This window comes from Henckelia pumila, chromosome 2, assembly GCF_033568475.1.
Source record: "Henckelia pumila isolate YLH828 chromosome 2, ASM3356847v2, whole genome shotgun sequence".
NCBI classification, from domain to species: domain Eukaryota; kingdom Viridiplantae; phylum Streptophyta; class Magnoliopsida; order Lamiales; family Gesneriaceae; genus Henckelia; species Henckelia pumila.
Window position 1 is genome coordinate 77,637,246 of NC_133121.1, and position 72,089 is coordinate 77,709,334.

Below are 72,089 nucleotides of genomic sequence, written 5' to 3' on the forward strand. Positions count from 1 at the left end.
CCCATATGCACTATGCCTTGATTGTCTAGACTCTATTGATTAGAGAAACTTTGTGATATTGTGAGTGAATTGGATGATTTGATTCTTAACTTTGGTGATTTATACTTGAAATCGAGGTAGACTTCTACAACCTTAGAAATGATTTAGGCAAAAAAAATTTTTTATGATGAAAAGTTGCCAAAGCAACATAGAAATTTTTTGTTAAAACAAACTCTATCCGGGCCTGGAAAGGGATTGAAATTCTAATCACCAATCCATGGCTAAGTTTGCGGACGAAATGGGGTTGATGCTCCATCCGGGCTATAGACGAGGGGATTGAAATCCGAATCCTATCTTTAGTTATAGCTAAGTTTGCGGGTAATTTATGAGGTTAAAATAAAATTGGGTGCAAAATCCAGCGTTGTTATGAAAAATCTTTGATATAACTTGAAAAGTCCTTTTGATCTTAGTGAGTAGAAGTTGAACATGGTGGAGACTGTTTCGAAACTAAAGAGCGGAGTTGATGATTCTATGAAACAAACTTGTTGCACTAGTGTATCGAAAGCGAGGAGGATAGACAAGATTGGTGAATCATACACACACGAGAACTCTTGAGAAAATTAGCGAACATGTGTATTGAATCTTGAAATGTAAAAATTTGGAGGCCGATTATATTACTCATTATTGTTTTGCTCGGGACTAGTAAAATTCTAAGTTTAGGGGAATTTGATAAATGCAATTTATGCACTTAATTTATATATGATTTGACTTGTCTTTTGTGATGTATTGAGTGGTTATTATGAATATTTGTTGTTGTTTTTGTGAGTTGCAAGGATTGGTGCAAAAGTGGCAGGAAGAATCAGAAGGATGCATTATGGAGTATCAATTTCAGAAAATTACTGGAAATTATTGACTCTACTAAATCAGATCTCTACCATTCAAAATAAAATATGAGATGTTTTTAAACTGTTTTCAAAATTTCAGCTCAATCCGACGGTTAGATTGTGAGATATAAATTTTTGAAAATTTTCGCGCGATGCAGAATTTCATACCCGAGAGCCATGCGCGGGCGCGCGAGAATAGGAGCGGGCGCGCCGTCGCGAAGACAGATTTTGTGATTTTTTTGGAAGGAAACTTTGGGTTTTATTTGGGCTTTTTTTGGGCGATTTTAGGGGCATATAAAAGGATATATTTGGGCACAATTAGGGAAGATAAGCCACACAAAAGACGCACACTTTGGAGAGAATTGAGAGGAGAAGAAGCGGCACCCAAACAAGAGAATCACACAACTACGAATTCAAGTAGGCTTGGGACACGGATTCGAGACGTGGAAGCAAAAGACAAGGGATAATTGAATCACACGACAGAGGAAATTCATCTGGGGATGGAGAATCAACTCTACTCTGTGATTTTTATTATCTGCCTTGATTTATGATGAGATTTTTGGATATGTCTATGTGTTTGATTATTTCATTATAAACTTATTAGTTGTTTCTAGAGATTGATGGATCTTGATTGAAGTTTCATGTTTTGACTATTATTTTGCCTAATATTATTTGTTCTTAAAAATTTATTTGTGTATTCTTGATTTGATTGTCTTTTAATTACTTGATCACTAATTGAATTGTTATATTTATTTGAAATATGGCACTCGGGAGAGGAGATTTTGAATAGGATCATAGGAAAATACAATCTAGGATTTTTGTAGAGGTCGGGAGACTTACAAGTTCCTTTGAGGTCACTGAAAGAGAACCATAGAACTTGATTAAATTGTTTTGTTGTTTGATTTCTGATAGGAATATCGAAATTAGCATTAGAATAATAACATTTACTCGGCGCTCGGGAGATGCAGTAAATAACAATTAAGGGTTCTTGGCCTATAAATTGGAATAGATGATATAATAAATTGATATGATTTGCATGAATGAAAATCGAGTGATATCTTGTATTTAGAACCCGTCTCAGATCGTGTACCCAAAGCCATCCCTAAAATTCTAGATTATTTTATTTTATTTTATTTTAGTTTATTAAATTTTAAACTTTGATTTTCTAAACAAAGTTTAGATTATTTTAATTACATGACTTGGTGTGAATATAAAATTTCAATCCTCGTGGGAACGATACTCTACTCATCATATATTAAAACTTGATACCGTGCACTTGCGGGCACAAAAATACGCAACAAATATGTAGCTCCTCATGAGAAGATGTATGCCACTTTACTTTGAATGATGATGATGATGTGTCGAATATGATTAAATTGTACATCATTTTGAAATTGACTATAATTGAGATGCCTGGTTTGAGAAAATGTGATCAAATGCGAAGTAATAGATATGTTGAAAGGTACGTAATACACTTTTGTTTTTGCTATGATTTTATTATTGTAAAACTACAATGGTTTTTTTAAGTACTTATTTCGTGGAAGTATTGTACTGCACGGATTGATTGTATAGGTCTTTAGATGAATATGAAACATACTGTGCAAATTACACCAATATGGACATGATTCCACTTACAAACTCCATCGAGACTTGGCGTAATTGTTTACGTGGGGAGGGTCAGTTTAAATATGCAAATGCGTTTAGGGTATGTTTGAAAAAATATGCGGTTGCAAGGAGAAGATCTTTTTATTTAAGAAAAATGATAGTCGTAAGGTTAGAGCTATTTATAGTGAGAAGAACTGTGAGTGGTGCGTTTATGCTTCGAGGCACAAAGCAGACAATGTATTTTCTATTAGGACTTGAAATCTAAATCACACTTGTGGCGAGGAAAAACTTCTTAGTAGAGGACATCCTAGAGCTGATGGTGCATGGGTGGCTAATCTTGTGAAGGATAAATTTAGAGGAGAACCATTATGTCGGCCTTCCACAATGATTAAAGATATCTGTTGCATAATTTTGTGTCCGCAAGTGCACAGTGTCAAGTTTTAATAAAGTATGAGTAGAGTATCATTCCCACGAGGAGTAATGTGAAAATTTTTTAGTTCTTGTAATTAAAATAGTCCTAATTTTATTTAGAAACCAAAATTTGAGAGATTATTTAGTTTTAAAATTAATTAAGCAATAAAATAGTAAAGCACGCACGCAATTTAGAAAATTATCAATAAGAGACAAATGTCTAGAGGATTTGATTTCACCTGGTTTCGACAAAAAACTACTTCTAATTAAATTATTTTCATGAATTCTATTCAATTAATAGCCAAAAACACTTAATTATATTATTTCCCTCTCCCGAGCAACAAATAATGTGTATCAGCTAAGATTCAATTCCAATATCCCTATTAAAAATCTAGTCTTAGTGATATGTGTAAAACGATGTTCTTTCTAAGACTCCATTAATGTTATATACTCTCTCGAGCTATATAAACAATTAGCGGTGTAATTTCTATTGGTCCAATTCAAAATCCCCTCTCTGGAGTGCCGAATTCCAAATAAATATAATAAATCAATTATTAATCAAGTAATTGAAAAGACAATCAATACTAGAAAAATAATTAATCTAGGAGAATTCAATCCAATAAAATTAAAAAGTTGCAAAAGTCGTCTACACCAGGCTACATCAACCTCTAGACTAATAAAATTAGTTCATACTAAAAAACTGATAAAAACAAAATATGTTCAGAAATCTAGACATCAATTTAATGATAATAAGTTAAAAAATAAGAAAACAAATTCGAATATTCGACGCCGTGTCTGGTCGATCGATCTTCGTGCTTGATGTTCTTCACGTTAATTCCCGATTTCCCTCTCCAAAATTCACGTTCAGCTCTCCAATCTATTTATGAAATCTTGTGCGGCGGCTGCTCAGATTTTGTGCGGCTCCCCAATTTGTGCATGTAAGCTCTCAGATTTCTCTGTTGTATTGTGACGGCCGCTTCCTCCAATTCGTTCTTCTCAATCTCCTTTTTATATGTTGCTTGAAAAGCCCAAGGTCAAGTCCATGGATCGAGTGTTTTCAGATTTCCAAACTCCGATTTTTTTCCTAATTTATGCGGTAACGCAGATGCTTGATAAATTGCGTAGAAGCACCTTTCTTCATGTTTCTCAGATTGCGCAGATTCGTCAAAATTAGGTGCAGAAGCACTTTTGCATTCTCAAATCTCTGCCTTCTCCTGCATATGCGCCACAAATCACCGCATATGCTCCATTTTCTATTATCACTTACTGGACTTTCACGCATATGCACCACATTTTCCCGCATATGCGCTATGCTTTTCTTCAATTCTCTGCCTTTTGCTGCATATGCACCATATTTTCCCGCATATGCGCTATTCTTTTTTCCAGCTGCGCGACATTTTTCAAAAAATCATATCTTACAATCTAACCGTCGGATTGAGCTGAAATTTTGACAGTAGCTTTAAAAATCCTGAACTTTATTCTGAACGGTGGAGATCGGATTTTATTGTCTCTAAAAAACCCAGTAATTTTCTGAAGTATGATGTCCATATTTCGTCTTGCCGCTTCTTCTCGCTACTTTTCCTCAAATCCTTGCATCTCACAAAAACAACAACAAATACGCATAATATCTACTCCATACATAACAAAATCCAAGTCAAATCATATATAAATTAAGTGCATAAATGCACTTATCAATATCCTTAGAGATTATGGAATTAAACTCCAGTACGTACCACAAAGCTTGGATGGGTAAGGATCTAGCAATGCATGATATAAATCGTACGAATATTGGGACATACGATAAACTACGATGGTATTGTAGAGCAGTTGTACAAACAAATCCAGACAGTGTAGTGGATTGCGAAATAGATATTGAGAAAAGAAAATTTCAGAGGTTATTCATTTGTCTAAATGCATGTATTGTTGGGTTTGTAAGTGGGTGTCGACCTTTACTTTTTTTTGGATGATACTCATATTAAGAACAAGTATAGAGGCGGCATACTGGTGGCTGTATCCAAATATGGTATTGATGATCTGTTTCTGTGGCGTATGCGGTAGTGGATGCAGAAAATGATGATAATTGGATGTGGTTTTGTTGGAAGTTGAGATCAATACTTCTCTCGCAACATGTGACAATGTTTGATCAATATAATTTTTTTTTTCTGATAGACATCCTTGAATCATAAAGGATGTTGAAGCGATGTTCCCAAACAGTCATCAAGCATATTTTTTGAGGCATTTAGTTGATAACTTTGTAAGATAGGTTTGTATTTTGTGTTATATGTTTGTTGTTGTAATTCTCCCAAATTGCATTTTGTACTATGTCTTTGTTGTTGTAATGCTTCAAAAAATTTTTAATACTCCAGCACATGCAGTGGTATGCATGTTGGGGTGTTGGTTTTATCTCCTTTTTATTTTTGTTGTTAGGTGATGCGGAGATATTGACCGCTTAAATTGGTGTGATAAAAATCTATTGGCAAGCGTACCAGATTAAGTAATAGATAGTGGACAAAAGTCTCGAACCCACAGGGACTGTATATGTATGAGTACCAAAATATGATTATTCCTACTTAATCTAGACTAATCAATAAAAGTGATGAATTTTAAGATTTTTAACTATGAAATTAAATTGAAATTAAAGTTCAATTAAAAATGCAGCAGGAATTTTTGGATTAAATTAAAAAATGGGAAAAGTTCGATCAAGGACATACGTAGGTACCAGACAAATTATGTAACATGTAGTCGATTCAGCACTCAGATTTAATCTTAAATTACGGAAATTCTCCTAACTTGTTCAAATGTCTATTTTAGAACAATCAAACCTATTCAAATATTAAGGGATAAATTTTTCGTAATTATAATCAAATTCAAACGCATGAAGATCTTTGAGAATTCAGTTTTCACCTAAACCGCACACTGAAATCGAATTCTATTTCTAGTCGGTTTTACCATGTGTTGATTATTAAAGTGGTCAAAATCAATCCCCCTCTGTCGACTTAGGACCAATTAACATGCAAGCAAACAGTTGATCAGGCTATTCACAAGACAAATAAAAATCTAGCAATCAATAAAATAAAATCAAGTCTGAAAAATCCCAAATAAACATCCAAGTTTTCTACATAAATTTATCCGGCCCAATCACGTGGCCTTGATCAAAAAGAAAAAAACTACTCCATAAACGAAATCATGATTCAAACAAAGTTTTTAATCATGAACTAAAAATAATAAGAAGAAAAGAAGAAAAAAAAGAGAAATCTTATCTCCCAAGCCTGTAGCCGCCTCTCTTCTATGATTAAATCAATGCCCCAACGCTCACCGGAAAATAAAGCATTTGCCCAACCGGAAAATAAAGCATTTGATCAACCATCGAGCAACCAGTTTTCTGTCCCAATTCTAAAAATTTCGCGATATGCAGGAACCCCGTGCCAGGTACGTTCCTAGGTCCGTGCATGTGTTCTTTCCAGCACGCAATTTTCTTGAAAAAAATCATATCTCAAGTTATAGCCATTGGATCGAGATGAAATTTGGACAAAAGCTTTAAAACATCTTGAAATTCATTTTGAACTGTGGATATTTGATTTGTATCTCTCTAAAATAAAAAATTAATTTTTACCAAGGATGCTCCGTAATTTATTCTTCAAAAATCCATTTTCCTACAAAATTAACTCGGAGAGTGAAATACATATACATATACTAAAACACATAAAAACACATAAAAAAATATGAATGCACACAAAATAGATATAAAAATATCACGAAATAATTCATACAAAATGCACTCATCAGATATCCTATGCACAATAAAAATCACTGGACATTTGTTTTTAAGAAGGCAGCTTATGCCTTGATAGTGAGAGAGTACGCCGAATATACTAGTCTATCATTAAGTCAATGTCCCTTGCTAAAGGATTCATCAGGTATTCACAACCAACCTGTTGGGAAAATGCTTTATTTTCCGGTGAGCGTTGGGGCATTGATTTAATCATCAAGTCTTCACAACCAACCAATTATTGCGATGGTTGATCATATTAAAATTCAAATAATGAAAATGATGCATCAATGACGTGAAACATCAATTGGGTGGACAAGTGTGTTAACCCCGGAACAAGAAAAGAAGCTAGTTTACACGTACAAAAAGTCCAGGAGCTTAATAGTTAAACGATCAACTAGTTTGACATTTGAGGTTGTTGACGTAGAAAAAACTTGTTCTGTTGATTTTCAGATTCGGAAGTCCTCCTGTAAAGTTTGGAAAATGTACAAGCTTCCATGTTAACACGCTTGTACTGCAATAGAGTCGAATTCCATTTCTATTTATGACTTTTGTGACAGATATTACAAAGAGGAGACATATCGACAGACGTACAGAGGAATTATTAATCCTATACATACAACTGATATGCAGCTAGATGAAGCCGACGATGAACATGGCATAGAGGCACCTAATGTCCATTGTCAATCTGGTCGTCGTTGCACTAAGAGAATCCCATCGCAGACTAATGTGCGTCAACTGACTTGTGGCCGGTGCCATAAGAAGGGGCATAACAGACGCACATGCAAGGAGGAAGGTGTTTAGGAATATGGTTTCTGGTATTTGAGTTCAATTTTGGAAGAATTCTGATGCATATAGTGTTTTTAGATAATTTAAACCTCATTTTGGAAGCATTGAAAAATGAACTTCAACTTATTGTAATTGCTTTGATGATACATTTTGTTAGTGACTATTATGTAGTAGTTTATGTATTTTGAAGCTATCATTGTTGTACTTAAGGGTAATTAATTTTCTATTATCTTCACTGTGTTGTATGTTTAATTATATTTTTGTTCGGAAACATTTAGTACTTGTATTATCTATGTGTAGCATCAATTAATTAAAGATATGAACACTGGGCGTACTAAAAAGTAGTACTAATTAAGCAAAAAAATGCATAAGTTATATATTACAATCTCGTGGTCATAAACACACTTCAGGAAAAAACAACAAACAAAACATTTTGGTCTATTGATGAAGGTGAATTATGAAGAAGAACAAATACTTAATGAGTGCAACAATACAATTGATATGAATGACTTCCAAACATCTATATTTAGCACAATGGGATTAGCACTAATTTCAATACAAAATTTTAATTGACGGTGAATATTGTCTTTCTTTGACTGAAAAGAATGTGACGTGACTCAAATGCCTTTCCTGTCTGTTGACTCACGATTTCTCAGAGAGCTACAAAAGGTCATTAAAGTTTACCTGTGAAGATACTGCGTCAAATATTATGCTACAATATATACTCCACTTCCAACTACACTGTTTTAAGACTATACGTGTCCTTAAATCTCTGCCCATATGAGCGAATTTTGAAAATATAAAATTCTCTCTCTTACATAAGAGAGTGAATATGAAAAACCAATTTTCAGAATTTGGGAAAAAATTTGCTACTTGTCAAAAACCACTTTTGGTTTTTTCTTGGACGCTCATTTTTTTCTTTCTCTTCTTCTTCTAGTCTTCTTTATGTCAAAACCAATTGCCTAGCAGGCTTTCGGCATTATTGAGGCAAAACTTTTCGAATTTCTTTGCTGCATTCAATATCAATCACTTTTTATTCTTTAAGTTCTTGTTTCGAGTATTTTATTATTTTGATAAAAAAAATATTCTTTGTTTTTTCTTTAAATTTTCTTTTGAGTATTATCATTCTAATGAAAATATTATTTGTTCTTTAGTCTCTTGTTTTAGAGTAATTTATTATTCTTTTGTTTTTTTAAAAATGGGTATCTTACTATTATAATAAAAATATATATGTTATGATATTCATTGTTAAATTGGCTAGTGATTGAGCACTTATACAAGATATATAATTTTTGAACTGTGCTAAAATTAATAAATTTTTTTGATTTGCTAAAAATTAAAATGTGATTTTTATTTGTTTAAATATTTTCGTCATATTTTTTATTGTTCATAATATTTACTTTATTAGTGTATGTCTCTTGTGATTAATTTTTAAGCAACTTTAGTTGTTAATGGAAAATTAAAATTTAAAACTTTACTATAAATTTTAGGTAATCATGAACATGGATAATATCACGAATCGTAGGTTAGATTTTGGAAAAGAAAACGATGTACCGAAAACACTTAATCAAGCTGATGATTAAGAACAAGTTGTTCATGTCGAAAAATTTGATGGTGATTTCTACTCTAATATTGCAAACACACATATCCCCAAAATTGGTTGAGAATTTGAAGATGAAGAAGCAACATATAGGTTTTATAATGATTATGCAAAGATGGTTGGTTTTAGTATTCGAAAACGTGCATGTCTTAAAGATAATAACAGAAATATCCTTGATAGAACATTTTGTTGTTCATGTCAAGGTCTGAGAAAAAGATAAACGAGATATGAGTATCAAGTCTCATCGCCCTAAAACAAGAACAAGTTGTTACACAGAATGAAAGTTAGTGCTTGTGAGACAGGTAAATTTAAGATCGTTGGCTTTGTTTCTAATCATAGCGGACACAACTTAGTCAGTCCAAATAAGTTTCACATACTGAGGTCCCAAAGAAATATAACTATTGGACAAGCAATGCAGTTATCTAATCTTGATTGATCTGGGATACCACTAAAAGCGGGTTTGACCTATATGGCTAGTCAAGTAGGTGGACACGAAAAATTGGATTTATTCTTGAATATTATAGAAACTATTTGCGTACACAGAGAACTATGGATGTCAAAACAGGAGATACATGAGGAGTACTTGAATATTTGCAAAAGATGCAATCAGTTGATCAATTTTTTTTATTATGAAATTCAAGTTGATAACGACGATTTGATCGCTAATATCTTTTGGGCAGATGGCAAATGATGGCCGATTTTGTACATTTTGGAGATGTTGTATCTTTTGATACAACATATAGAAAAAAATAAAGAAGGAAGACCCTTTGCACTTTTTGTTGGAGTCAATCATCACAAACAAACTATTATTTTTGGAGCAGATTTATTATATAATGAAACTGCACAGACTTTCATGTGGCTTTTTGATACATTTGATAAAACCATGAATGGAAAAAAAAGCCTGTAACTATTCTCACTGATCAAGATGCAGCAATGACATAAATGTGGCCTGAAACTTATCATCGCCTATGCATTTAGCATATTTATCAGAATGCAGCTACCCATATTGGAGCTGTGTTTTCAAGTTTCAAAGATTTTTCGACAGATTTTAGTTCTTGCATATATGACTATGAAGAGGAACAAGATTTTCTAGAATCATGGCAATAAATGTTGGACAAGTATTGTCTTCAGAGCAATGAATGGTTGGAGAGGATGTTTAAAATAAAAGAAAAATGGTCATTAGTATATGGAAGACAAATGTTTTGTGCATATATAACTATCACTCGACGTAGTGAGAGTATGAAAATCATTTTGAAAAAAATATGTGAACTATAAGCATGATTTTCTACAGTTTTTCAGCATTTTCGGAGATTAGTTGATGATCGTCATTACGAAGAGTTGAAGGCTGACTTCAAAACAAACCACAGTACTCCAACGCTTTCCTTTCGAGTTGAAATTCTCAAGCATGCAGTAAGTGTTTACACACATGAGACTTTTTTGCTATTTCAAAATGAGTTGGGTAAAGCGAACGATGAAAGATTAGAAATTGTCGCAAAATCAAATGTCACATCTCAATATAAGATCACACCGTATAAAAAGCAATACCAATACAGTTACATATGACTCTTCTGCTGATAAGGTTTCTTGTAGTTGCACAAAATTTGATTTTGCAGGAATATTGTGTTCTCATGCACTCAAAGTGTTGAATTTTAAAAATATAGTGAGACTTCTTGATTGTTATATTAAAAAAAGATGGACGAAGAAAGCAAAAAAAGGTGGACCGCTGAAGCTTCTTCACAAATTTCTCACCGAATGATAGAATCTTTAAATGAGTTGCAAGAAGAAGATGAAAAGGTAAAGATTGGGATACGCTATAAAGAGCTATGTCAAATGAATAATCAATTGATGACACGTGCTGCTTTGATAGAGGAGACGTATGATATTGTAAGAGAAAATACTCTCAAGATGATTGAGGAAGTCGATTCAAGTTTAGAAAAAAGAGGAAGGATGAAACAATCTGTTGGTATAAGCATGGGAAAAAAAGGTCAAAAAATGATTGTGATGAAATTGTGGTGAGAGGACTTAAAGTTAAACAAAATTCCTGGAAAAAGACCAAAAGTGGTTTAGAGAAGACTAAAAGAAGGAGAAAGTCAAATTTGAGTGAAAACTCATTTTTTAACGGGTCATCTTCTGTGAAGGCACTTGATACAAATTTTGAGCAGGTAATATTTCTACATTTTTTTTAGAATGTCAAGTAAATACTAAAATTATTTTTTTAATGGATCGTGTCATTTATGTTAGTATATTTGTCTGATTATTTTGTTTAAATTAAATAGAATTCTCAAGTTTGCTCATCTACTTGCATAGCGCATATAGGCTTCACACAATCATTGCAGGTAATTCATTTATTTATATTTATAATTTTTATAGATTTGAAATTTAAATATGTACTTATAATATTTTAGCAGAATGATTTGAATGTTTTAACAATGAGAAGTCAACAATCAGATTTCCACGACAAAGATGAAGTGCAGAACTCAATTGAAAAATAAGAGATTACCTGAAACATTTATGGTGGTGGTAGTTCTTTATTTTATCTATTGTTTTTCATTACTAGTTTTGACTACATATTTAATTCGAATTTATAATTAAGTTCTACTATTTATTATTTAATGGTGATGATAATTGTTTATTTTTATTAATAGTATGTTTTTTAGCATCAATTCTGAAATTATTAAATGATGGATGCATTCAATTAATTATATTATATTTTTATTTATTGCATTACTTACACTTTCTAAGGATACATAAAATGAGAAGTGAATAAAAGTTAAATGTTTAAGGATTAATTAATTATATGAATATTAAATAGAGTTTCAAAGTATTGAAAAATTCTTTAGTAGGTAAACTTAAAATGTGATTTAATTGCTAAAATTTTTAGATTACTAATTTAACAATAAACTTATTAATATTAATAAAGAGATTTTATTTATTCTTTTAAATGTTAAAAGAGAAAGTGATGAAGAATAGATACATATGAAAATATATAAAATACGATCGCAATATTAAAAAAAATTACCAGCTCAAAAAATAAAAATAATAATGATGATGTAAAAAAAAATATGTAGAAAAACTAAAATTTGGCACTCCAAATTTCTTTGCTGACGTGAGAGAGAAGAAGAGAACATCTCCACTTTTCAAAACCAACGTGATATAGTGAAGCAATATGATAAATGAATGGACACATGTCAACACCATAGCAGTCTAGCAGGAAGTGTATCATATAATATAACAGAAGATTTTTTTCGAAATGATACCGCATATTGCATACATGTAATACCACGAATTACGAAATTTGTACCATGTATTAAGAACATCGGTACGACAACACGTGTCATTCATAATGCTGATAACTTATAAGAGTGGAATCAATTATTGTGTATGCTTGTTGTGCTGCACATTGAGTACATGGTATACCATGAATAACATATTTTTTACCATGTAATAAGCATGTATGTACGGTAAAACATATGTCATTCACACGGCTTATAACTTACAAAAATAGAGATCAGTAACTAGTAAGTATGTTCGTCGTACCACACAATGCGTATATAATATACCACACATAGTGTACTTTCTACCATATATTAGGCAAATATATATATATGACAAAGAATATGTCTTTCATACTTCTGATAACTTACAAGAATGAAGATCAATTAGTACGTATGCTCGTCGTATCGCACATTGCTACATGTAATACACCAAATAAGTACATTGTACTATATATTAAGTAAGTGTCTACGACAAAACATATGTCATTAATACTTTTCATAACTTACAAGAATGAAGATCAATAACTAGTAAGTATGTTCTTTATACCGCACAATGCGTACATAGTATACCACATATAGTGTATTTGCTACCATACATTAAGCAAATATATACGACAAAACATATATCATTAATACTTCTCATAACTTACAAGAATGAAAATCAATAACTAGCGAGTATGCTCGTCTTACCGCACAATGCGTACATAGTATACCACATATAGTGTAATTGCTACCATATATGAAGCCAACATATACGACAAATCATATGGTATTCATACTTCTGTTAACTTACAAGAATGGAGATCAATAACTAATGCATGTGCTCGTGGTACCGCACATTGAAAACATGTAATACCACCGATTGCGAGTTTGGTAGCCTCAATTAAAAGATACGTATGACAAAATATATTTCATTCATTCTGCGTATATACATTACAAGAATAGAGATCAATAACTAATTATTAAAACATGTTTATGCATCAAGTGCATAATTTATAGCATCAATGATGATTGGCACATGTTTATGCATGAAATTTCTAATTTGGTAGCATATATGGTGATTAACAAACACTTGTATATGTATCCATTGTATATGTTTGTAATATCTATGGTTAAAACAACCTTATGTATGCATCCAATGTCCTAATTTTGTAACATCAATGGTGATTAACACAAGTTTATGCATCAAGTACATAATTTTATAGCATCAATGATGATTGGCACATGTTTATGCATGAAATGTTTAATTTGGTAGCATATATGGTGATTAAAAAAACACATGTATGTATCCATTGTACATGTTTGTAACATCTATGGTTAAAACAACATTATGTAAACATCCAATGTCCTAATTTTGTATCATCAATGATGATTAACGCATGTTTACACATCAAATGTCTAATTTTGTAGCATCAATAATGATTATCACATTTTATGCATTTTAATGTTTAATTTGGCAGCATATATGGTGATTAAAAAACACATGTATATGTATCTATTGTATATGTTTGTAACATCTATGGTTAAAATAACCTTATATATGCATCCAATGTCCTAATTTTGTAACATCAATGGTGATTAAAACATGTTTATACATTCTATTGTCTAATTTGATAACATATATGGTGATTAACAAACACATGTATATGTATTTATGTTTGTAACATCTATGGTTATAACAACCTTATGTATGCATCCAATGTCCTAATTTTGAAACATCAATGGTGATTAACACATGTTTACACATCAAATGTCTAATTTTGTAGCATAAATAATGATTATCACATGTTTTATGCATTCTAATGTCTAATTTGGTAGCATATATGGTGTTTAACAAACACATGTATATGTATTCATTGTATATGTTTGTAACATCTATGGTTAAAACAATCTTATGTATGCATTCAATGTCCTAATTTTGTAACATCAATGGTGATGTTGGTGCATGGTCAGACGCAGTACCATGGTTATATTGACCAGTAGTACAATAGATGAAAAATGAAGTATAATTGAGACTATTTGTGGTATGATAGTTTGTTAAATTTGGTACATCTTCCATACATGTTTACCATGGTGGTGTTGGTACGTGGTCAGAAATGCAGTACCGGTTATATTTCCCAGTAGTACAATATATGGAAAATGAAGTATAATAGAGACTATTTGTGGTATGATAGTTTGTTAAATTTGGTACATCTTCCATAAATATTTACCATGGTGGTGTTGGTGCGTAGTCAGAAATGCAGTACTGGTTATATTGCCCAGTAATACAATAGATGAAAAATGAAGTATAATAGAGATTATTTGCGGTATGATATGTTTTTAAATTTAGTACATCTTCCATACATGTATACGATGGTGGTATTGGTGCGTGGTCAGAAACGCAGTACCAGTTATATTGATCAGTAGTACATTAGCTGGCAAATGAAGTATAATACGAACTTATTGTGGTATAATGTTATGTTAAATTTAGTACATCTTCCATGCATTTTTACCATGGTAGTGTTGGTCCGCGGTCAGAAACGCAGTACCGGTTATATTGACCAGCAGTACAATAGATAGAAAATGAAGTATAATAGAGACCATTTGCGGTATGATGTTTTGTTAAATTTGGTACATCTTCCATACATGTTTACCATCGTGGTGTTGGTGCATGGTAAAAAATGCAGTACCGGTTATATTGATCAGTAGTACGTTAGCTGACAAATGAAGTATAATACGGTCTTATTTTGGTATAATGTTATGTTAAATTTGGTACATCTTCCATACAATTTTACCATGGTGATATTGGTGTGCATTAAAAAACTCAGTACCAACTGTATTAACTCATAGTACATTAGTAGACAAGTGCAGTATAAAATTGATTTTACTTGGTATAATATTTTGGTACTTGGTCATAAACTTAGTACCAATTGTATTGACTCGTGGTACATTAACAGGTAAATGTAGTATAACATTGGTAATGTAAAGTATCATTTCTTGTCAAATTTTGTATAAAAGTGCGAGGAAATCAATTTAGAAGTGTTAACAAACCCATAAAATACCAATGCAATACAACATAAAATTATCAAGGGTTAATATCAAGGGCCAATTGAAAAGAATCACCATATAAACTCCAAATCCAACCAAAATAAAATAGCAATTCAACTAAAATAAAATAGCAGTACCATCAAAGGTATCTAGTCAACCGACACATATTAGTAATTCAATAAATGAAAATTACACATCCATTCTACCAAAATACAATACCAAATTCTTTAACACAGTTATCCATCCGATCAAAATACAGTACAAAATACACCAAAAATAATTGTCCACTCCATTCTCATTTCCTTGAATCCATTTTCATCAACCGATATTCGTCATTTAGGATGGTTGCAGCAACGTGTGCCCTTGTACCTCTATGTTGCAATCAGTCTGATAATTCATGTAAAAGGGTCATCACGAGCATAAAACTCCGCCCATAGGCAAGTAAAAATACCACAATCGGGATTATTCCCTTGTTCTCTACACTTTTGGAATCCCACGTTGCAATTGGAAAGGTCAACGTCCATAAAAATCCTCAATTATCATAACAAAAATTCAACAAAGACACAAATCAAAATATTGTAATAGCAAACTAATTGCATCACATAATGAGGGGGGTAAAATAATGCAATACTTACAAGCTGCCTCGCACTTGTCCTGTCATATGGGCTATCTATTGAGTTCCTCACCACAAATTCCCTTTTTTTTTTATTACTCCACACAAGAAAAAACCAATGGGATCTCACACCAATAGGGAATAACACATATCTGCATGTCTCAATTACTTCCTTGTCTAGATCATGTAGCTTCACCATGGTACTGTTCGTTCACTTGGAGAGAAAGTCCACATATTGATGATCCTCAAGTGATTTGTTATTATAGTGCTCACCAAGTACATGTAATACATCAAGCTACGAAAAAATATTTAAATTTCAACAATCAATGTTTATAGTGCTTAAATACATAAATAAAAGAATAGTAGATGAAATACAATTAATTAAAAAGGTAGCTCATACACACATGGACCCAAGGTTGAACCGTATAAATGGGAAGATCATGGTTATTAGAGCGGCTCAGAATTTTCAGGTAGCATTCTATTATCTCTCCCGGGACACCTTTTCAAAACAGCAGATCGCATAATGGAGGTCTTTTCACTGATATGTATGAGTCATTCCACACCACACAACTGTGCAAAATAAAATCAGTGCACTAATTAAAATATACAATGTAATAAACATAATGACTTACTCCAATTTTTCTCTTGAAAGGAAAGAACAAATGGCATTTCTCTTCGAGTCAGTAGCTAAATTATGTCCACGAAAATCTGTTTGACACGTGTACAATTGCAAAGAATCCTCCATGACATGTCCAACGTCTAACGTCACCTGCTCAACAATACGATCAAGATCTACGAGGTAGTCATCCTGATCAAACACACAACAATTAAAACATAAACAATATAAGTCATATATCAAATAAAGAAAAGAAACAACTATAAGTAATATATTATTTGTAGTGACCCTTACCGAGATCACCTACTAAACAGAACTTAGGCATGCAATTAACTTAATTAAACAGAAATAAGAATTAAACTGTGGAAACCATAAATATAAAATACTACAATCCCAAGGCAAGGAATCTGTAAATACCCAAATAGTTATACAACCAAATCGAACGTTGTATCAATCCAAATACAACAGAAAGATAAACCCTAGGCGAAGCTCCAGCTGGCCAACCACTGCCTAGCCCCTCTTGGATCCACCCGCCTCATCCAATCGCAAACCTGCCCCATGGAATAGAGTGTCCAGAAACACAGAGTACAAGATGTGAGCATAAAAGGCTCAGCACGAGAGTATGAGTATACATGAATGTAAGTGAACCGCCTACTGACTAGAGGTCAAGAATCAGATACAGAGATAGACCGGGCCCTGGTATGTAGCACGCTGTGCCGTCGCTTCAGGAGGTGGCTCACATACCGAAATACTAGTGGATATGCCGGACCCAAATCGATGGAAGTCCATACACTAACAGGATAGGGTAGAACCCTACTAACAGACATCTCAAAGGAGATAGCTCAAGATGAAAATGTACGCAGCATAAAATCATGTCATATAAATCATGCAGTCACATAATACATGCATACTCAGTCAAGATATCTCGAACAATACTTTTGTACCTAACACCGAAGTCTGAACTAAGATGAAAGAAGACAACCCTTAGCTGTCTTAGGTTCAAGCCCGACCCGACCTGGCCTCAAGACTGACCCGACCTGGCCTCTCCCTTCAAGCCCGACCTGAACTTCTCCTGGTCAAGCCCGACCTGAACTGCACCTGGTCAAGCCCGACCTGAACTGTACCTTGTCAAGCCCGACCTGAACTGCTCCTGGTCAAGCCCCGAGCTACTCCTTTCCGAACTCCCGAGCTACTCCTAGGTCCGAGTAGAACCAAGAAGTGAGATGAAATGGTGTAAAAATGACCGAACCCTCGACTCCTATTTATAGAGGATGAGCCGGGACAGGTGTCAACCGAGTGCATGACACCTGGCAGGATACTAATCTTGCCTTAGCTCCAGCCACGTGTTCCTTCCCGACCTGAATACCATGTGCTCTTCCATGACCGAACACTACCTTGGCCTTGCACAACACTTTCTTGAGCACCCTAAGCCCCGACCCGAGCCACTCAAGACCGACCCGAGCCATGTTCTTCCTTGGCCGAGCCCCTCATGTCCGAACCTTATCTTGGTTTTCATCATGACCGACCCGAGCCCCAAAGGAAAGACCCGAGCTCAAACCAAGCTCCATACCCAAGCCAAACACATACACATGACCGAGCCTTAGCTCCATGCCCGAGCCCTTGCTGATCAACCATGACCGACCCGAGCTACGCATGACCGACCCGAGCCCATGGTCAAATCCATCAAACCTTGCTCATTCTCATGTCATGTGTTCTTGATCTTGACTTGTGCTCTTGTTAATAAAATATTTAATAGATCTAAACATAATTAACCATTTAATCTTGTAAATTGGAACTGGGTTACTACATTATTACTAACCTCTGTCGTACTACCAACCAAACTACTCGATTTCTCTCTCAATCAATTTGAAGTTCTATTCGGCGCATTCATCAAACTCTATTTATTTCACCTACTAGCGCGCTCTACTTTATTTCTTATGTTTGCGATTTTATTAGGATCAATCTCACTTGCAGCATCACTCTCTTCAACAAGCATCTTTGAAACACGGTCATCAACATTTCGACCGAAGGCATCTTCATCGGCCTTCGAGGTCATTTTACTAGAATACACATTCATATTATCAATTATCTTCTCAGGTTCCTTCTCAATTTCATTTTTTATTTGCATTTTCTCACCTTCCTTCTCATCTAACTTACCAACTCCATCCTCCATTTCATCCGCAGCATCTGTCACATTTTCATGATCTATTGAAACTTGTGTCTCAAGATGCACACTATGCAAGTCATTCAAACTGCCACCAAAATTCTTACCAACTTAATTTTTACGATTACTACTGTTTCCAGCAACATTGTTCAAACCATACTTGCGTTTCAACTTCTCAATCTCAGAAGACTGTTCCCTAAAAATCTTCTCCAAATGAGTGACATCAGTTTTCAGAAGATACTCATTCATTGTTGACATTACCTATAACAAATCAATCACAAAATTCATCAAAAAACTTTAAGATCATTAGAATTAATTACACAAAGTATAAAGTCGCATCACATTCACGTACCACACTGCTGGAAAATATCTCCTCAACAAACACTCTTTCCTCAGGAAATGGAACTAAAGAAACAACCTATTTATAACATAAAATTGCAACGTTAAAACCTTATAATTATTTTGGATAATATTATATAAAATTAACATATCAAATAGGAACTTCGTCCTCGTAATTGCGTTAAAAAATTATTCGGCAGAATCGGCATTGGAATTTTGCACTTTGCCCAACGAAAAACACGGAAAAAGTTCCTAAAACTTGCCTGAATGGCGGACAAAGGTACACTCTCATACAACTATGACTATATTGAAAGATTATTAGATTAAGTAATGAATAAGAAGAAATGTTAGATGACCAATGTATTAGGACAATACATACTAACCAATAACCATCAACCCTACTAAACAACCATTTAGGTACATCTTTCGTTCTACTTCACCTTGCTCATCACCGATATGGGAAGCCACTTGCTCGCAAAGGAATCGGTACGCAGCATCACCCCACGTGTAATCAAAAAAATGATCCAGATCATCAAGATATGACATAATAAATCGTGGAGTAGAATAATTGCCAACCGAAAAAAATCACACAATTGAATAAATATAAGATAAACATCCTTGCAAAGTCCTCAACATATATTTTTTTTTCCTTACGTGCTAGTTCAATAAGTTTCACACGAATGCTTGACCGGATCACTTTGCTTACATTAACCACAAAATAACGATTTACAAAGGAAGATTCCATTTTCAAATCGATATTCACCGGTTTTCCAACATATTTTAGACTCATCACAATGAAAAACTCTGACGACTTAAAAGGAACCGATACACTACCATCACTAAATTTAAAGTACAAAGACTAAACATCAAACTTTTTCAACACTGCCTCAACCTTCAAACAACTAAAGCTAAGCTTTGACATCTTTAATTATTACGAGAATGGAGAATCTTTTATCCACTCTAGTTGTCTTCTCCTGATTACAGGTGAAAGTTCTTCCATCGTAATCCGAAATACTGAAGCAGAGCAATGGCTTGGTGACTCATACGGCCTACGTGACTAGCCTTCACCTCAGATCCTACTCGTTTTCGAAACATTTCTAAATCAAAAAATAAAACAGTGTGCCATAAGTCATAACGAAAAGCATTTTGATAAACAAATTTCACGGTAACAAAGCAGAAAAATAAAAATAAACCAAAAATAAAAAATAAACCCAGACCATTTCTCTAATAATTCGTAACAAAGCAGAAAAATAAAAATAAACCAAAAATAAAAAATAAACCCAGACCATTTCTCTAATAATTCGAAACAAATATTCATATGCACATTTCCAATAGGCCCAGAAACCACAACTCATATGCAACCGCAGTACTATAAATCAACATTTCGTAAGACCAAAAACAAATAATGATATAAGCATCTTCAAAGAATAAAAATTGGTTAGTACATCACTAAATCATATTAATTTACCCCAAAAACAAAATATTTTGATAAAACCAACATTTACAAATGCATTACCTACAACATAATTCTAATACAAAAATTATCTACAAATGCATTATCCCGATTGTTTTTTAAAAAAATTGATGTACCTGATATTGTTCAACGCAAACCTAGGTTGGAGAAAAGAATTGGCCCGCTGTTTCAGAAGATTAAACACTCAGTTGGAATTTTGTGAATGTCTCGTCGGGGCTGGAAAGAACAATATCTCCCGTTGTCGGTGGAGGAGAATCAACGCCGGAAGTGGATAATTGACGCCGGAGGACCTAAGCTATCCTTCGCCGGTGGACCTAAGCTATCCTTCGCCGTAGAGTAAAAATCTTGTAAATATGTTGGACGGAAGCGTAATAGAGAAACAGAAGAAACGATGGAGGACTTCAATCTTCATAGGGAAAACACGGCGGTCAGAAGAAGAAATGAGAACACGGCAGCCGCAAGAAGAAATGAAACGGGCGTGGAGATTAGTAGAGAAACATAGGAATTAGATTAATTAAAATGAATTCTTAAGCATAAATACATATTAAATGACAAGGGGAGTTAGAAATAAGAAATGTTGGTAGTAGGGTTTCCTTAATATTAAATTCTGACATGGAGACTGATCTGTAAGTTCAAAATATGGGTGAAATTTTAGGCTAATTTACCCTTGTTCTTTTTTATTTGAAATAAAAAACAATTTATATCTTTCGTGTACTTAACCCAATCATTTTTTTCTTTGAAATAAACTAAAATTTATATATTTTCTATGCGAAACTCAATATAATTAATTAATTAATTAAATTTATGATATGATATGAAACATCACCATGAGATAATCGTTGTTTATGATGTAGGTTTTTCTCTAATTATTTTAATTTTCTTATTTTCCAAAATATTCAATTTAATTAATTAATTATTATCAAGTCGCTGGTTCATGTATTGTAAGGTCCGAAAATATTAATTTATTAATTACGAGATTTAAGATATAAATTCCAAATATTAGAAAATATGAATTTGAAAATTTATGAAAATTAGAGATTTCAATTTCGGGTCAAAAATATTTAATTTGAGGATTTTTGGATTTTAAGATTTTAATATCCGAAATTCTTAAATTAAAAAAAAAATTTGAATTGAATATTTATGGGATTTAAGATTTAAATTATGAGTTTAAATATGAAAAGGATTGATTTAGAAGAAAAGAATTGAAGAAGGACCGATTTGCAAATATTGAGAAGTTCAAGGACTAAAACGCGATAAGGTTCAAAATGATTTAATTAAAATCCGAGAATATTTAATTTGAGAATATTTAGAGTTTAGAATTAAATTATACTATTTTAAATTATTTAGGATTGAAATTGAATTAAATCGCTTGGCCGAGGACTAGTTTGTAAATAGGCCAAAGTTCAGGGATCAAAGTGCAATTTTCTTTGCAACTTTCCATTTAAACGTGTAAATTGTAGATATTTATCAGATTTCTCAGTCACATTCATTAGGAAAACCGAGAGCAAAGGAAAGAGAAGGGTTTAAGCCATTTTTGACCTTTCAAGCTTCCATATCTTTCGATCCGCTTGGTAGAATTTCCGATTGTTCGTATATTTTCGATCACAACTCCGAGTGCTAAGTTTTGACGTAAGTTTTATTAATTTCTACCATGTTTGAATTTTAAGATGTTGTTAGAATTAAGATTTGATTGTATAAACATATTTTAGTATATACGACGATAACATATCTAAGACGGATCGAGAAAAGATCGTCGTTTGAACATGTTTTCGATTTTTGAAAGATTTTTCATAATTCTGAATGTTTGGGGGCTGTGTTGAACGTGTATTGCTGCTGAAGTGGTGATGATATAATGTTTAAATGATGGTATGAATGATGTTTGCGCTTTCGGAATTACCGACTTTGAACCATTACGCCACCGGTTTGCATTTTACTCCGATTTCAGCTATAGACGGAACGTAGCAATAAATAGCAGATTGATAATGATATTGAGCATGGTTTACACTTCATTTCAGTTGGGAATGGAAGTTATCGAAGTCGAATCGATGAGTTCGAGTCGTTTGAACAATCAAAGTTGAATCAAGAATTTGATCAACTATCAACTTCGACGAGCAAGCGTAGAATGAACAAAATTTTAGATACGTCATCAGATTTGAAGTTATCAAGCTTGAATATGTCAACACTACGATTGAAAGGTAGAATAGATATTAAATAATATGGGAAGAACAACTCGAGATCATTTTGATTATCGAGTTTCCTAAAATCACATACTTATATGTTTACGTGCTCTTATGTGATTTACTTGTTATTGTTGCTTTGAATGATTATTGAATTGTGTGTTCAAGATGTTATCAGTATTTGTATGATTTAATGCATCAAGATTATGTTGCATTCATCTTGAACCCTACCTTGAAAATGATAGATGGCAGATTGGCCTAGATTGCGAAATGACGTTTGGAGAACTATAGTTTAGTGGCATGGATTGTAGATTCGCTTCCAGAGCTAGATGACTCACTATAGTTGCACCAAAGTCAGGGGAATTAAGATATTTGACGCCACCTCGATTGGGAGAGTCAGTGGTTAGTAAAGATTTTCTTCGCCGGGATCCCAAGAACCGAGATTTGATTGTTATCAAACTTGATAGCCTATTCCTTGAAACATGCATTGTATTTATGCAATAACCTAGAGATTTATATGGTTTAGAATATGCGTTTATAAATTCTAGCATGTTATTATATATCATTCAAGATGTGAATGTGTTAGTATTCTTGGTATGATATGGCCATAGATGAACAGATATGTTATAAGACTATAAGAATCGATCATGCTTCTTTGATTTACATGTTATTACATGTTTTGTGACTTAAGATTATTATGGCATATAGATTCAATATGTTTAAATGATGTATATGCATGTTGTTCATACTGAGATGTATTTCTCACCGAAGTTATCCGGCTGTTTCTTTGTTTGTATGTGTGCATTGCATCAAGTTTGTGCATGAGCGAGTCAGATGTGACTTGGATAGCTCGAGATTGAGAGATTTAACATGTGGTGACTCGTGTTTAAGATGTAGATTGTGCTGCTAACCTTGTGATCTTGAAGCATTAGAATGGTTTGAGAACTTAGATCTAGACTTGATCTTGTTATATTGTACTTTGCAAATATGTATAAGATGTTTATACTTTAAGAAGCATGCTCTACTTTGTTTCTTGTATAAAGATCATCTTAGATTTGATTTGAGATGATTAATGTTGGTACAAATCAGAAATTCATGGGACAACTCTATTTAACATGCTAGTAACTTTGAACTTTGTTGTACTCTTTGATAATTTTTGTAAATATTTTCACCGACCCATCTTGGGAGAATGAGCATAACTTTTTACTGCAAATTCCGATTCAAGTGAGGTTGGTGGAATTGGAAATATAAGACAGGTATCTACAACTTTCATGTTTAGCATATTTCCAAATTCTATGTGCATGAGTTCGGCCAGAGCTACTCTCGCTCGAGCGCATGTAGAGGGCGCTCGAGCGAGGCACATATATTTTTTTAAAAAATTTGTTTAGTTAGTTGCTTACTTGTTCAGATTGGATATTGTAAGCCATGTTGTTTAATTATCAAATTGATATTTATTGTGTTTTAAGAATGAAGATTAGCACCCGATGTCCCCACAACAGGTGGTATCAAAGTGGTAAGTTCTTGGATTAAGATAGAAGTGAGTGGGGTAGATTGAGTCACATGCATTTATAGTATTTCATGATTATGTTTTACTTGATTTGAAGAATTGTATGTGAAAATGATTATGGATTTAACACTGCTTCTTTACTGATATGAGAATTACATGCTTATATACTGAGGTGCATATATGATTTATTGAATTCGTCTGAATAAGTGAATTCAGTTCAAGCATGTATTATTTGAAACGCATGAGAATTTTCAAGCATGTGTTATATTCAGAAGCATGAGATTATATGTATGTTATACTGAATTGTATTTTATAATATCTGCATTATATATTGCTTTTGTTATAGAGTAAAACAGATTTTGCAGACATAATGAGAATTTCAGACAGAACAGAGCAATGTTGAGGTAAGTTTTTGAGCCGATAGATATGATGATTGCACTGAGAAGTATGTTAGTTGAACAACTCCAGACCTATTAATCACCAACTCAGAAAGAAAAATAATGTGTTATGACTAGAAAGGGGTTGAGTTGAAGAGCTGGATCAGTTGTTCAAGTAAAAAATATTCAGATGGACATAGAACCAGCTTGATTATATATCAAATTCATGCCTTAACAAGAAGTTGGTGGATTGTGAAGAAGAGATAACTGAAAAGCAGAGGTATTGAAATGGTTTGGCAGGTAAGTAAACAGAATTGTTTCTTTCTGTATTTGATAGAGAAGATAGAAAAGCAGAATTTGCCAAACAAAAACATAACAACTTGAATTAGTTGATTGAATCTAGTGACATAATAAAGAAACTATGAACTGATTGTACGAGGCAGAGTTGAATTTTATTCATGCCTCCGTAGTTGAGAAAACTATGAACATCATCTCCATTACAGATTCCATAGCAGTATAGCTATGAATCAAGAGATAGTGACCACAGCAGCAAAGATCAATTTTGTAATGCTCCAAAATTATCTTAATGGACTTTATTTGAGATAATCAGAGATTTTAGAAGTCGAGGGCCGATTCGATTATGATCAGGGACTAGAATGCAATTTTTGGAATTTTCAGGGACTAAAACGCAATTTTGGGATTTAATAGATATTTAAGCCCCTTTTGACTTTCTATTTCACTCCATCATCATCCTCCTCCTTGCCTCCCACCATGGAAATCGCCCCATTTCAATTCCAAGCTTTGGGATTTCCATTTTTGATCGATCCGTCCGATAGAATTGATTTCTGACTGGATATCTATGATCACAGCAACGAGTGCTCCGTTTGGAAATTGAAGTGAAGTCAACAGAGTTGCGAGATAGCAGCTTTGGTCAGTTTGAAAGATTGAAGTCGATACAGCATCGATTTTCTTATTTATCAATCGAAGAAGTTTGATTGAGTTTTGAATGAATTGATTGGATATTGATTATTATCCTTATTATTGATTTTCAGATTGAAGTACCTTCGAAGTGAATAAGGTAAAAGACGACTTAGACTTGAATGGAACGATTAACTCGAATTAGACTGGATTCGAGTGTTCCAAAGAAATCACATAATTGCATAATTGAATGCTTATTTGAAATCATGATTGAATGCTTAGTTGAAATCATGATTGAATGCTTATTTGAATTGGTTATTAAATTTATGATTGAATGCATGAGATGACATATGCATTCATTTTGAGCCGAATGATTATTCGTTTTGAATTAGACGATCTGGTGATTATAGTTGAGTGGCCTTGTAGGCGAATTACTACATGTGCGGAAATAACTCTCTATAATGCTTCGGAGTCTAGAGGATTAAAATATGCCTCGTCCACCTCGAGAGGGTAGTCGATGTGATTGTTGGATATTTTAACCTCAAGATCCCAAACCGAAGAAAAAAAGAAAGAAGAATTCCATTTGATTATCTGAGTCTGATAATCCAGAAGTTTTACAGGCATGCATATCATTTTAATTCAGTACTTGAATGAATTACTTGAATTATATCTGAAGTTGATATACGAGGTGAATTGATGCATATCATGTTTGATATGTTTATTTTGATATAGCATGTTGTCTCTTTTACTGGAAATTGTATTCTCACCGGATTATCCGGCTGTTGTCTTGTTTTTGTATGTGTGCATGGAAACAGGTGGGGCAGGACCGAGTCAGAGACGACAAGGATAGATTGAGATCGAAGATTAGAAGTGAGACTTTGGTTTAGAACGGAAGAGCATGTCAATCTAGTCTTTTGTTTTAGGTTGTATTTGTGTCGAACCTAGAACCGATGCATGTTCTCTTCGCCGAAGAAATGTATAACTCTAGAACTACCATGTATGTTGAATGATGTTTAAGCATGGTTGCATGTTGTTGTTTATGAATTATGATCATCTAGATTGAGTTTAATTGATGATTGGAATAGAAGTGCATGTTCTGAATTTTAAGATTTTCTGGGCAGACCATGCGCTCGATCGCACGAGTTCGTGGGATCGAGCGCGGCCCCTTTTTATTTGAGGCAGAGACTTGCACAAAATGGTGCGCTCGATCCTGGCTTTTTGCTGGATCGAGCGCGGCACATATTATTTTCTCGGCAGAGAGTTTCAAAATATGGTGCGCTCGATCCTGGACTTTTATAGGATCGAGCGCAGCACTGTTCATCAGAAAAATAAATTTTTTTTTGTTATTTATTTAATGTCTTATCTTTTGTCCTTTGATTGATTATCGATAGGACTAACTCTTGATTAGATGATTAGAATCGGGGTCTCACATTAAGTGGTATCAGAGAAATAAGTTTCTGGATTTTATTTCTAGAAGTGAGCGGGGTAGATCGAGTCCGCTTGAATTTAATTTCTCGCATGTGATTGATTAATTCTATGATTGAAGAATATGCGAGCATGATTTATGATTGAAAATTATTTGAATTACTTGGATATGTGATTTAAATTTTAAAGAATGAATTAATTGAGATACGAACTTTTCGGGTTACTAGTTACATTGGATACTCTTGAGATCGAATGAGTATGTCCAGCTGAGGTTGTTGGACACCGGATAGATGTATTTGAGATGTTGTGTCCTAATCCTCTTGAATAAGATTTTCTACTCGGCAAGTTTTGAACAGGATTCAACTAGTAGCGAACCCGATTGTACATAATTGTTCTGTGACTGAACTGATGGATGTCACTCCGAACTGATGGGAGAATTACTGATGAGATTTCAGTCTTTTAACCCTTCAACTCTGAGGAGTTCTGAGAATGAGTTTGGGTGTGAAAGCTGATTAGAAGAGATCGATCAGTTGTTTGATTCTCTAGACTTCACCGACGAACGATGGATTCGATTAATTGGGTACCAACTGCAAGACATTGCAAAAAGTTGGAGGTTATCGAAGAAGAAAGCCTTAGGGAACAAGGTTTGGTCGTGTTGTGGAGTTGTTTAATCCGATTTTATGCAACAGACTTTAGTAATTGCTCTTATCGAGGATTCACAGACTCTAACTGCTCCTGACGATGACGAAGCAGGTAACTGTTTGATTTTAGTCTTTCGAATCTTTTGCTGTTAGATATTGATGCAACTTTTCTTCTTGTGGAGAAGTGAGATTGATTCTTCCTCTACTTTTGAGTATCTGAATTAGTTGCGATGAGTTTAGTTCAAAATTGTGAATTTTGTTTCAATGGGAGTTGATTGTACTGAACAGTACTATATTCGGTTATCAGTTTTTGATTATATTATCGATGTAGTATATTAACCGAGTACAGGGCAACCGAGGTTGATTTCAGATTGTTGCCAGATTCGGATCTGAGATGATAGACGAATGGATTTTTCCTCCGGTAAGAATTCCTGAATTAAGAATTCCTTCTTGTAGTTTGTCGATTACCGTTTGTTACAGAAAGGTGCGGATCGGAGGAATGTTTGAGGTATGCAGATGATGTCTTCAATCAGCCGTGTTGATTGATTCAACAGAGTTGTTGAGTTTGCTGATGTTGTTCTAGTTGAGATTCTAGATTTGCCTCCGAGTGAGAGGATGAGTTCAGTATTACTTTTAGATCAGACATCATCGACTGATAATCTGAAGGAAAGAGGTTTCAGAGATCGAATTCGGAATGAGGTACGACCGATTTGAATTTTAATCGTACAGATTGAATTGGAATTGCATCTGCAATGTTTATGAGTCCTTTAAACCGAATCTTCCAGAGATTTGTAGATGAGTTCTTGAGTATTCTTATCGATGAATCTCTTATCCTTCGAAGAGCCGTATTGATCTTTCAGATTCTTTAAGAATTGTTCGCAGATTTTCATGTCGATCAATTATGCTATTATTTTGACGTCTGAATCTTGTGAGACCGAGTTGTATTTTCCTCGATCTTTTATCTAGGAAGAATGGAATTTTATTGAATACCTCAAGACTAGAGCTGTTATGAATTGATCTGGATCGACGTCCTTATCTAAATTTGAAGATTTTTGGATTTAGCGAATTCTATCGCGAATCCTTTGAAGAATTCTTATTGTTGAGAAGATGATTACTCAGCAGATTATGTTCTTCTGTTTAGTTTGTATCTTTGAGACCAGTTTTATTGAATTGAAGGAGAGATTGATCAGCACCTCAGTATTATTGACTTCTTCGGTATTGATGACCTTTCGGTGCTTTGCACTCCTTCTTATTGAGAGTTGAGACTTATTCTTTTTCAGAAGAAATCCTTGTTATCTTGAGCATCGAAGAAGTTGAAGACGCTCGAGATGCAATGTTAGTTTCCGATTTGAGTCTCACAGAGATCTTCTTGCTTGGAAGATCTAGCATATTTTTTTTTTCTTGGAAGATTTCAGTAATCTGTTCTGATCTTGGAAGATAGAAGTTTTGATTGTCGCAGTCCGAACTGATTATGAGTTGGGAAAGAGAGTTTTAGAGGACGATTAATCTGAATGCGAATTCTATTGTTATCCAGAGAACTGATTGTAACAGCTAAGATTTTAAGCTGAATGATCTGATCTTATTTTATCTACTTCAGTTGTCCTCTTTGACAGATGATTGCTACACTTCTGATAGAGTCTGGAATAGATGGAACGTTTATCTTGACTTCTTCATTCGACTTCGAACCAGAGTTGATTGAGAAGATTGAGAACGCTTTGGAATCTGATTCGACCTTTCAGAATCCGGTGAAGATAGATCAGATCTGTGTATAATTTGAGTTTCAGGTTTATATTGATGCCTTATTAGAGAATAACTTTTGTTGTGCCAGATGTTTCGGTTTGAGACAGAGTATCAGGAGATTGGCAGTTTGAAGTTTATTCAGAGTTCTTCCAGATGATCGGAAGATGTTTGATGAATTGAGGAATCGGATCGAATAGAGGATGATGAAGTATGAAGTTCAAAGTATGGCTTCTGATATTTTGAACTGTCAGCAGTCAGAGAGAGAACAATCCAAATTTCTGTTGTACAGTCTATTCTTATTCAGAATGGAATTGGGATCACAATTCGATGATTTTTGTAGCAAGGCTACTTTGTGAGTCCGAGATGAGATGTCATCTGAGTATCGTTGAACGAGTGATGGAATCCCCCGTTAAGAATTCTCGATTCTAAGAATTCTTGATTTATTCTGTTGAATGACTGTTGTTACAGAATAGTATGAACGAACTCTCGAAGATTTACAGTTGATGTATTGGATTGTAACCTGAACTGGTTGATGTGCCAGTGGTTATTGAATGACTGAAGTTGTTCGGAATGAACTTCTAGATTGGTCCTGATTGTCAGAACGAGTTCGACACTGAATGGGGATCCGAATTTTATCTTCAGGAAGTTCGTGAAGAGAACTTTCTCAGAATCGTTTCCGAATTGAGGTATGGCCGTTTTGAACTTTTGACAGGCCGTTTGATTTGATGAATACTCCTGTATTGTTGAAGAATTTTCTGTTGACCGAATCTCTCAGAAGTATTAGTTGAAATTAGGAATTCTTATTGATGAATTTCTTGTTTTCTGGTTATGAGAATTGTACTGATCGTACAGAGCTTTCGACAATCTTTTCAGAATTGTACGCCGATCAGTTGTATACTAATCTCGATGTTTGAATTTCTGATCGGACCGAATAAATTTCTTCGATCGTATTATCTGATGATGGAATTTCTGATTATCCGCTCTTTTGTATTCTGAGTTTCAATACTGACGATCTTGCAGTACTAGGTTTTCTTCTTATTGAGATTTCTGATTTGAATTTTTTTAACTGAAGGAGTGAATGCAACAACTGATGTTTCGAACCGAAAAATTTATCCTTATTTTATCGGCAGTCTGATTTTGATTGATTGATTGATGGAATCCATTACAGTTTTCTGTACAGAATGATTTTGATGAAGAAGAGAGAATTGATATCTTGTCAGAGGATGGAAGATGTCATGAATTGCCTAAGTCTGTCAGTCTAGGCAGAGATCCTTGATGTAATTGTTCTTTCGGCATAGACTTCGAAGAGAATTTTGTTGTTGACTTCAACTATTTTTGATTCGATACCCTCAGAATGACGTACAGCCAGATCAGTTGAATCGAACTTTAGAGGAATTGCCATGAGTTGTAGTGCTCGACTTAGCACTAGTTGGCAGAATTCTTGATTTTTTTTGTGGAAACTTCGTACAACGATAGCGATCAGATGATTATTGAAAGCACTTTCTAGAAGTTGTACGAGGAGAGATTAAGATCTCCTTCCTTTTGATATGTAATTTCTGTGTCACAGGAGTTAGAACGAAAGAAGGTTTGAATTGTGACTGAAATTAGAAGGATTTTCTGACGAGGATGAGTTGACTTTTGATAGACGGACGAAGTGTTGATGAATTAATCGACTAGAGTTTTTGACTTTCTCTATTTTTTTTTGAGATACCGAATTGATTGAGATGAACGATTCAGAGTTAGATTGGAAGCAGATTCTGGACTTAGTTGCGAGATGTAAATTCTTATTGCAGTCTTTGATTCAAGCCTCGGCCTTGTGATAGAATCATGTTTGATTTCGAGGACAAAATCGATTCTTAGAGGGGGAGAATTGTTGTAGTAGCCCGTAACCAAAATCAGTGATTAAGGAATTAATCATAATTACTTGGGAAGGGTTTGGAAGCTCCGAAGGCAAGATCAGAAGCTCCGAAGGTGAGTTCGGAAGCTCCGAAGGAGCGATCGGAAGCTCCGATCTAATTACGTCAGGCATGACGTGTGGCAGGATCGGAAGCTCTGATCAGGATCGAAATTTCCGATCGCCCCTATCCGAAGTCAACCAGTAAGATTTTGACACATGGCAGATAAGCGAGATCGGAAGCTCTGATGTCGGGATCGGACTTTCCGATCGTGATCGGACATTCCGATCGAGGAACGGAGGTTCCGATCATCGTCTATAAATAGGGGGTGCCGAGCTCACATTTGAGTGCACCAATTCCTCTCTTCTCTCTTAATTCCTTAGCCTTCTAACTCAGATCTAGGGAATTCTAGGCGTCCCGTGGGGAATCCGGAAGTGGCATAGCGATCCAGGCGTCGTAGCGGGGCTGTGACCTAGTTTTGAGGCACTCGACATCAAAGGGCTAACGACGGACGAAGGTATAGCTTTTGCTTCCTATAAATATTTAGGAGTATGCAATAGCTTAGTTAAGGCTTTTAGAGTACTATAATGATAGTAGTATCATTTGGCAGTGTAGAGCAGACTATAGGCGTGGACCTAGAGTTGGTAGAGCTTGCACTGATTTGAGGTACGAAAGTACTGTTCGAGATATCCTGACTGAGTATGCATGTATTATGTGACTGCATGGTTTATATGTCATTGATTTATGCTGCATTCATTTGCATACTAAGCTATCTCCTTCGAGATGTCTGTTAGTAGGGTTTTTCCCTATCCTGTTAGTAGTTGGACTTCCATCGATTTGGGTCCGGCATATCCACTGGTATTATGGTATGGGAGCCACCTCCTGAAGCGACGACACAGCGTGCTACATATCAGGGCCCGGTCTATCTCTGTTATCTGATCCTTGACCTCGAGTTTATAGGGAGTTCACTTTGCATGCATGTATATTCATACTCTCGTACTGAGCGTTTTATGTTCACGTCTCGTACTCTGTGTTTCTGGACACCCTATTCCATAGGGCAGGTTTGCGATTGGATGAGGCGGGTGGATCCAAGAGGGGCTAGGTAGTGGTTGGCCAGCTGGAGCTTCGCCTAGGTTTTATTCTGTTGTTATTGGATTGATACAACTGTTCGATTGAGTTGTATTATTTTTTGGGTATTTAAAGATTCCTTGCCTTGGGATTGTATAATGTTTATGGTTTCCGTAGTTTTATTCTGATATCCGTTTAATTAAGTTAATTGCATGCCTAAGTTCGGTTTAGTAGGTGATCCAGGTAAGGGTCACTACAATTGTGACGCCCCAACATTATCTTAATGGACTTTATTTGAGATAATCAGAGATTTAGAAGTCAAGGGCCGATTCGATTATGATCAGGGACTAGAATGCAATTTTTGGAATTTTCAGGGACTAAAATGCAATTTTGGGATTTAATAGATATTTAAGCCCCTTTTGACTTTCTATTTCACTCCATCATCATCATCCTCCTCGCCTCACACCATGGAAATCGCCCCATTTCAATTCCAAGCTTTGGGATTTCCATTTTTGATCGATTCGTCCGATAGAATTGATTTCTGACTGGATATCTACAATCACAGCGACGAGTGCTCCGTTTGGAAATTGAAGTGAATTCAACAGAGTTGCGAGATAGCAGCTTTGGTCAGTTTGGAAGATTGAAGTCGGTACAACATCGATTTTCTTATTTATCAATCGAAGAAGTTTGATTGAGTTTTGAATGAATTGATTGGATATTGATTATTATCTTTATTATTGATTTTCAGATTGAAGTACCTTCGAAGTGAATAAGATAAAAGACGACTTAGACTTGAATGGAACGATTAACTTGAATTAGACTGGATTCGAGTGTTCCAAAGAAATCACATACTTGCATGATTGAATGCTTAGTTGAAATCATGATTGAATGCTTATTTGAATTGGTTATTGAATTTATGATTGAATGCATGAGATGACATATGCATTCATATTGAGCCGAATGATTATTCGTTTTGAATTAGACGATCTGGTGATTATAGTTGAGTGGCCTTGTAGGCGAATTACTACATGTGCGGAAATAACTCTCTATAATGCTCCGGAGTCTAGAGGATTAAAATATGCCTCGTCCACCTCGAGAGGGTAGTCGGTATGATTGTTGGATATTTTAACCTCGGGATCCCAAACCGAAGAAAGAAAGAAAGAATAATTTCATTTGATTATCTGAGTCTGATAATCCAGAAGTTTTACAGACATGCATATCATTTTAATTCAGTACTTGAATGAATTACTTGAATTATATCTGAAGTTGATATACGAGGTGAATTGATGCATATCATGTTTGATATGTTTATTTTGATATAGCATGTTGTCTCTTTTACTGGGAATTGTATTCTCACCGGATTATCCGGCTGTTGTCTTGTTTTTGTATGTGTGCATGGCAACAGGTGGGGCAGGACCGAGTCAGAGACGACAAGGATAGATTGAGATCGAAGATTAGAAGTGAGACTTAGGTTTAGAACGGAAGAGCATGTCAATCTAGTCTTTTGTTTTAGGTTGTATTTGTGTCGAACCTAGAACCGATGCATGTTCTCTTCGCCGAAGAAATGTATAACTCTAGAACTACCATGTATGTTGAATGATGTTTAAGCATGGTTGCATGTTGTTGTTTATGAATTATGATCATCTAGATTGAGTTTAATTGATGATTGGAATAGAAGTGCATGTTCTGAATTTTAAGATTTTCTGGGCAGACCATGCGCTCGATCGCACGAGTTCGTGGGATCGAGCGCGGCCCCTTTTTATTTGGGACAGAGACTTGCACAAAATGGTGCGCTTGATCCTGGCTTTTTGCCGGATCGAGCGCGGCACATATTATTTTCTCGGGAGAGAGTTTCAAAATATGGTGCGCTCGATCCTGTACTTTTATAGGATCGAGCGCAGCACTGTTCATCAGAAAAATAATTTTTTTTTTGTTATTTATTTAATGTCTTATCTTTTGGCCTTTGATTGATTATCGATAGGACTAACTCTTGATTAGATGATTAAAATCGGGGTCTCACAAATTCAGTCTAAGAGCCAGCATTTTAAGACATAAGAGACTAGTTGAAACAGATTAAGAGGAAACTTGAATATAGAATAATCTCATCGACAATAAGCAAATTCAGGAGATTAGGCTCAAGCTGCACCAGATAATGAGATTGCAGGTAATTGAGTAATCTAATTAATCTGCTTATATATTGAGTGGATTGCATACATTCATAGAATAGTGATTTGTTATGCTACAATCCTTATCTATTGAGCCTTTATTAATTGTATTTGCTATGTTTTTGTATTTGAGTAGATGGAACGCATTTACATGATAAGTCAGAAAAGATGACATACATATTTTAGGAAATAAGATTGAATTCGATAATGATAGGGTTAGGGTACTAAGCTAGTATGCATTATAGATATTAATGCAATAATTGAGTACTAATTAATAGTCTATTGTATCCGTGCAATGATCAACAATAGAAATGACTAGAGATTTATGATATGAGTTTCAGAAAATAAGTTCTTTTATTTGGTACTGGTTATATCAAGATTAATGTAGAAGAGTGTCGGAAGAATTCTAGTAGAGGTACTAGACCAGTATAGAACTAACCTAGAATTGACAGAGATGTCAGTGGTTAGACTATACATAAATTATTCTGATACCTTTCTACGAAATGAATGAAGTTCTATAAAGAGTGGTGTCTAATACGAAGGTCTTATGAAAACTCGTATAGAAGAGAACTACTTGAACTAAAGAACTCCAGAAACAGCATAATATTGATTAGCAAAGAATTAAAGTGATTATTAATTCTATGACAACAAGTTAAGTCGAAAAGATAATATTCGACTATTGTCAAAAGGGAATTAATAGGCATACTTATATCAATAGAGAATAAGAAAAATCAGTTACAGTTGAGCTTTCTCTTCAATTTTGCTGAAGCTATTACATTATAGAAATCATGATTCTTGAATCTCTTGATATCGATTCTGATGAATGAAGTTCTATATAGATTGGTGTCTAGTACGAAGGTCTTATGACAACTCGTATAGAAGAGCACTACTTGAACTGAAGAACTCCAGAAATAGCAGAATATTGATGTGTTAAGAATTATCCTAGTACCGAAGTGATTATTAATTCTATGACAACAAGTTAAGTCAAAAAGATAATATTCGACTATTGTCAAAAGGAAATTAATAGGTAAACTCATATCAATAGAGAATAAGAAAAATCAGTTACAGTTGAGCTTTCTCTTTAATTTTGCTGAAGCTATTACATTATAGAAATCATGATTCTTGAATCTCTTGATATCGATTCTGAGGTTTTTGTTATTCGACCTCGATCGATCTTGATTGACTCTTATTTCTTTGCTAGATTCTGATTTGATTCATTCTTTTGGAGTTTTATAATGCAAGTGAGTTGGTAGCAGATTTTGTCATTCAGAATATGTAATTTTGGATGATCTTGATTTGAGAAAGTTCCTTTGAGTCGAGATTCGAGAATTGTTGATCATTTAATGTATATATTCATTGTATTTTGAAGTCTTTGGATCGTAACTGATAGATATTTTTATTTAGAATATCAGCAAGATTTATGGGTTGATTGCATAATGTGCAAATAATTGGGACATAGATGGAAGAAAATAGATGAATGCTTGATCGATTGAGTACAGATTTGTAATTTTTGTACTTTTTGTGCTTGAGTTTCTAGACAGATACTCAAAAAATCAGAATTGTTGCAATCCAAGCTAAGCTAGATTGGTTTGGAAAGATAAAAGCAACATTGATATTAGATCAAACAATGAAAATGTGATTGAGAACACTAGAGTATAATATGAGACAAGAAAGCAGATCAGAGCAGATGGATTAGGAGGTGAATAAGTAGATTGCTTATGCCAGATATTCTAGAAATGGAATATCAGATTCTGAACGAGACATATTACAACAGATTTTATATCCATTCCGTTGTTTGAAAATATATGAATTACTTGGAAAATTAGTATTGGTGGAAGAAAATGAAAGCAGATACAACAGAATTGAAATTGCCAATATTAAATTTCCAGTAGAAGAAACAGAAAAGAAGAAAACGGATGGTTTATGTAACAGATTAGTTACTTAAAAGCCGAAAAAAGATCAACTTTTCGAACGATTTTAGTTCGAAACTACTCAAATCGTCATGATTTGGCGATTTAGATTGTAGTAGTTGTCGACATATTCAATAATATGATGTATGAGATATGATATAGACATAAAGAGATAGTTGTTAAGAAGTTAGCAAAATGATATGATTACAGAAATTATTGAAATCTATTGTCAAGATAAAGACTTTATATTTGTTTGCTAGATTGTGGCACTAATTGTCAGATGTTCTGAGTGCCTGGTTGTATGAGATTTCATTATACCATTCTTCGATCGATAGACTGTCAGATGTGACTATCCAAATTTTCGAGGATATACTCAGAACTATAGTACTAGATTCGGTACTAGTTGATTGATTATTTTCCACTTGATTATTATAATTCCTATGACAGCTAGCTGATAGATATAGAGACAGTGTTGTATTTATCAGATGGTAAGAAAAGCAGAATTGTCTTTATATTGAAATGATATTTCAGATGTATCAGATATCAGATCAGATATGATTCAAGAAAAGATAGAGAATGTGAAGATTGATCCGAACAAAATAAGAATAAAGCAGAGTTAGCAGAAGAAGAATATAGAGAGATTTTGATCTGTGAACAGAATGATCAGCACGAAAATTCATCTCAGAGCACTATCCAATTCAGAAAGAGATTTCCAAAGTGACTCAATAATTGATCTTTGTGAGTATTCAATCTAGCTTATTGATTAATACTCAATCCATAATTGTCAGATATACGAAATGTGATTCATACGAATACGCTAAAGAACATCAGCTAGAATATGTTATGTGAATTCAATCAGATAACGCAGAAGCCGATAATATTATGAGTTAAGCAGAATAGCCGATGCAGATTTTGATCTAGAGGAAGAGCAGCTCAGATATAAGTTGATTATGTGATTACAGAATAATAGAATAGACATGATTGAAGAAGCGATCAGATAGAAGAATAAGAGAAGATATCAGAATAGATATCTAAAGCTCACAAAATTGAAGTAAGTATTATTTCAGTCATCTATAAAACTTACAAGATTCAGTAGTAATATTGAATACGATTTCGAGGACGAAATCATTCCTTAGAGGGGAGGACTTGTAAGGCCCGAAAATATTAATTTATTAATTACGGGATTTAAGATATAAATTCAGAATATTATAAAATTGGAATTTGAGAATTTATGAAAATTAGAGATTTAAATTTCGGGTCAAAAATATTTAATTTGAGGATTTTTGGATTTTAAGATTTTAATATCCAAAATTCTTAAATTAAAATAAGAAAATATTTGAATTGAATATTTATGGGATTTAAGATTTAAATTATGAGTTTAAATATGAAAAGGATTGATTTAGAAGCAAAGAATTGAAGAACGATCGATTTGCAAATATTGAGAAGTTCAAGGACTAAAATGCGATAAGGTCCAAAATGATTTAATTTTAATCCGAGAATATTTAATTTGAGAATATTTAGATTTTAGAATTAAATTATACTATTCTTAAATTATTTAGGATTTAAATTGAATTAAATCGCTTGTTCAAGGACTAGTTTGAAAATAGACCAAAGTGCAATTTTCTTTGCAACTTTCCATTTAAACGTGTAAATTGTGAAAGAGTGGGTGCCCGGTTAGCCAACTTGTGGCTAAGGGCTTTTGTGACTCTATGTATAAAAAATCTTTGTTTAATATAATTTACATTCATTAATGGCATTTTCTTTATTCTTCATATTGTTATATTGTGATATACTATTGTTATTTTGATAAAGACCTTGAATATGCTATAGTGTAAGTAAGATGAGATGGTGAATAAAGAGAGATCACTATTATGAAACACATCTTATAGTCACTATATATTCTAAACAGTTCCTAGTCAATTGAGCCGTCCGCTAATAAGGATAAGGATCGCTCGAGATTGAGACTAGCATTTGTGATGCCAAGTACCACGTTTCATTGGTAATGAACATGGAGATGTTCAAAGCATGCAAATGGATATTCATATGATGGATGATCGAACTACCCTATTCGGACTTTCCAAGTGGTTATTATTATTTGAGTGGATAAGTCCGCGGTTTTGGTTGTACACCATTAGTTCTTACTACTTGAAACATCATTGAGACTCTTTATGCTAGTACTGTACTTTGACTCGTTTACCGACTCTATGTGGTCATTAGGTGTTGGGATTGGGTACAGTTAAGACACATATAGGAGTCGATGCTTTTTTGTCAAGGATTCACCACACGCTTGCGAGTGTGGATATCCTATGTGATCTGAGGAGATATTAGTGTGATAAATCTCTGGCCAGAGTACTCGATGTGATTTAGGTTACTTGGTTTCCTAGTAGCACATGCGATATCACTATTTGATCTTCAAGATCCGTTGCATAGTTATCGAATCTCGAACGACTCTCGATGTACCAATGGTTGTTGATTCGATCGGGATATATGGATGAAGGGACTGTACTGTACGCTAACCAAAACTTACTGGTTCTTGCAGGCACTATCAGTGATACCTAGGAAATCATGGGGTGATGTTTCTAGATGCTCTTACCAAGATTCGTTGGGTAAGTCGGAAATCGTTGTTCCGAGTCACAAGGAGTTGTGAACCCACGGCTAGCTGTATCCCTGAACCATTGAGGGTCACACAAGTAACCGATTACTAAACCCCGTTGAGATAGTTAAATTAAAAGAGTTAAATTTAATGAAAGAGAAGTTGGACTTCTTAACTAAATGGAGTGAAATTTCCTAAAATGACATAGGGATGGACATTTTTCGAAATCACTGAATTCGGATTCAGAAAAATTATTTTGACTTTAAAAGGTGCAGAAATGGTTTCTGTGCACATTGGTAAAATCAGTTTATCAATCAGAGTCATGATGAATTTTATATTAATTTCCATAATAACGGGCTTGGCTTGTTGGGCTTAAGTTATGGATTATTGGCCCTAAGGAGTTAGAGTCCTAATAAAGATATAACTTAATCCAGTCTAAAAATTATATATAAAAATATATGTGTAGTGTTTGAAAATAAACAGAAGATTCATCTTGAGTTTTTGAAAAACACACTAAATATTCTAAGGGGATTTTCGAAATCCTCTACTCCCTTTTGAGAAAATTCAGTCTGTGATTTTTCTGAAAAATTACATTCTGAATTGACAGATCAAATCTGTTTAATCTCTTCGATAAACATCTGATTGATTTCTAGTGCAATCAATCAGAAGGTTTTAGTTTTTTGTTCGTGAAACTAATTCCGAAGATTGATCAAGCGAGTCATCGGTTCCCGAGATTTACAACAAGAGCAGATTAAATATGTTGGAGTCCACTAATCAAGCCATTGCTTGAAGAGGTAAAATATTAATTATTATTATTATTATTTTACTTGCATAATTTAATTGTTAAGATTTGATATCCATGATATGGAATTGTTCCATATAAAATTTTAAACTTCTGCTGCACCGGGTATCAGATCGATTTGATCGTGAGAGTTACACGTGTTCCGACAGTGGTATCAGAGCCAGGTTTCTCTCGCATCAAACGATTAAATTAATCAATTGTACAAAATTTTTAGCCTCGGGTTTTGAAAACAAAACGAAATTTTTTAAATTAAAATTTTTAAAGGAAACAAGGGCATCACGGGCAGCGATCGTCGCTGCCCACCTCCACGTGGGCAGCCCTGTCCCACGTGGAGGCGGGGCTGCCCGGGAATGTCTCGGGCAGCCCGAAAAATAAAAATTTGATTTTTATTGGAATTTGAAATTTTTGAAATTTTAGTTTTTGGTCCGATCTAAAATTGTTTTTGATTGGTCCACGAGGCATCGGATCAAATTGTTTGAGTCCGAAATTTTTAAAATTGATTTTTGTATAAATTTGAATTTTTCGAAAATTTGTAAATTTTATCCGTTAAATTAGATTTTATAAAATTAATTATTTTGGTACAATTGATGATAAGATATGATCTTATGAGAATATTAGATAAAATTTGATTTTATCTTTTTTAATAATGATGCCATTGCATGTTATCAAATTATTTAATTATTGAATTAATTATTTGATAAGAGGATGATCGATTGTCATGACCAATATTGTAGGTGTATGTTAGGTTGTTTACATTTGGTTTTATTATTGTTGGATTTTATTAATGAGCTTGGTTTATGGCCCAATTTGAATTGTCATTTGTAATAAAAAGTGGGCCTGGTTTATGGTCCGTTCCCACCCTTAAATATGTATGCCCTACTTGTCATCGAAATTTATTGTAAATTTATTAGACGTAGTGGGAGATAAAGATTTGAAGACACTGGTGGGCCCAGCAGACAATAAAGACCGAAGAAATGTAAATTGAAAGCTCAATGTAATAGGATTGCATTGCATACCTGCATATCACCTAGGATTGGACTTAGACTCGTGATTGGAAACCACGGGTCGATTAGTTATTGGGGTCGATCATCCTTTAAATAATATATGATATTATTTTTGTATGCATGTTTAGACTAAATTGTATGAATCCTGCAAGCATACAAATACTAAATGATGAGATAGTTTTCAAAATTAAAAATCCCTCATTTTAAATATGATTTAAAATTGATATCAAGATAAATAAAGAGAATTTAAATATTGTTTAAATGTTCCTACCTTCCATCAACGATCAATGTATGAGATGCTACCCGCGGGCACGGTCCGGCTCATATTATTGGGGGGGCCCGTTCGTCGGAAAGCTGTACATTGGATCGACACAAGTTGTAAGTTGGGTGGAACTCCCATGATATTGGCTCATATTATTTGGGATCCACATGGCGACCGTCCATCACAACTTAATATTGATGGGTTATCTTGACATGTTACAATAAACGGCGTCATATTATTGGGCCCTTATTGGACATGAGATAAAAACATGGGGATTGCTTTGGAAGCAATTGGGCTCTACCTTTTGAAAATTATGGTTCGCTGATATTATTCGGGACTATAGTTTGTCAATTGGACTCCATGTTCTCACTAAGGAAACAAGTTTCTCGTTTTCACTAGAGGGTAGTGAAATCGTTAAAATAGTGGGAGTGAAATTCATAAAATTAAATCTCGCCATATTTTATGTCTTAGTAAATTAATTAAACAATAACTGATTATTGTCTGTTTTTTTTCAGTATTTCATTACAATGAATTCGCGCAATCCACTATACTCAATTCTCGAACAAAACAAATTGACTGGCGCAAACTATACGGAATGGTTCCGTAAATTAAAGATTTTTCTAAACTCGAAGAAAATTTTCTACGTGTTAGAAAAGAATCCTCCAAAGGAAGCACCGGCTAATATAAGTCCGGAAGAATTGACAAAACTTGATCAATGGTGGGACCATGATATCAAGGCTAAATGCTATATGCAAGCTTCAATGTCTGATGAACTCCAGAGGCAATTTGAGGATGCCGTGAATGCTGTTGACATACACATGAACCTCAAGGAACTTTTTGGAGCTCAGTCAAGGTCGGAGAGGTATGCCACCGTCAAAGAGCTCATGACATGCCGCATGCGAGATGAGACTTCTATCCGTGAGCATGGGGTACACATGATTGGGCTAATTGAGAAGTTGGTAACACTTGATTTGACATTGGAGCATGAATTGAATACAGACTTATTGCTTCTTTCACTTCCTTCGTCGTTTGATGGATTTGTGGTGAACTTCAATATGAACAAGATAGAGGCCACCCTTGAAGAGATGGTCAATATGCTTGTGTCTTATGAGGCCACATTAAAGAAGGAAAAATCGGTACTCTTGGTTGGCTCCTCTTCTTACTCCAAGAAGGGGCCAAGTGGAAAGGGTAAGAAACGTTCTGCCCCACCAAAGAAAATTTTACCAAAGAAGAAGGGTAAGACAAAAGCTTCAAACGTGAACATATCTGGAGATGTTTGCCATCACTGCAAGAAACCCGGTCATTGGAAACGTAACTGCAAGGAATACCTCGAGCAGTTGCGAACTGCAAAGGGTATGTTTTACATTGAAATAAATGTTTCACTTAATACTACTTCTTGGGTATTGGATATCGGATGTGGATCTCACATTTGCAATGATTTGCAGGTGATGACAAGAAGTCGTAAGCTTAGGATGGGTGAGACCCAGCTGAGGCTCGAAAATGGTTCCAGAGTTGAAGCTAAAGCAGTGGGAGACGTTTATTTAGTTTTGCAGAACGATTTTAAGTTACTTTTGAGAGATGTTTTATTTGTGTCAGATTTGATTAAAAACATTATTTTTGTTTCTATGCTTGATAGAGATGGTTTTTCTTGCAATTTTGTGAATGAGATTTGCAATATTTACAAGAATGAATGTTTAATTGGAAATGGACAACTTGAAAACGATCTATATAACTTAAAATTCAAAGACGTTCCAATTAATTATGTTGATAAACCGGTAACAACAAATAAAAGAAAAAACGATAGTCAAAACCCAGCAAACCTTTGGCATGCTAGGCTAGGTGACATTTCCTCAAGGAGGATGAACAAGCTAGTGGGAGAGGACACGTTTGAAATGTCTGATATTAACTCTCTACCTACTTGTGAGTCCTGCCTAAAAAAAAAAATGACTAAATCTCCTTTTAAAGGAAAACCTGAGCGTAGTCAAAATCTGTTGGATTTGATCCATACAGATGTTTGTGGTCCATTTAGTATTGGTACTAAATTTGGACACACCTACTTCATTACCTTTACTGATGATTTTTCTAGGTATGGGTATTTATATTTGATGAAATATAAGTGTAAAGCATTTGAAAAGTTCAAAGAATTCAAGGCTGAAGTAGAGAACAAACTAGGAAAAAGTATTAAAGCACTTTGATCGGATCGAGGTGGAGAATACTTAAGTACCGAGTTTTTGGACTATCTAAAAGAGAATGAGATTCTCTCTCAGTGGACTCCTCCTATGACACCTCAGCTTAATGGTGTTTCGGAGCGTCGCAATCGAACTTTGTTGGACATGGTTCGATCTATGATGAGCTTCACTGAGCTCCCACCTTCGTTTTGGTGCTATGCGCTTGAAACGGCGGTATTGTTGTTGAACAATGTCCATACTAAAGCAGTAGATAAAACTCCATACGAGTTATGGAATGGCAAGGCTCCTAAGTACTCGTACTTGAGGATTTGGGAATGTTCTGCTTACGTGAAGCGGACAGTAGGAGATAAGTTGGATAGTCGATCCACCTTATGTTATTTTGTAGGGTATCCGAAGAATTCAATCGGATATTATTTCTATCATCCTACTGAAACAAAAGTGTTTGTTTCTAGGAATGCCACCTTCATGGAGAAGGAGTTCTTAATTGATAAGAAAGGCGAGATGATGGAACTCGAAGAAATTCGAGAAGAACCCGAGATACAAAATAACAATCCTACACCTCAGGAACCATTGATTGACACGCCTATTCCTAGAAGATCCGAGAGGACTTCTAGACCTCCTATTCGATATGGTCTTCTTCTTGAAGGGGATCAAAGTGAACCCGACATTGGATGTGATCCAAGAAACTTCAAGGAAGCAATTTCTGATGCGGATTCGAATTTATGGCTTGATGCTATACAGTCGGAAATAGACTCGATGCATACAAACCAAGTTTGGTCTTTAGTAGATCCTCACGATGGAATTGTTTCAATAGGGTGTAAATGGATCTACAAGAGAAAACTTGGGCCTGATGGTAAGGTACTGACCTACAAGGCACGATTGGTCGCAAAAGGTTATACTCAAAGACAAGGAGTTGACTATGATGAAACCTTTTCACCAGTTGCAATGTTCAAGTCCATAAGAATACTTATTGCCATAGCAGCTTGTTATGACTATGAGATATGACCTGTTGGAAAACTGGCGAGTTCCCAGACCAATTACGATTGATACCCGGTGCAGCGGAAGTTTAAAAATTTTTTTCTCATGGAACGATTCCATGGTGTGGGTATCAACCATACAACGATTGAATTATTGTGTGTGTAAAATTTAAATAACAATTAAATAAATTTTACCTCAAATCTCGCAACGAGATTAATGGACACCAACAGAACAATTCTGCTCTTGTTGTCTCTCCCTGGAACCGATGAACGCCTTCAATCAGGTCCACGAACAGAGGTTTAATCCCTCTGATAGATTGCACTAGAAAATCTATCAGAAGTTTTCTGCGAAGAGAATACACGAATTTGATTCGTTATTCCTTACTGCGATTCAAAATCACAGACCGGAAAATCTCGGGCAGAGGTAGGGAGGGGCGGCCGAAATATTCTTAAGAGAGGCTAGGGTTTTTCGAAAATTAGCTCTCAAAAATTATGACCTGTTGTGTGTAATTTCTGTACTGAAATAACTTATTTATAATGCAGGCCACTAACACCTTAGGGCCCATTAGTCATAAGCTGGGGCCCGACAAGCAAAGCCCGCTCGTTCAGAAATTAATATAAAATTCATCGTGACTCCGATTGATGAAACGATTTCACCAATGTGCACAGAAACTATTTCTGCACGTTTTAAAGTCAAAATAAATTTTCCTGAATCCGAATTCAGTGGTTTCCAAAAATGTCCATCCCTATGTCATTTTAGGAAATCCTACTCCCTTACTCTTATTTAAGAAGTCCAACTCCTTAGTTCATTAAATTTAACTCTTTAAATTTAACTATCTCAACGGGGATTAAAACTCCATTACACTGTGTGACCCTCAATGGTTCAGGGATACAGCTAGCCGTGGGCTCACAACTCCTTGTGACTCGGAACAACACTTTCCGACTTGCCCAACGAATCATGGTAAAGCGCCTAGCAACATCGCCCCATGATTCCCTAGGTATCACTGATAGTGCCTACAAGAACCAGTAGATTTTGGTTAACGTACAGTACGGTCCCTTCATCCATATATCCCGATCGAATCAACAACCATTGGTATATCGAGAGTCGCTCAAGATTCGATAACTATGCAATACATCTTGAAGATCAAATTAGTGACATCGCATGTGCTACTAAGAAACCATTTCTTAAATCACATCAAGTACTCTGGCCAGAGATTTGTCACACTAATATCTCCTCAGATCGCATAGGATATCCACACTCGCAAGTATGTGGTGAATCCTTGACAACAATGCATTGACTCCTATATGTGTCGTAACTGTACCCAATCTCGACACCTGATGACCCCCTCAGAGTCGGTAAACGAGTCAAAGCACAGTACTAGCATATAGAGTCTCCATGATGTTTCAAGTCGTAAGGACTAATGGTGTACAACCAAAACCGCGGACTTTATCCACTCGATAAGTGATAACCACTTGGAAAGTCCGGATAGGGTAGTTCGACTATTCATCCTATGAATATCCATTTGCATGCTTCGAACATCTCCATGTTCCCTACCAATGAAACGTGGTACTCCGCATCGCAAATGCTAGTCTCAAACTCGAGCGATCCTTATCCTTATTATCGGACGGCTCAATCGACTAGGAACGGTTTTAGAATATACAGTGACTATAAGATGTATTTCATGATAGACATCTCCATGTTCTACCACATCTTACATACACTATAGTATATTCAAGGTCTTTATCAAAACAACAATAGTATATCACAATATAACAATATGAAGTAATATAAAGTCATTGCCATAAAAGTGTAAATAATATTAAACAAAAGATTGTTTATACAAAGAGTCAACAAAGCCCATAGCCACACAGTTGGCTCACTGGGCACCCACTCTTACAATCTCCCACTTGCCCTATAGCCAACTAGTCATACTACGTAGACCCATTGCTTCGCGATGTTTGTCAAACAATGGTCCTGGCAAAGGCTTAGTAAGTGGATCAGCGATATTGTCTGCAGAGGCCACTCGTTCGACACTGATGTCTCCTCTTTCCACAATCTCCCGGATTATGTGGTATTTCCTCAGTACGTGTTTGGATCTTTGATGAGACCTTGGTTCCTTTGCTTGAGCAACGGCACCCGTGTTGTCGCAGTACACCGGGACTGGACCAACAAATTCAGGAATGACGCCCAACTCTTGGACGAAATTCCTCATCCAAACGGCCTCTTTAGCAGCAGCTGATGCTGCAATGTATTCAGCCTCAGTGGTGGAATCCGCTGTGGTGTCCTGCTTGGAACTCTTCCAAGAGACAGCACCGCCATTGAGCATGAACACAAATCCAGAGGTTGACTTCGAGTCATCCACATCACTTTGGAAGCTAGAGTCGGTATAGCCTTCCAGTTTGAGTTCTCGTCCTCCATAAACCATGAACATATTCTTAGTCCTTCGCAAGTACTTAAGAATGTCCTTCACGGCTTTCCAATGCATCTGACCAGGATTAGACTGATATCTGCTCGTGACACTCAGAGCAAATGCTACATCCGGTCTAGTAGATATCATCCCATACATGATACTACCTATAGCTGACGCATATGGTACATGTGTCATATTCTCTATCTCTGCATCAGTCTTGGGACACATAGACTTGGATAGAGAAACTCCATGACACATGGGTAGATGTCCTCTCTTGGACCCATCCATTGAAAACCGTTTCAATATGGTATCGATGTAGGTTGATTGAGTGAGTCCTATCATTCTCTTAGATCTATCCCTATAGATCTGTATCCCAAGAATGTAGGATGCCTCACCCAAATCCTTCATCGAAAATCTACCTGATAACCATATCTTCGTTGACTGCAACATCCCTACATCATTCCCAATGAGTAGGATGTCATCAACATAAAGTACTAAGAATGTCACCGCATCCTTAACTACTTTCTTGTACACGCAAGGTTCCTCCGGGTTCTTGATGAAACCAAAATCTTTTATTGTTTCATCAAATTTCTGGTTCCAACTTCTTGATGCTTGTTTTAGACCATAAATTGATCTCTGAAGCTTGCATACCTTATGCTCGCTTCCCATGGATGTGAACCCCTCAGGCTGCCTCATATAGATTTCTTCCTTAATGTCTCCATTAAGAAAAGCAGTCTTCACATCCATCTGCCATATCTCATAGTCATACCATGCAGCTATGGCAATTAGGATTCTTATGGACTTGAACATTGCAACTGGTGAAAAGGTTTCGTCATAGTCAACTCCTTGCCTTTGAGTATAACCTTTAGCCACCAATCGCGCCTTGTAGGTCAATACCTTACCATCAGGCCCAAGCTTTCTTTTGTAGATCCATTTACACCCTATTGGAACAATTCCATCGGGAGGATCCACTAAAGACCAGACTTGGTTAGTATGCATCGAATCCAATTCTGACTGCATAGCTTCAAGCCATAAATTCGAATCCGCATCAGAAATTGCTTCCTTGAAGCTTCTTGGATCACATCCAATGTCGGGTTCATCTTGACCCTCTTCAAGAAGAAGACCATATCGAACTGGAGGTCCAGAAGTCCTTTCGGATCTTCTAGGTGCAGGCGTGTCCAGCAATGGTTCCTGAGGTGTGGGATCGTTATTTTGTATTTCGGGTTCTTCTCGAACTTCTTCGAGTTCCATCATCTCGCCTTTCTTATCCAATAAGAACTCCTTCTCCAAGAAGGTGGCATTCCTAGAAACAAACACCTTTGTTTCAGCAGGATAATAGAAATAATATCCGATTGAATTCTTCGGATACCCCACAAAATAACACAAGCTGGATCGACTATCCAACTTATCTCCCACTGTCCGCTTCACGTAAGCAGGACATCCCCAAATCCTCAAGTATGAATACTTAGGAGCTTTGCCATTCCATAACTCGTATGGTGTTTTGTCCACTGCTTTAGTGTGGACGTTATTTAACAACAATACCGCCGTTTCAAGCGCATAGCCCCAAAACGAAGGTGGAAGCTCAGTGAAGCTCATCATGGATCGAACCATGTCCAACAAAGTTCGATTACGACGCTCCGATACACCATTAAGCTGTGGTGTCATAGGAGGAGTCCACTGAGAGAGAATCCCATTCTCTTTTAGATAGTCCAAAAACTCGGTACTCAAGTATTCTCCACCTCGATCCGATCGAAGTGCTTTAATACTTTTACCTAGCTTGTTTTCTACTTCAGCCTTGAATTCTTTGAACTTTTCAAATGCTTCAGACTTATATTTCATTAAATATAAATACCCATACCTAGAATAATCATCAGTAAAGGTAATGAAGTAGGTGTGGCCATGTTGAGTCCCTACTCTAAATGGACCACAAACATCTGTATGGATCAAATCCAACAGATTTTGACTACGCTCAGGCTTCCCCTTAAAAGGAGATTTAGTCATTTTTCCTTTTAGGCAGGATTTACAAGTAGGTAGAGAGTTAATATCAGACATATCAAACATGCCCTCTCCCACTAGCTTGTTCATCCTCCTTGAGGAAATATGACCTAGTCTAGCGTGCCATAGGTTTGCCGGGTTTTGACTATCGATTTTCCTTTTGTTTGTTGTTGCCGGTTTGTCAATACAATTCACTGGAACGTCTTTTAGTTTTAAATTATATAGATCGTTTTCAAGTTGTCCATTTCCAATTAAACATTCATTCTTGTAAATACTGCAAATCCCATTCACAAAATTACAAGAATAACCATCTCTATCAAGCATAGAAATAGAAATAATGTTTTTAATTAAATCTGGCACAAATAAAACATCTCTCAACAATAATTTAAAACCATTCTGCAAAATCAAACAAACATCTCCAATGGCCGTAGCTTCAACTCTGGAACCATTCCCGAGCCTCAGCTGGGTCTCACCCATTCTAAGCCTGCGACTTCTTGTCATCATCTGCAAATCATTGCAAATGTGAGATCCACATCCGGTATCCAATACCCAAGAAGTTGTATTAAGTGACATGTTTATTTCGATATAGAACATACCCTTTGCAGTTCCTAACTGCCCAAGATACTCCTTGCAGTTGCGCTTCCAATGACCCGGCTTCTTGCAGTAATGGCAAACATCCTTGGATTTTCCATCGTTTGAAGCCTTTGTCTTTTGCTTCTTCTCGGGTTCCACTTTCTTGGGTGGGGCAGAACGTTTCTTGCCCTTCATACTTGGCCCCTTCTTAGCAGAAGATGAGGAGCCCACCAAGAAAGCTGGCTTATCCTTCTTAAGTGTGGATTCATATGTAACGAGCATATTGACCATCTCTTCAAGGGTGGCCTCTATCTTGTTCATATTAAAATTTATCACGAATCCATCAAATGAGGAAGGAAGAGATAGAAGCAACAAGTCCACATTGAGTTCATGCTCCAACACCAAATCAAGGGTCGCTAACTTCTGTATGAGCCAAATCACTCGTACCCCATGATCACGGACCGAAGTCCCTTCACGCATGCGGCACGTCATCAACTCCTTAACAGTAGAGAACCTTTCAGCCCTCGACTGAGCCCCAAAAAGTTCCTTGAGTTGCGTGTGAATGTCAGCAGCATTCACCGTGTCCTCAAATCGCCTCTGGAGTTCATCAGACATCGAGGCTTGCATATAGCATTTGGTCTTGATGTCATGGTCACACCATGCATCAAGTTTGGCCAATTCCTCCGGACTTATGTCAGCTGGTGCTTCCTTCGGAGGTGCTTTCTCTAACACGTAGAGCATTTTCTCCGAAGTTAAGACAATCTTCAACTTCCGGAACCATTCCGTATAGTTGGCGCCAGTCAGCTTGTTTTGTTCGAGGATCGAGAATAAAGGATTTCGCGAATTCATTGTATGAAATACTGAAAAGGAAAACAGACATATATCAATGATTGTTTAACAATTTACTAAGACATAAAATAGGCGAATTTAATTTTATGAATCTCACTCCCACTATTTTAACGATTTCACCACCCTCTAGTGAAAACGGGAAACTTTTTCCTTAGTGAGAACATGGAGTCCAATTGACAAACTTATGGTCCCGAATAATATCAGCCAACCATAATTCTCAAAAGGTAGAGCCCAATTGCTTCCAAAGCAACCCCCATGCATTTACCTCATGTCCAATAAGGGCCCAATAATATGACGCCGTTTTAAAGTGACATGTCAAGATGACCCATCAATATTAAGTTGTGATGGACGGTCGCCATGTGGATCCCCCAATAATATGAGCCGATCCCATGGGAGTTCCACCCAACTTACAACATTTGTCGATCCAATGTACAGCTTTCCGACGGACGGGCCCCCCCAATAATATGAGCCGGACCGTATCCGCGGGTAGCATCACATACATTGACCGTTGATGGAAGGTAGGAACATTTAAACAATATTTAAATTTCCTTTATTTATCTTGATATAAATTTTAAATCATATTTAAAATGAGGGATTTTATTTATAAAATATTTGTCTCATCATATTTAATTTATTGCATGCATTGCCGGATTCACGCAATTTATGTCTAAACATGCATACAATCATAATATCACATATTATATAGGATGATCGATTCCATTTCTAATTGACCCGTGGTTGCCAATCACGGGTCTTAGTCCAATCCTAGGTAATATGCAGTATGCAAATGCAATCCTATTACATATGCTTCCAATTTACATTTCTTCAGTCTTCATTGTCTGCTGGGCCCACCATCTTCAAATCTTGATCTCCCACTAAATCTAATGTATTTACAATAAATAACAATGACAAGTAGGGGATACATTTTTAGGGGGTGGGAACGGGCTATAAACCAAGCCCACTTTTATTACATATGACATTCATATCGGGCCATAAACCAGGCCCATTAATAAAACCAACAACAATAAAGACAAAATGTAAATTCCTAACATACACCTACAAAATTGGTCATGGCAATCGATCATCCTTATCCAATAACATTTAATTCAAAATTAATTTATTGGATAACATGCTGTGGCAATTCAAATTTAAACAAGATAAAATCATATTTTATATATAAAATCACATTTCACATATAAAATCATATTTTATCTCCATATCAAATAAAATCATATTTTATCTATAAAATCCAATTTTACAAATAAAATCATATTTTATCTAATATATCATAAGATCATATCTTATCATCAATTGTACCAAAATAATTGATTTCAAAATTCAATTTACGGATAAAATATTAAAATTTTCCAAAAATTCAAATTTATCCAAAATCAATTTTAAAATTTACGGACTCGAACAATTCGATCCGAAATCTCGTGAACCAATCAAAAACAATTTTTGACCGGACCAAAAATAAATTTTAACATATTAAAATTAATTTTAATAAAAATAATAATTTTTCCCGCGGGCCGCCCGGGACACTCCCGGGTTGGCCCGCACCCGGGGCGCGGGCCGGGGCAGCCCGGCTGCCCCCTTAGGGCAGCAACACTTGCTGCCCTGGCGGCGCCTGGCGCCGCCGCTGGGCGGCGCCGTGCGTCGCCCTGGGCGGCGCTGAGCGCCACCCCTGGGCGGCGCCGAGCGCCGCCCTGGGCAGCGCCGAGCGCTGCCCTGCGCAGCGCCCAGCGCTGCGCTGGGCAGCGCACAGCGCTGCCCTGGGCAGCGCCGTGCGCCGCCCTGGGCGGCGACGGTCGCCGCCCTGGGCAGCGCCGTGCGCCGCCCTGGGCGGCGCCGTGCGCCGCCCCTGGGGGCAGCGACCATCGCTGCCCCCTCCGGGCAGCGATCCAATCGCTGCCCGGGTTTCGCCCCCGAAAAAAATTTTTTTATTAAAAATATTTATTTTGTTTCAAAAACCGAGACTCAAAAAATTTTGTACAATTGATTAATTCAATCGATTGATCTGAGCAACCTGGCTCTGATACCACTGTTGGAAAACTGGCGAGTTCCCAGACCAATTACGATTGATACCCGGTGCAGCGGAAGTTTAAAAATTTTTTTCTCATGGAACGATTCCATGGTGTGGGTATCAACCATACAACGATTGAATTATTGTGTGTGTAAAATTTAAATAACAATTAAATAAATTTTACCTCAAATCTCGCAACGAGATTAATGGACACCAACAGAACAATTCTGCTCTTGTTGTCTCTCCCTGGAACCGATGAACGCCTTCAATCAGGTCCACGAACAGAGGTTTAATCCCTCTGATAGATTGCACTAGAAAATCTATCAGAAGTTTTCTGCGAAGAGAATACACGAATTTGATTCGTTATTCCTTACTGCGATTCAAAATCACAGACCGGAAAATCTCGGGCAGAGGTAGGGAGGGGCGGCCGAAATATTCTTAAGAGAGGCTAGGGTTTTTCGAAAATTAGCTCTCAAAAATTATGACCTGTTGTGTGTAATTTCTGTACTGAAATAACTTATTTATAATGCAGGCCACTAACACCTTAGGGCCCATTAGTCATAAGCTGGGGCCCGACAAGCAAAGCCCGCTCGTTCAGAAATTAATATAAAATTCATCGTGACTCCGATTGATGAAACGATTTCACCAATGTGCACAGAAACTATTTCTGCACGTTTTAAAGTCAAAATAAATTTTCCTGAATCCGAATTCAGTGGTTTCCAAAAATGTCCATCCCTATGTCATTTTAGGAAATCCTACTCCCTTACTCTTATTTAAGAAGTCCAACTCCTTAGTTCATTAAATTTAACTCTTTAAATTTAACTATCTCAACGGGGATTAAAACTCCATTACACTGTGTGACCCTCAATGGTTCAGGGATACAGCTAGCCGTGGGCTCACAACTCCTTGTGACTCGGAACAACACTTTCCGACTTGCCCAACGAATCATGGTAAAGCGCCTAGCAACATCGCCCCATGATTCCCTAGGTATCACTGATAGTGCCTACAAGAACCAGTAGATTTTGGTTAACGTACAGTACGGTCCCTTCATCCATATATCCCGATCGAATCAACAACCATTGGTATATCGAGAGTCGCTCAAGATTCGATAACTATGCAATACATCTTGAAGATCAAATTAGTGACATCGCATGTGCTACTAAGAAACCATTTCTTAAATCACATCAAGTACTCTGGCCAGAGATTTGTCACACTAATATCTCCTCAGATCGCATAGGATATCCACACTCGCAAGTATGTGGTGAATCCTTGACAACAATGCATTGACTCCTATATGTGTCGTAACTGTACCCAATCTCGACACCTGATGACCCCTCAGAGTCGGTAAACGAGTCAAAGCACAGTACTAGCATATAGAGTCTCCATGATGTTTCAAGTCGTAAGGACTAATGGTGTACAACCAAAACCGCGGACTTTATCCACTCGATAAGTGATAACCACTTGGAAAGTCCGGATAGGGTAGTTCGACTATTCATCCTATGAATATCCATTTGCATGCTTCGAACATCTCCATGTTCCCTACCAATGAAACGTGGTACTCCGCATCGCAAATGCTAGTCTCAAACTCGAGCGATCCTTATCCTTATTATCGGACGGCTCAATCGACTAGGAACGGTTTTAGAATATACAGTGACTATAAGATGTATTTCATGATAGACATCTCCATGTTCTACCACATCTTACATACACTATAGTATATTCAAGGTCTTTATCAAAACAACAATAGTATATCACAATATAACAATATGAAGTAATATAAAGTCATTGCCATAAAAGTGTAAATAATATTAAACAAAAGATTGTTTATACAAAGAGTCAACAAAGCCCATAGCCACACAGTTGGCTCACTGGGCACCCACTCTTACAAAATGGATGTGAAGACTGCATTTCTTAATGGAAACATTAAGGAAGAGATCTATATGATGCAGCCCGAGGGATTCACATCTATGGGAAGCGAGCATAAGGTATGCAAGCTTCAGAGATCAATATATGGTCTCAAACAAGCATCAAGAAGTTGGAACCAGAAATTTGATGAAACAATAAAGGACTTTGGTTTCATCAAAAACCCGGAGGAACCGTGCGTGTACAAGAAAGTAGTTAAGGATGCGGTGACGTTCTTAGTGCTTAATGTTGATGACATCCTACTCATTGGAAATGACGTAGGGATGTTGCAGTCAACAAAGATATGGTTATCAGGTAGATTCTCAATGAAGGATTTGGGTGAGGTCTCCTATATTCTAGGGATACAGATCTATAGAGATAGATCTAAGAGAATTATAGGACTCACTCAAGCAACCTACATCGACACTATATTGAAAAGGTTTTCAATGGATGAGTCCAAGAGAGGACATCTACCTATGTGTCATGGATTTTCTCTATCCAAGTCTATGTGTACCAAGACTGATGAAGAGATAGAGAAAATGACACACATACCATATGCGTCAGCCATAGGTAGTATTATGTATGAGATGATATCTACCAGACCGGATGTAGCCTTTGCTCTGAGTGTCACAAGCAGATATCAGGCCAACCCCAGTCAAATGCATTGGAAAGCCGTGAAGGATATTCTTAAGTACTTGAGAAGGACTAAGAATATATTCATGGTTTATGGAGGAAGAGAATTGAAATTGAAAGGCTATACCGACTCTAGCTTCCAAAGCGATGTGGATGACTCGAAGTCAACCTTTGGATTTGTATTTATGCTCAATGGCAGTGCTGTCTCTTGGAAAAGTTCCAAGCAGGACACCACAGCGGATTCCACCACTGAGGCAGAATACATTGCAACATCAGCTGCTGATAAAGTGGCCGTTTGGATGAGGAATTTTATCCAAGAGTTGGGTGTCATTCCTGAAGCTATTGGTCCAGTCCCGGTGTACTGTGACAACACTAGTGCCGTTGCTCAGGCAAAGGAACCAAGGTCTCATCAAAGATCCAAACACGTATTGAGAAAATACCACATCATCCGGGAGATTGTGTAAAGAGGAGACATCACTGTCGAGAGAGTGACCTCTACAGACAATATCGCTGATCCACTTACTAAGCCCTTGCCAGGACCATTGTTTGACAAACATCGCGAAGCAATGGGATTAAGTAGTATGACTAGTTGGCTTTAGGGCAAGTGGGAGATTGAAAGAGTGGGTGCTCGGTTAGCCAACTTGTGGCTAAGGGATTTTGTGACTCTATGTATAAACAATCTTTGTTTAATATAATTTACATTCATTAATGACATTTTCTTTATCTTTCTTCATATTGTTATATTGTGATATACTATTGTTGTTCTGATAAAGACCTTGAATATACTATAGTGTAAGTAAGATGAGATAGTGAATAAAGAGAGATCACTATTATGAAACACATCTTATAGTCACTATATATTCTAAACAGTTCCTAGTCAATTGAGCCATCCGCTAATAAGGATAAGGATCATTCGAGATTGAGACTAGCATTTTTGATGCCAAGTACCACGTTTCATTGGTAATGAACATGGAGATGTTCAAAGCATGCAAATGGATATTCATATGATGGATGATCGAACTACCCTATTCGGACTTTCCAAGTGGTTATTATTATTTGAGTGGATAAGTCCGCGGTTTTGGTTGTACACCATTATTCCTTACTACTTGAAACATCATTGAGAGTCTATATGCTAGTACTGTACTTTGACTCATTTACCGACTCTATGGGGTCATCAGGTGTCGGGATTGGGTACAGTTATGACACATATAGGAGTCGATGCTTTGTTGTCAAGGATTCACCACACGATTGCAAGTGTGGATATCCTATGCGATATGAGGAGATATTAGTGTGACAAATCTCTGGCCAGAGTACTCGATGTGATTTAGGTTACTTGGTTTCCTAGTAGCACATGCGATGTCACTATTTGATCTTCAAGATACGTTGCATAGTTATTGAATCTCGAACGACTCTCGATGTACCAATGGTTGTTGATTCGATCGGGATATATGGATGAAAGGACTGTATTGTACGCTTACCAAAACTTACTGGTTCTTGCAGGCACTATCAGTGATACCTAGGGAATCATGGGGCGATGTTTCTAGACGCTCTTACCATGATTCATTGGGTAAGTCGGAAATCGTTGTTCCGAGTCACAAGGAGTTGTGAACCCACGGCTAGCTGTATCCCTGAACCATTGAGGGTCACACAAGTAACGGATTACTAAACCCCGTTGAGATAGTTAAATTAAAAGAGTTAAATTTAATGAAAGAGAAGTTGGACTTCTTAACTAAAAGGAGTGAAATTTTGTAAAATGACATAGAGATGGGCATTTTTGAAAATCACTGAATTCGGATTCAGAAAAATTATCTTGACTTTAAAAGGTGCAGAAATGGTTTCTGTGCACATTGGTGAAATCAGTTTATCAATCGGAGTCATGATGAATTTTATATTAATTTCTATAATAACGGGCTTGGCTTGTTGGGCTTAAGTTATGGATTATGGGCCCTAAGGAGTTAGAGTCCTAACAGAGATATAACTTAATCCAGTCTAGAAATTATATATAAAAATATATGTGTAGTGTTCGAAAATAAACAGAAGATTCATCTTGAGTTTTCGAAAAACACACTAAATATTCTAAGGGGATTTTCGAAATCCTCTACTCCTTTTTGAGAAAATTCAGTCTGTGATTTTTCTGAAAAATTACATTCTGAATTGACAGATCAAATCTGTTTAATCTCTTCGATAAACATCTGATTGATTTCTAGTGCAATCAATCAGAAGGTTTTAGTTTTCTGTTCGTGGACCTAATTCCGGAGATTGATCAAGCGAGTCATCAGTTCCTGGGATTTACAACAAGAGCAGATTAAATCTGTTGGAGTCCACTAATCAAGCCATTGCTTGAAGAGGTAAAATATTAATTATTATTATTATTATTATTATTTTACTTGCATAATTTAATCGTTAAGATTTGATATCCATGATATGGAATTGTTCCATATAAAATTTTAAACTTCCGCTCCACCGGGTATCAGATCGATTTGATCGTGAGAGTGACACGTGTTCCAACAGTTGTAGAGAATTATCAGATTTCTCAGCCACATTCATTAGGAAAACCGAGAGCAAAGGAAAGATAAGGGTTTAAGCCATTTTTGACCTTTCAAGCATCCATATATTTCGATCCTCCCGGTAGAATTTTTGATTGCTCGTATATTTGCGATCACAGCTCCGAGTGCTACGTTTTGACGTAATTTTTATGAAGTTCTACCATGTTTGAATTTTAAGATGTTGTTAGAATTAAGATTTGATTGTATAAACATGTTTTAGTATATACGACGATAGCATATCTAAGACGGATCAAGAAAAGATCGTCGTTTGAACATGTTTTTTATTTTTGAAAGATTTTTCATAATTTTGAATGTTTGGGGGCTGTGTTGAACGTGTATTTCTGCTGAAGTGGTGATGATATAATGTTTAAATGATGGTATGAATGATGTTTGCGCTTTCGGAATTACCGACTTTGAACCGTTACGCCGCCGGTTTGCATTTTACTCCGATTTCAGTTATAGACAGAACGTAGCAATAAATAGCAGATTGATAATGATATTGAGCATGGTTTACACTTCATTTCAGTTGGGAATGGAAGTTATTGAAGTCGAATCGACGAGTTCGAGTCATTTGAACAATAAAAGTTGAATCAAGAATTTGATCAACTATCAACTTCGACGAGCAAGCGTAGAATGAACAAAATTTTAGATACGTCATCAAATTTGAAGCTATCAAGCTTGAATGTGTCAACACTACGATTGAAAGTTATGAATAGACATTAAATAATATGGGAAGAACAACTCGAGATCGTTTTGATTATCGAGTTTCCTAAAATCACATACTTATCTGTTTGCCTGCTCTTATGTGATTTACTTGTTATTGTTGCTTTGAATGATTATTGAATTGTGTGTTCAAGATGTTATCAGTATTTGTATGATTTAATGCATCAAGGTTATGTTTCATTCATCTTGAACCCTACCTTGAAAAGCATAGAGGGCAGATTGGCCTAGATTGCGAAATGACGTTTGGAGAACTATAGTTTAGTGGCATGGATTGTAGATTCTCTTTCAGAGCTAGATGACTCACTATAGTTGCACCAAAGTCAGGGGAATTAAGATATTTGACGCCACCTCGGTTGGGATAGTCGGTTGTTAGTTAAATATTTTCTTCCCCGAGATCCCAAGAACCGAGATTTGATTGTTATCAGACTTGATAGCCTATTCCTTGAAACATGCATTTCATTTATGCATTAACCTAGTGATTTCTATGGTTTAGAATATGCGTTTATAAATGCTGGCGTGTTATTATATGTCATTCAATATGTGAATGTGTTTGTATGCTTGGTATGATATGGCCATATATGAACAAATATGTTATAAGACTATAAGAATCGATTATGCTTCTATGATTTACATGTTATTACATGTTTTGTAACTTAAGATTATTACGGCATATAGATTCAATATTCTTAAATGATGTATATGCATGTTGTTCATACTGAGATGTATTTCTCACCGAAGTTATCCGGCTGTTGCTTTGTTTGTATGTGTGCATTGCATCAAGTTTGTGCATGAGCGAGTCAGATGTGGCTTGGATAGCTCGAGATTGAGAGATTTAGCATGTGGTGACTCGTGTTTAAGAATTAGATTGTGCTGCTAACCTTGTGATCTTGAAGCATTAGAATGGTTTGAGAACTTAGATCTAGACTTGATCTTGTTATATTGTACTTTGCAAACATGTATAAGATGTTTATACTTTAAGAAGCATTCTCTACTTTGTTTCTTGTATAAAGATTATCTTAGATTTGATTTGAGATGATTAATGTTGGTACAAATCAGAAATTCATGGGACAACTCTATTTAACATGCTAGTAACTTTGAACTTTGTTGTAGTCTTTGATAATTTTTGTAAATATTTTCACCGACCCATCTTGGGAGAATGAGCATAACTTTTTACTGCAAATTCCGATTCAAGTGAGGTTGGTGGAATTGGAAATATAAGACAGTTATCTACAACTTTCATGTTGAGCATGTTTCCAAATTCTGTGTGCATGTGTTCGGCCAGAGCTGCTCTCGCTCGAGCGCATGTAGAGGGCGCTCGAGCGAGGCACACATTTAAAAAAAAAAATTTGTTTAGTTAGTTGCTTACTTGTTTAGATTGGATATTGTAAGCCATGTTGTTTAATTATCAGATTGATATTTATTGTGTTTTAAGAATGGAGATTAGCACCCGAAGTCCCCACAGGTATAACATATGGTTTAAGTACTTTTTTCTAATGATTTTGAGACAACATTTTTTTCTTTCTTATTTTTTTTTCAATTGTTAAATAATTCAGTATAAAAAATAGGTGGAATATAAAATAAACAAAAATATATGCTAATGAAATATCTTCTCTTTATTTGGAAACTCAATTGAAAAATTCTTTGATAATTTTAAGAATGACTCGTATTTAAATTTCCAGGAACGAAGTGTCTTCCATTCATTTGAAGAAAATATTGGAAAATGCGATGAAAATTATATAAAAAAATGTGAATAATAAACAAATTGGGATTTAATTTGAGAGTAATGAATAATAAACGAGTTTAGGTTTAATTTGAGAGTGGTGGTAGCTTTAGATTAATTATATCTAATTTGAATGATTGTTTCCGGATGCTTATAATTTAATAAAAGTGAAATCTAGATTAGAGCCGTGAGACGACCCATTTGGAATCCACAAAAATGAATCATGCTCTACTCGCCTGTCTTATACAGTCCTCAACTGTTCAATACTACGATCATAATTTCACAACGGCTTTAAGGGATGTCTTCTGATTCAAGCTACATATTTCTCAAAGTTGTGTTTTACTTTTCAGAAGAAATATATTTTCAATACATGTACAACCAATAAGAAATCAAGAAAATCACAATGTTTTCACAAAATGCTCATTGATGAGCTTATAATCAGAGACTGTCTGTAGTAACCCAGCTTGGATCACCTATTAACTAGGAGTATTAAGTATGCAATTAGATTAATAACCAAAGTAATTCAAGTAACAGAGTTTATTGCGAAAAATTAAAAACCTAGTACATGAAAAATCAGCGGAATACAGCTGGTACTAAAAACCCAATGTATATACAAAATCATATTTACAAAACTAATTGTAGGAAGATGATATTCCTAGCAGCTCCTGGACCTGCAACATAAAAACATGCATACTCAGCTGACAATCTCAGTCCGTATTTACGTATCTCTAGGTGATAGATCAAGTATTATCAGAGCCTAGGTTCCAAGTCTACAATCAATTAGTTATCATATCACTACTCATGCTCTAAAATCCTTAACTAAACTAACAGGTACTCCTATTTTCTAATAGGATTCTTGGACCATACCTTCGTCCATCGTTAGCCCGTTGATGTCGCTAGTCTTGGATTCAAGTCACAACTTTGTAGCTATTCCAAAAGTACCCCACTTACATCAGGCCCTCGTTATATATACTGAATCAAGAGGAAAGCTGTGAAAATTTTAGCTTAAAATGAAGTCTCAGATTCCCTATATATAGTCCAAGTTTGGAAGCTCCAAACCCAAGTTCGGACGTTCCGAATTCTACATATGTGACATGTTTCTGATTGCCGGAGTTCGGACGTTCCGATCACCCTTCAGTGGTTCGGAACTCTGCATGCAATTGATGAGTCACCGATGTATGGACAACACATTGCCAACTGGCTTTGTAAGCTCCAATCGGGATTTTGGACCTTCTGATTGTCCACGTTGCATGCATCTGATCGTGCATTCATTGGCTTACTTTTTCGTAGAGATCGGACATTCTGATCTCCAGTTCGGACGTTCCAAACTTTTCATTTTCATCTGATCTTGAACATTACCTCCGAACATGTTCGGACCTTCCGAACTGCACTTTGGATCTTTCGAACTCTCTGGTGGTTTCAAATCTTAGAATTTAGAGATTAATTCCAATTAATCTCTTGATTTGTTTAGATAGTAACTTGATGTGATGATATTTTTCTATATTTATTTGTGTTAATTCGTGTGATTAGGAGAATTGAATTGATTAAATCTATTGTATAGTTCCTAATCATTATCTTTGAACTAATATAGGAACATAGTAGAAAAGTAGATAAAGAGAATGGTGGAACAGTGGTTGTAGTGACCCTGTATTGAATCACCTACTAACTGGCAACTAAAAGCATGCATTAAACTTAATAAAGCAAGAATTCTTAACAGAGTAAAACGTGCAGAAACATTATCCATAATTTACATATAAGCTTAGTAAATCATATCCAGGCTTAATACTGTAGTGATACAACCATATCGAAAAGCTTAAAATAAAAATGTCTATAACAATTATACAGCTAAACAAATCCTGCTGTATAAATCCCTTGAAAAAGCTCCGGCTCTCTAGTCCTGCCTCGAGCTACCGGCTCCGTCCATCCTGCGACCCGCCCCATGGAATAGGGTGTTCAAGATAATAACTAGGACGTGAGCGCTAACGCCAGTACAAAAATATGAGTAAACGTATATATATGATGCATGCAACATGATGACTGGTAAAGGATCATCTGAAAAGTCATGCTCACTACCGGCACCACATGAGTGCTACCACCGCACGGATCAACCTCTGGGTGAAACCACACTCGTCTAGTATACTAGAGTAGTCAGACATACATGTACCCGCCGTCGCGGTACTCTCAGTGACAGACTGTCGAGTATAGAGATGAGCGGCTCGATAATCAGGTATATCAAGGTATAGGCTCAACGTGTATGTGCACATGATATATGAATATAGAAAACGGTAAAACATACATCATGCCACATAATAATTCCAAATAAATGCAACATATAAACATGTATACCTGACATCTCAGTCAATGTGTATGTACCTCTAGGCTAGTTCAAGTCTAATAGGATCCTAGGTTCTAAGACTATATTCAAAAGTTTACCGTATCACTGCACAAGTTCTATAAGCCTTAACTAAGCTAATAAGTACTCCCAAAACTTAAATAGATTCTCGAACCACACCTTCATCCGTCGATAGTGAAAGAGTGGGTGCCCGGTTAGCCAACTTGTGGCTAAGGGCTTTTATGGCTCTATGTAAAACAATCTTTTGTTTAATATAATTTATACTTTTATAATGGTATTGACTTTATCTTTCTTCATATTGTTATATTATGATATAATATTGTTGTTTTTAATAAAGACCTTGAATATACTATAGTGTATGTACGATGTGGTAGCACATGGGGATGGCTATCATGAAACACATCTTATAGTCACTGTATATTCTAAACTGTTCCTAGTCAATTGAGCCGTCCGCAAAAAAGGGATAAGGATCGCTCGAGATTGAGACTAGCATTTGTGATGCCGAGTACCACGTTTCATTGGTATGGAACATAGAGATGTTCAAAGCATGCAAATGGATATTCATATGATGAATGATCGAACTACCCTATTCGGACTTTCCAAGTGGTTATCACTTATCGAGTGGATAAAGTCCGCGGTTTTGGTTGTACACCATTAGTCCTTATTACTTGAAACATCATTGAGACTCTATATGCTAGTACTGTACTTTGACTCGTTTATCGACTCTATTGGGGTCATCAGGTGTCGGGATTGGGTACAGTTACGACACATATAGGAGTCGATGCTTTGTTTTCAAGGATTCACCACATACTTGTGAGTGTGGATATCCTATACGATCTGAGGAGATATTAGTGTGACGAATCTCTGGCCAGAGTACATGATGTGTTTTAGGTTAATGGGTTATCCTAGTAACACATGCGATGTCACTAATAGATCTCCAAGATGTTATGCATAGTTATCGAATCTCGAACGACTCTCGATATACCAATGGTTGTTGATTCGATCGGGATATATGGTTGAAGGGATCGTACTGTACGCTAACCAAAATCTACTGGTTCTTGCAGGCACTATCAGTAATACCTAGGGAATCATGGGGCGATGTTGCTAGGCGCTCTTACCATGATTCGATGGGTAAGTCGGAAATTTTCCGAGTCACAAGGAGTTGTGAGCCCACGGCTAGCTGTATTCCTGAACCATTGAGGGTTACACAAGTAATGGATTACTAAAACCCCGTAGAGATAGTTAAATTTAAAGAGTTAAATTTAATGAAAGAGAAGTTGGACTTCTTAACTAAAGGGAGTGAGATTTCCTAAAATGACATAGGGATGGGCATTTTTAGAAATCACTGAATTCGGATTCAGAAAAATTATCTTGACTCTAAAAGATGCAGAAATGGTTTCTGTGCACATTGGTGAAATCAGTTTATCAATTGGAGTCACGATGAATTTTATATTAATTTCTATAACAACGGGCTTGGCTTGTTGGGCTTAAGTTATGGATTGTGGGCTTTAAAGAGTTAGAGTCCTGATACAATTATAACTAGAAATTATCTATAAATAGAGGTGTTGGGTTCAAAAATCAACTACGTTGTGTCTTATAATTTTTGAACACTGCATAAATAATTCTAAGGGATTTTTCGAAAATTCCTTGCTCTTTTTGAGAAAATTCGGATTGTGATTTTTGTGAAAAATTACAATTCTGAATTAACAGATCATATCTGTTTATTCTCTACGCAAAACTTCTGATTGATTTCTAGTGCAGTCAATCAGAGGGTTTCTGTTTTCTGTTCGTGGACCTTATTCCGGTGATTGATCGTGACGTCATCAGTTCCCGGGATTTACAAGAAGAGCAGATTAAATTCTGTTGGAGTCCATAATCTCGTTTCGAGATTTAAGGTAAAACATTAAGTGTGATTATTTGTTTTACTTGTATGAATTTAATCGTAAAAGTTTTGATACCCAGATATGGAATCGTTCCATATTAATAAAAATAAATTTTTAAACTTCCGCTGCACCGGGTATCAATTCTAATTGATCTGAACACCGTTTTCCAACAGTGGTATCAGAGCCAGGTTGCTCAGATCAAACGATTAAATTAATCGATTGTACAAAATTTTTAAGCCTCGTTTTTTAAACAAAACAAATTTTTTAAAAATCAAAATTTTGGCGGGCAAAACACGGGCAGCGATTGTCGCTGCCCTGGGCAGCGATGTGATCGCTGCCCAGCGCAACGCTGGGCGCTGCGCAGGGCAGCGCACGATGCTGCCCAGGGCAGCGATCGTTGCTGCCCAATGGGCAGCGACGGGCTGCCCAGCCCGAGCCCCGGTCGAGGCACGGGCTGCCCGGGATTGTCCCGGGCAGCCCGGGAAAATAATATTTTTATTTTTTAAAAAAAATTTTGAATTTTTCAAATTCTAGTGTTTGATCCGATCAAAAATTGTTTTCGATTGGATCACGAGGCATCGGATCGAATTGTTCGAGTCCGAAATTTTTTAAAAATTGATTTTTGGATAAATTTGAATTTTTGGAAAATTTATAAATTTTATCCGTTAAATTGAATTTTATAAAATTAATTATTTTGGTACAATTAATGATAAGATATGATCTTATGGATGGATAAGATAAAATATGATTTTATCTTTTAATTATGATGCCATTGCATGTTTATCCAATTATTTAATTATTGAATTAATTAATGGATAAAGGATGATCGATTGCCATGACCAATGTTTTAGGTGTATGTTAGGTGATTTACATTTGTCTTATTGTTATTGGTGTTTATTAATGGGCTTGGTTTATAGCCCAATATGATTGTCATATGTAATAAAAGTGGGCCTGGTTTATGGCCTGTTCCCACCCCTAAAAATGTATCCCATATTTGTCATCAAAATTTATTGTAAATTTATTAGACTTAGCGGGAGACAAAGATTTGAAGAAATGGTGGGCCCAGCAGACAATGAAGACCGAAGAAATGTAAATTGAAAGCACAATGTAATAGGATTGCATTGCATACTTGCATATTACCTAAGATTGGACTTAGACTCGTGATTGGCAACCACGGGTCGAATAGTTAATGGGATCGATCATCCTTTAATAATATATGATATTATTGATGTATGCATGTTTAGACATAAATTGTATGAATCCCGCAAGCATACATAATTTGCATGATGAGACAAATTTTTAAAATAAAATCCCTCATTTTAAATATGATTTAAAATTGATATCAAGATAAACAAAAGGGAATTTTAAATATTGTTTAAATATTCCTACCTTCCATCAACGATCAATGTATGTGATGCTACCCACGGATACGGTCCGGCTCATATTATTGGGGGGGCCCGTTCGTCGGAAAGCTGTACATTGGATCGACACATGTTGTAAGTTGGGTGGAACTCCCATGGGATTGGCTCATATTATTGGGGATCCACATGGCAACCGTCCATCACAACTTAATATTGATGGGTCATCTTGACATGTCACAATAAAAGGCGTCATATTATTGGGCCCTTATTGGACATGAGGTAAAAACATGGAGGTTGCTTTGGAAGCAATTGAGCTCTACCTTTTGAAAATTATGGTTGGCTGATATTATTCGGGACCATAGTTTGTCAATTGGACTCCATGTTCCCACTAAAGAAAATGTTTCTCGTTTTCACTAGAGGGTAGTGAAATCGTCAAAATAGTGGGAGTGTAATTCATAAAATGAAATTCTCCATATTTTATGTCTTAGTAAATTAATTAAACAAATCACTGATTATTGTCTGTTTCCTTTTTCAGTATTTCATTACTATGAATTCGCGTAATCCACTACTCTCAATTCTCGATCAAAACAAGTTGACTGGCGCTAACTATACGGAATGGTTCCGTAAGTTAAAAATCATTCTAAATTCGGAGAAGGCTTTCTACGTGTTAGAGAAGCGTCCTCCGAAGGAAGCCCCGGCTAACACTAGTCCGGAAGAGTTGAAAAAGCTTGACGATTGGTGGGACCATGATGTCAAGGCAAAGAGTTATATGCTAGCATCAATGTCTGATGAACTCCAGAGGCGATTTGAGGATGCGGTGAATGCTGCTGACATTCACAGCGCACTCAAGGAACTTTTTGGAGCTCAGTCAAGGGCCGAGAAATTTGCGACTGTCAAAGAGCTCATGACATGCCACATGCGAGATGGGACTTCGGTCCGTGAGCATGGGGTACACATGATTGGGCTCATTGAAAAGTTGGTAAAACTCGAACTGACATTAGAGCATGAACTCAATGTGGACTTGTTGCTTCTTTCACTTCCTTCTTCGTTTGACGGCTTTGTGATGAACTTCAATATGAACAAGATAGAGGCCACCCTTGAAGAGATGATCAATATGCTTGTGAGTTATGAAGCCACACTAAAGAAGGATAAACCGGTACTCTTGGTTGGCTCCTCTTCTAACTCTAAGAAAGGACCAAGTGGAAAGGGTAAGAAACGTTCTGCCCCGCCCAAGAAGATTGTACCAAATAAGAAGGGAAAGACCAAGGCTTCAATTGAGATAAAAGATGAAAACGTTTGCCATTACTGCAAAAAACCCGGTCATTGGAAACGTAACTGCAAGGAATACCTCAAACAGTTGCGAACTGCAAAGGGTATGTTTTACATTGAAATAAATGTTTCGCTTAATACTTCTTCTTGGGTATTGGATACCGGATGTGGATCTCATATTTGCAATGATTTGCAGGTAATGACAAGAAGTCGTAAGCTAAGGATGGATGAGACCCAGCTAAGGCTCGGGAATGGTTCTAGAGTCGAAGCCAAAGCTATAGGAGACATTTATTTAGTTTTGCAGAACAATTTTAAGTTATTTTTGAGAGATGTTTTATATGTTCCGGATTTGATCAAAAACATTATATCTATTTTTATGCTTGATAGAGATGGTTTTTCTTGCAATTTTGTAAATGGGATTTGCAATATTTACAAGAATGAATGTTTGATTGGAAATGGACAACTTGAAAACGATCTATATAGCTTAAAATTAAAAGACGTTCCAATTAATTATGTTGATAAACCGGTAACAACAATTAAAAGGAAGGACGATAGTCAAAACCCGGCAAACATTTGACATGCTAGGCTAGGTCATATTTCCTCAAGGAGGATGAACAAGCTAGTGGAAGAGGGCATGTTTGATATGTCTGATATTAACTCTCTACCTACTTGTGAGTCCTGCCTAAAGGGAAAAATGACTAAATCTCCTTTCAAAGGGAAACTTGAGCGTAGTCAAAATCTGTTGGATTTGATCCATACAGATGTTTGCGGTCCATTTAGGATTGGTACTAAATGTGGCAACACCTACTTTATTACCTTTACTGATGATCATTCTAGGTATGGGTATTTATATTTAATGAAATATAAGTCTGAAACATTTGAAAGGTTCAAAGAATTCAAGGCTGAAGTAGAAAACAAACTAGGTAAAAGTATTAAGGCACTTCGATCGGATCGAGGTGGAGAATACTTAAGTACCGAGTTTTTGGACTATCTAAAAGAGAATGGGATTCTCTCACAGTGGACTCCTCCTATGACACCTCAGCTTAATGGTGTTTCGGAGCGTCGCAATCGAACTTTGTTGGACATGGTTCGATCCATGATGAGCTTCACTGAGCTCCGACCTTCGTTTTGGGGCTACGCGCTTGAAACGGCGCTATTGTTGTTAAACAACGTCCACACTAAAGCAGTAAATAAAACACCATACGAGTTATGGAATGGCAAAGCTCCTAAGTATTCGTACTTGAGGATTTGGGGATGTCCTGCTTATGTGAAGCAGACAGTGGGAGATAAGTTGGATAGTCGATCCTCCTTATGTTATTTTGTGGGGTATCCGAAGAATTCAATCGGATATTATTTCTATCATCCTAATGAAACAAAAGTGTTTGTTTCAAGGAATGCCACCTTTTTGGAGAAGGAGTTCTTATTGGATAAGAAAGACAAGATGATGGAACTCAAAGAAATTCGAGAAGAACCCGAGATACAAAATAGCGATCCTACACCTCAAGAATCATCACAAGACACGCCTACTACTAGGAGATCCGAGAGGACTTCTAGGCCTCCTATTAGATATGGTCTTCTTCTTGAAGGGGATCAAAGTGAACCCAACATTGGATGTGATCCAAGAAACTTCAAGGAAGAAATTTCTGATGCGGATTCAAATTTATGGCTTGAAGCTATGCAATCGGAAATAGATTCGATGCATTCTAACCAAGTTTAATCTTTAGTAGATCCTCCCGATAGAATTGTTCCAATTGGGTGCAAATGGATCTACAAGAGAAAGCTTGGGCCTGATGGAAAGGTATTGACCTACAAGGCACGATTGGTGGCAAAAGGTTATACTCAAAGACAAGGAGTTGACTATGATGAAACCTTTTCACCAGTCGCAATGTTCAAGTCCATAAGAATCCTTATTGCCATAGCAGCATGGTATGACTATGAGATATGGCAAATGGATGTAAAGACTGCATTTCTTAATTAAAACATTAAGGAAGAGATCTATATGACGCAGCCTGAGGGATACACATCCATGGGAAGCAAGCATAAGGTATGCAAGCTTCAGAGATAAATCTATGGTCTCAAACAAGCATCAAGAAGTTGGAACCAAAAATTTGATGAAACAATAAAGGATTTTGGTTTCATCAAAAACCTGGAGGAACCATGCGTGTACAAGAAAGTAGTTAAGGATGTGGTAACATTGTTAGTACTTTATGTTGATGACATTCTACTCATGGGGAATGACGTAGGGATGTTGCAGTCAACAAAGATATGGTTATCAAGTAGATTCTCGATGAAGGATTTGGGTGAGGCCTCCTATATTCTTGGGATACAGATCTATAGAGATAGATCTAAGAGAATGATAGGACTTACTCAATCAACCTACATCGAAACCATATTGAAAAGGTTTTCAATGGATGGGTCCAAGAGAGGACATCTACCTATGTGTCATGGAGTTTCTTTATCCAAGTCTATGTGTCCCAAGACTGACGAAGAGATAGAGAAGATGACACACATACCATATGCATCAGCCATTGGTAGTATCATGTATTGGATGATATCTACCAGACCGGATGTGGCCTATGCTCTGAGCATCACGAGCAGATATCAAGCCAATCCTGGTCAAATGCATTGGAAAGCCATGAAGGATATTCTTAAGTACTTGCGAAGGACTAAAAATGTGTTCATGGTTTATGGAGGAAGAGAATTGAAGTTGGAAGGCTACACTGACTCTAGCTTCCAATGTGACGTGGATGACTCGAAATCAACCTCTGGATTTGTATTCGTGCTCAATGGCGGTGCTGTCTCTTGGAAGAGTTCCAAGCAAGACACCACAACGGATTCCACCACTGAGGCAGAATACATTGCAGCATCAGCTGCTGCTAAAGAGGCGGTTTGGATAAGGAAATTCATCCAAGAGTTGGGTGTAATTCCTGAAGCTGTTGGTCCAGTCCCGGTGTACTGTGACAACACGGGTGCCGTTGCTCAGGCAAAGGATCCAAGGTCTCATCAGAAGTCCAAACACGTACTGAGAAAATACCACATCATCCGGGAGATTGTGGAAAGAGGAGACATCAGTGTCGAGAGAGTGGCCTCTACAGACAATATCGCTGATCCGCTTACTAAGCTCTTGCCAGGACCATTGTTTGACAAACATCGCGAAGCAATGGGATTACGTAGTATGACTAGTTGGCTTTAGGGCAAGTGGGAGATTGAAAGAGTGGGTGCCCGGTTAGCCAACTTGTGGCTAAGGGCTTTTATGACTCTATGTAAAACAATCTTTTGTTTAATATAATTTACACTTTTATAATGGTATTGACTTTATCTTTCTTCATATTGTTATATTATGATATAATATTGTTGTTTTGGATAAAGACCTTGAATATACTATAGTGTATGTACGATGTGGTAGCACATGGGGATGGCTATCATGAAACACATCTTATAGTCACTGTATATTCTAAACTGTTCCTAGTCAATTGAGCCGTCCGCAAAAAAGGGATAAGGATCGCTCGATATTGAGACTAGCATTTGCGATGCCGAGTACCACGTTTCATTGGTATGGAACATAGAGATGTTCAAAGCATGCAAATGGATATTCATATGATGAATGATCGAACTACCCTATTCGGACTTTCCAAGTGGTTATCACTTATCGAGTGGATAAAGTCCGCGGTTTTGGTTGTACACCATTAGTCCTTATTACTTGAAACATCATTGAGACTCTATATGCTAGTACTGTACTTTGACTCGTTTACCGACTCTATTGGGGTCATCAGGTATCGGGATTGGGTACAGTTACGACACATATAGGAGTCGATGCTTTGTTTTCAAGGATTCACCACATATTTGTGAGTGTGGATATCCTATGCGATCTGAGGAGATATTAGTGTGACGAATCTCTGGCCAGAGTACATGATGTGTTTTAGGTTAATGGGTTATCCTAGTAACACATGCGATGTCACTAATAGATCTCCAAGATGTTATGCATAGTGATCGAATCTCGAACGACTCTCGATATACCAATGGTTCTTGATTCGATCGGGATATATGGTTGAAGGGATAGTACTGTACGCTAACCAAAATCTACTGGTTCTTGCAGGCACTATCAGTAATACCTAGGGAATCATGGGGCGATGTTGCTAGGCGCTCTTACCATGATTCGATGGGTAAGTCGGAAATTGTTGTTCCGAGTCACAAGGAGTTGTGAGCCCACGGCTAGCTGTATTCCTGAGCCATTGAGGGTTACACAAGTAATGGATTACTAAAACCCCGTAGAGATAGTTAAATTTAAAGAGTTAAATTTAATGAAAGAGAAGTTGGACTTCTTAACTAAAGGGAGTGAGATTTCCTAAAATGACATAGGGATGGGCATTTTTGGAAATCACTGAATTCGGATTCAGAAAAATTATCTTTGACTCTAAAAGATGCAGAAATGGTTTTTGTGCACATTGGTGAAATCAGTTTATCAATTGGAGTCACGATGAATTTTATATTAATTTCTATAACAACGGGCTTGGCTTGTTGGGCTTAAGTTATGGATTGTGGGCTTTAAGGAGTTAGAGTCCTGATACAATTATAACTAGAAATTATCTATAAATAGAGGTGTTGGGTTTGAAAATCAACTACGTTGTGTCTTATAATTTTCGAACATTGCATAAATAATTCTAAGGGATTTTTCAAAAATTCCTTGCTCTTTTTGAGAAAATTCGGATTGTGATTTTTGTGAAAAATTACAATTCTGAATTAACAGATCATATCTGTTTATTCTCTACGCAAAAATTCTGATTGATTTCTAGTGCAGTCAATCAGAGGGTTTCTGTTTTCTGTTCGTGGACCTTATTCCGGTGATTGATCGTGACGCCATCAGTTCCCGGGATTTACAAGAAGAGCAGATTAAATTCTGTTGGATTCCATAATCTCGTTTCGAGATTTAAGGTAAAACATTAACTGTGATTATTTGTTTTACTTGTATGAATTTAATCGTAAAAGTTTTGATACCCAGATATGGAATCGTTCCATATTAATAAAAATAAATTTTTAAACTTCCGCTGCACCGGGTATCAATTCTAATTGATCTGAACACCATTTTCTAACAGATAGCCCTTTGGAGTCGCTAGTCCCGGATGACTATAACCATACCTTGGTTATTCCAGAAACTTTTATTATAACCGATAGGGCCCTCAAGTCTATAACTCACACTATATAACTGAAGAAGAAAACTCAGAATTTGTAATTCAAAATGAAATCGAATGATCCCTATTTATAGGAAAATTTTCGGTCACGTTCGGATCTTCCGATCCAACTCACTGTCTGCATGCGATACACGTCGAGTTCGGACCGTCCGATCGCCACTTCGGGCCGTCCGAAGTGTCCTAAATCCGACACTTGTCAAAATCCATGGCTGAGTAATCCTGCCTGCTTGGCATGAGGAAGTTCGGGTCGTCCGATCCTAGTTCGGACCGTTCGAACGTGCCTTAACTCTGAAGTCAACATGCCCTTCTTCGGAGCCCCCGGCTTGTTGAGTTCGTATCGTTCGAAGTCCTCTTCGGACCGTCCGAACTGGCTCAAATATTGAAAGTCCAATTCTTAGTTCTGATGTCCGATTGAACCCTGGAATTGGTTAATTACTTACCCTTAATCATGTTTTTTATATTAA

At 36.2% G+C, this 72,089-nt stretch overlaps 1 long non-coding RNA gene across 3 annotated transcripts; it reads right to left on the minus strand.

Moving 5' to 3' along the window:
• Positions 1 to 15,527: 15,527 nt before the first annotated feature.
• On the minus strand, positions 15,528 to 19,345 carry LOC140884672 (uncharacterized). 3 transcript variants are annotated; one of them, XR_012150695.1, is made up of 5 exons: positions 19,085 to 19,345; positions 16,585 to 18,993; positions 16,357 to 16,522; positions 15,975 to 16,247; positions 15,528 to 15,870 (listed from the first exon to the last, which is right to left on the minus strand). It is a non-coding gene; the product is annotated as an uncharacterized lncRNA (long non-coding RNA). The 3 variants fall into 3 exon arrangements; XR_012150696.1 differs by having other exon boundaries at positions 16,585 to 16,760; positions 16,986 to 19,345; XR_012150694.1 differs by having other exon boundaries at positions 16,585 to 19,345.
• Between the last annotated feature and the right edge of the window lie 52,744 nt (positions 19,346 to 72,089).